General features: G+C 43.1%; 3 protein-coding genes across 4 annotated transcripts; 1 reads left to right on the top strand and 2 right to left on the bottom strand.

The window, feature by feature from the left end:
* Positions 1–25,725: 25,725 nt before the first annotated feature.
* Positions 25,726–34,167, bottom strand: LOC121532564 (B-cell receptor CD22-like). Its single transcript, XM_045205743.1, has 7 exons — positions 34,017–34,167; positions 33,564–33,839; positions 27,681–27,944; positions 27,154–27,426; positions 26,714–26,977; positions 26,186–26,467; positions 25,726–26,009 (listed from the first exon to the last, which is right to left on the bottom strand). The coding sequence occupies exons 1-7, from the start codon at positions 34,057–34,059 to the stop codon at positions 25,726–25,728; spliced, it is 1,686 nt and encodes a 561-aa protein (XP_045061678.1). The 5' UTR covers positions 34,060–34,167.
* A 12,360-nt stretch (positions 34,168–46,527) lies between these two features.
* LOC123481465 lies at positions 46,528–49,312 on the bottom strand. Its single transcript, XM_045205742.1, has 5 exons — positions 49,258–49,312; positions 48,648–48,992; positions 48,107–48,322; positions 47,625–47,945; positions 46,528–46,741 (listed from the first exon to the last, which is right to left on the bottom strand). The coding sequence occupies exons 1-5, from the start codon at positions 49,310–49,312 to the stop codon at positions 46,632–46,634; spliced, it is 1,047 nt and encodes a 348-aa protein (XP_045061677.1). The 3' UTR covers positions 46,528–46,631.
* An 11,659-nt stretch (positions 49,313–60,971) lies between these two features.
* Positions 60,972–71,291, top strand: arhgap19 (Rho GTPase activating protein 19). Of its 2 annotated transcripts, XM_041839012.2 has the most exons (12): positions 60,972–61,102; positions 62,249–62,535; positions 62,788–62,868; positions 64,994–65,203; positions 65,428–65,654; positions 67,884–67,970; positions 68,436–68,501; positions 69,079–69,312; positions 69,465–69,584; positions 69,928–70,041; positions 70,160–70,258; positions 70,533–71,291. In XM_041839012.2, exons 1-12 carry the CDS (start codon positions 60,987–60,989, stop codon positions 70,587–70,589), a joined length of 1,698 nt encoding a protein of 565 aa, XP_041694946.2. In that variant the 5' UTR covers positions 60,972–60,986; the 3' UTR covers positions 70,590–71,291. The 2 variants fall into 2 exon arrangements, with proteins under 2 accessions (XP_041694946.2, XP_041694947.2); XM_041839013.2 differs by lacking the exon at positions 70,160–70,258.
* The last annotated feature ends 798 nt before the right edge of the window (positions 71,292–72,089 follow it).

Here is a 72,089-nt window from a genome sequence, read left to right as displayed (position 1 = left end):
ATCATTGACAAGATCCTCCCGTATAGTTCTGGGCTGATTCCTCACCGTTGTCATGATCATTGCAACTCCACGAGGTGAGATCTTGCATGGAGCCCCAGGCCGAGGGAGATTGACAGTTATTTTGTGTTTCTTCCATTTGCGAATAATCGCCCCAACTGTTGTCACCTTCTCACCAAGCTGCTTGGCGATGGTCTTGTAGCCCATTCCAGCCTTGTGTAGGTCTACAATCTTGTCCCTGACATCCTTGGAGAGCTCTTTGGTCTTGGCCATGGTGGAGAGTTTGGAATCTGATTGATTGATTGCTTCTGTGGACAGGTGTCTTTTATACAGGTAACAAGCTGAGATTAGGAGCACTCCCTTTAAGAGTGTGCTCCTAATCTCGTTACGTGTATAAAAGACACCTGAGAGCCAGAAATCTTTCTGATTGAGAGGGGGTCAAATACTTATTTCCCTCATTAAAATGCAAATCAATTTATAACATTTTTGACATGCGTTTTTCTGTATTTTTTTGTTGTTATTCTGTCTCTCACTGTTCAAATAAACCTACCATTAAAATTATAGACTGATCATATCATCTTTTTAAGTGGGAGAACTTGCACAATTGGTGGCTGACTAAATACTTGTGTTCCCCACTGTAGATTGACACACCGGTGTGTCATTCAACTCTAGGGGGTTAATGTAATAACTTGCCGGATAACGTAATAAAATGTTGAATGGTTAAAGTAATAACTTTTTCTGCTTAATGTAATAAGTTATTATGTTATCAGGTGAGTAACAACTTTTTTGAAGAATAACATATAACTTCAACCGTTCATGTAATAACATACCCAAATCAATGTTATTATGTACCATTATGTACCCAGCATGAGACACATGGCTACAACATTTTGACTGAGTCTGAAGGAAGGTCCTGTTTTATCCAGAGTTTTTAACAAGAAAATGACAGTTAACATTTGATCATTGTTGATCATTAGTGGATCAAAATGGATCTATTTTCATACATTCTGAGTAAGTCTGCAGTGACAACAGTTTTGACAGAGTTTGGTGAAGGCACAGGAGGCAAAGATAAGATTGCAACACAAGAAACCTCTCTTCCTGTTTTTGTTCTTGCAGACTTCTTTAAAACCAACACCGTTGAGTAACACATTGAGACATCAAACTGTCAAACATGTTTCATTTTCCTTATTCAGTTAATCAGTCTGAAATGTGTACCATAGCCATATTTTATGTATTACTGGTGATTGACATAAATGACATGTCTAAATAGCATGCAACAATCAAACATTGAGAATAATGCTTCTCATCAACAGGCCCTTGGTCAGCCATGATGATAACAATGATAGAATAATGTTACATATTCCCTCAGGACCACATCATATGAAGGGGGTAGACATTACACCTTTATGAAACCAGTCATAACCCCTTCATTAGTGTTGCAGTATCATTCACCACAACTGTTATAGCACATGTATTCAACATCATCCCTAAGGAATTTTCCAAATAAAAGTCCCTTCGAATAGCTCTTTATTTATCAGTACAATGGAAATGAGTATTATTACTGTCATATCACCCAACCCCCTTGACACGCTATTTACACAACAGTCTGGGAACACTGGGTAAGCCTCAGAGCATTACCCAGGTAGCATTAGCAATTTAGGCATTTATTTGCCTTGTAAAAGGCTACAATGGCAGAGGTGTTGGAACCACACCTCGGTGTAAATAGTGTATTTTATATACTCAAGCTAGCTGTACTTGATGATTGAACTTGTTTGGCACAATTGAACTAACAGAACAGTCCCAAAAGTGCAAAAAACATACATCCGGCACTCCAGGCAGGCTCAAGCAAACGCTCAAAATATTTGAACAATTTAAAATACTATTTGAACCCAGGTCTGGATAACACCAGTGCAATTGGTGTCATTTTAACATCTTAATGGATGTGTTCTGACCATAGTCCCCTCCCTCCTTTCCTCTCGTCCTCAGGTCCCCCTGTCCCTCTCTCTGGGTGGGGAACGTCACCGTGGACCTCACTGAGAAACACACGTGGGACCTCTTCATACCTCTATATCTATATATATCTCCATGTCCACTGCTTAGGCTTCTCTTGCTGTGACTTTTTTTGTTTCTTACATGGTGTGGTGTGATAATCATCAAGTAACATAACATTAACACGTGAAATGGTTCACTCAAAATGGCCGTCGGTCCACCATTCTAATCCTTTGACATTTATGGAAAAGGGAATCATCATTCTTTTACATTCTAATTCTATGTTCTGTACTGTAGGTGTGGGGAGATAGAGAGTATCAGAGTTCTACATTCTAATTCTATGTTCTGTACTGCAGGTGTGGGGAGATAGAGAGTATCAGTGTTCTACATTAGAGATTTTGTGCCTTCATCAACTTCAAGAATGCCAACATGGCCGCTCTCGCCTTGGAGAAAAGAAAAAAATAATCGCCATCAAAATACGTCAGTTTAAGATAGAGATTTTCTGGCATTGGATGCATCTCAAGTCAACTCATCAGCCGATGTCGCACTTCCGCATCTGCAGTGAAAGGTGGCAGAGCTAGAGTGGTGTTTGTGAGACCTAGAGACATCCCAAAAATTGCTTGTACTTTTGTGACTACAATTTTGATTCCATTATATTTTTGTGACTATGATATTGGTTCCATTGTACTTTTGGGACTATGCTATTGGTTCCATTGTACTTTTGGGACTATAATTTTGGTTCCATTGTACTTTTCTGACTATGCTATTGGTTCCATTGTACTTTTGGGACTATGCTATTGGTTCGATGGTACTTTTGGGACTATGCTTTTGCGTCCATTGTATTTTTCGGATATGCTTTTGGTTCCATTGTACTTTTGGGACTATCATTTTGGTTACATTGTACTTTTAGGAACACATTTATTTACCCTGCTTGAGTCGATTGACGCAAAATCAAACAGCTAAATGATCTATAGTATGACCATCTTAAAACAATTCCATATGTCAGATTAGAATTAACCTTTATTTAACCAGGCAAGTCAATTAGGAACAAATTGTTATTTACAATGACAGCGAGGCTAAAGGCCTCCTGTGGGGACGGGGGCAAAAATAAGTATGACTAAAGGTAGACAGACAGAAGACACTGGCAACAGCACAAATACAACAGCAGACAAACAGTGTGTGTGTGTGTGTGTGTGTGTGTGTGTGTGTGTGTGTGTGTGTGTGTATGTGTGTGTGTGTGTGTGTGTGTGTGTGTGTGTAGGCATGTGTGTGTGGTGTAAAACAACAGGCTTCCTTACACAAGGCAATGCAAACTAGTGACATGGGGTGACAACTAGAAACAGATACATGTCTCAACAACCTGTTCATCTATTTGTCCTTTGAACTCCTCCAGGGACACCAGGTCGTGGAGTTTTAGGTTGGCTTGGAGGGAATTCCAAGATCAGGGGGCTGAGTAATGTAAGGACATTTTTCCATGCTTGGTTCTAATTTTCGGGACTGTTAGCATAAAACAAGATTGAGGTCTGATCTTGTATGTGTTCTCATTTCGTGCTAGAATAGAGGATAGATAAAATGGCAGTTTTCCATAAATGGCCTTCTGAATAAGAATGTATAGTGGGGAAAAAAAGTATTTAGTCAGCCACCAATTGTGCAAGTTCTCCCACTTAAAAAGATGAGAGAGGCCTGTAATTTTCATCATAGGTACACGTCAACTATGACAGACAAATTGAGGAAAAGAAATCCAGAAAATCACATTGTAGGATTTTTTATGAATTTATTTGCAAATTATGGTGGAAAATAAGTATTTGGTCACCTACAAACAAGCAAGATTTCTGGCTCTCACAGACCTGTAACTTCTTCTTTAAGAGGCTCCTCTGTCCTCCACTCGTTACCTGTATTAATGGCACCTGTTTGAACTTGTTATCAGTATAAAAGACACCTGTCCACAACCTCAAACAGTCACACTCCAAACTCCACTATGGCCAAAACCAAAGAGCTGTCAAAGGACACCAGAAACAAAATTGTAGACCTGCACCAGGCTGGGAAGACTGAATCTGCAATAGGTAAGCAGCTTGGTTTGAAGAAATCAACTGTGGGAGCAATTATTAGGAAATGGAAGACATACAAGACCACTGATAATCTCCCTCGATCTGGGGATCCACGTAAGATCTCACCCGTGGGGTCAAAATGATCACAAGAACGGTGAGCAAAAATCCCAGAACCACACGGGGGGACCTAGTGAATGACCTACAGAGAGCTGGGACCAAAGTAACAAAGCCTACCATCAGTAACACACTATGCCGCCAGGGACTCAAATCCTGCAGTGCCAGACGTGTCCCCCTGCTTAAGCCAGTACATGTCCAGGCCCGTCTGAAGTTTGCTAGAGTGCATTTGGATGATCCAGAAGAGGATTGGGAGAATGTCATATGGTCAGATGAAACCAAAATATAACTTTTTGGTAAAAACTCAACTCGTCGTGTTTGGAGGACAAAGAATGCTGAGTTGCATCCAAAGAACACCATACCTACTGTGAAGCATGGGGGTGGAAATATCATGCTTTGGGGCTGTTTTTCTGCAAAGGGACCAGGACGACTGATCCGTGTAACGGAAAGAATGAATGGGGCCATGTATCGTGAGATTTTGAGGGAAAAACCTCCTTCCATTAGCAAGGGCAATGAAGATGAAACGTGGCTGGGTCCTTCAGCATGACAATGATCCCAAACACACCGCCCGGGCAACGAAGGAGTGGCTTCGTAAGAAGCATTTCAAGGTCCTGGAGTGGCCTAGCCAGTCTCCAGATCTCAACCCCATAGAAAATCTTTGGAGGGAGTTGAAAGTCCGTGTTGCCCAGCGACAGCCCCAAAACATTACTGCTCTAGAGGAGATCTGCATGGAGGAATGGGCCAAAATACCAGCAACAGTGTGTGAAAACCTTGTGAAGACTTACAGAAAACGTTTGACCTGTGTCATTGCCAAAGGGTATATAACAAAGTATTGAGAAACTTTTGTTATTGACCAAATACTTATTTTCCACCATAATTAGCAAATAAATTCATTAAAAATCCTACAATGTGATTTTCTGGATTTTTTTTCCTCATTTTGTCTGTCATAGTTGACGTGTACCTATGATGAAAATTACAGGCCTCTCTCATCTTTTTAAGTGGGAGAACTTGCACAATTGGTGGCTGACTAAATACTTTTTTTCCCCCTCTGTATATGGATGCTTAAATATCCTGATCTAGTGAGATATACATGGCGGAGACTCAATCAAGCTAGTCATCTTGACTTCTTTCTTATCTCATTCTCGTTGGCACCAAAAGTTTAAAAAGTGATGATAGGGGACAGAATGCGGTCGGAACATCATATAATTGGCATATACATTACTCTTAATTAATTTCCACGTGGGCGAGGATATTGGAAATTTAATCAAAGCCTATTGGATGATAATTCATTCATAATTAGAACAAAGGAATTTATAACTGACTTTTTCCGAAATCACATAGGTACAGCAAATCCCCTTATTGTATGGGACACCTTTAAATGTGCCTTTAGAGGCCATGCAATTCAGTACTCATCTCGAAAACAAAAGCAATTTAGGTCAAACGAGTTTATACTAACAAAGGAAATAGAAAGTCTAACAGAACAGATAGATGGCAATAAAAACTGTAACATAGAGGCTCAGAATAAATTAGAGGAAAAACAAAAACAAATGGAGAAACTTATTCAAGAAAGATCAAGTGTAATATATTATAAAAATAAAGCAAACTGGATGGAATATGGGGAAAATGCACACATTTATTTTTTTATCTTCAACATAGGAATGCTACCAAAAATTATTTAATGAAACTGGTTACAATTGACGGAGTCACCCATGATTCACCAAACGATATTTTGAAGAAGGAAACAAAGTACTTTAAGCATATGTTTTCTTTTCAGTCACCTCCATCTCCTTTTTTTTTTTTTTTGTGGGTGGCATCTCCTCTAACTGAAGCTAATTGTAGAGATTTTTTTTCTATTGTAAAATTAACAGCCATACAGAAAGACTCATGTGAAGGTGAAATTACAGAGGAGGAACTTCTGGATGCAATTAAAGACTTTAAGTCCTGGAAAACTCCAGGGTTGGATGTCATACCAGTCGAGGTATACCAAACCTTTTATGATATAGTAAGAGGACCGTTATTAGCATGTTTTAATCACTCCTATGTAAATGGTAGATTATCTGACACTCAAGAAGAAGGTCTGATCTCATTATTACTGAAACAGGATGGAAAGTGGAAAATATAAAGATCCAGTCCATTTAAAAAATTGGAGACCCCTTACACTTCAGTGTTGTGATGCAAAGATTCTAGCAAAATGTATAGCGCATAGAATTAAAAAGGTATTGTCGGATATTATTCATTCTAATCAGACAGGTTTTTTACATGGAAGATACATTGGAGATAAAAGGCAAGTATTGGAAACAATAGAACACTATGGAAAATATGGGAAACCAGGCCTGCTATTCATAGCAGACTTCAAAAAGGCATTTGATAAAGTACGACTGGGGTTTATATATAAATGCCTGGAGCATTTCAATTTTGGAGAATCTCTTATAAAATGGGTCAAAATCATGTATAGTAACCCTAGGTGTAAAATAGTAAATAATGGCTATTTCTCAGAAAGTTTTAAACTGTCAAGAGGAGTGAAACAAGGTTGTCCACTATCGGCATATCTATTTATTGTGGCCATCGAGATGTTAGCTATTAAAATCAGATCCAATAATAATGTCAGAGGATTAGAAATCCTGGGCTTAAAAACAAAGGTGTCATTGTACGCTGATGATTCATGTTTTCTTTTAAATCCAAAACTAGAATCCCTCCACAGACTCATAGAGGATCTAGATACATTTTCTAATCTCTCTGGATTACATCCAAATCATGACAAATGTACTATATTACGTATTGGATCACTAAAAAATGAAATTTTTACATTACCATGTAGTTTACCAATAAAATGGTCTGATGGTGATGTGGATATACTCGGAATACATATCCCAAAGGAAATAAATGATCTCACTTCAATACATTTTAATAGAAAGTTAGCATAAATAGATAAGATCTTGCTACCATGGAAAGGTAAATACCTGTCAATTTGTGGAAAAATCACCCTGATTAACTCTTTAGTATTATCCCAGTTTAGCTATTTGCTTATGGTCTTGCCTACGCCTAGCGAACAGTTTTTTAAATTATAGGAGGAACGGCAAGCCAGACAAAATTAAAAGGGCCTATTTATATAATGAATATGAATTCGGAGGACAGAAATTATTAAATATTAAAGCATTAGACCTATCACTAAAAGCTTCAGTCATACAAAAGTTATACTTAAATCCGAACTGGTTCTCAAGCAAATTAGTAAGATTGTCTCACCCAATGTTCAAGAATGGCCTTTTTCCCTTTATTCAGATTACAACCACTCATTTTCAGTTATTTGAAAAGGAAATCATCTCCCAAATATCACTATTTCTAAAACAGGCCATAGAAAGTTGGTTGCAATTTCAATTTAATTCTCCAGAAACGACAGAACAAATAATGCAACAAATATTGTGGTTAAATTCAAATATACTCATTGACAAAAAAACTTTATTTTTTGACAAAATATTTAAAAAAGGTATAATCTTCACAAATGATATCATCGGTAGGACTGGTGGAGTTATGTCACACATGCAGCTAACAAAAACATATGGAAATGTCTGCTCTACCCAAAATTACAACGAAATAATTGCAGCCTTACCGCAAAAATAGAAGAGGAAAGTGGAAGGGGGAGAAAGTAAGGAACTTGTCTGTCGGCCTTGCATTAAAGAACATAATTGGTTAAGGAAAACTGTGATAAATAAAAAAGTATATCAGTTTCATATAAGGACCAAAGGATTGACAGCCGTCCCATATAGATTGCAAAATAGTTGGGAAGAGATTTTTGACGTACCGATCCCATGGCATAGTGTTTATGAACTGACACGCAAAACAACACCGGATTCAAAAATTAGAATCTTTCAATTTAAATTATTATATAAAATTATTGCTACCAATAGAATGTTATTTATATGGGGGATACAATCTTCCCAGCTCTGCAGATTTTGCTGTGAAGAGACAGAATCATTAGATCATTTGTTTTGGTTCTGTCCATTTGTAGCTTGTTTTAGGACACAGGTCCAGGAATGGCTAAAGGATTGCAATATTTACTTGGAGCTAACCATGCAGATAGCATTACTGGGTGATCTGAAAAGTCATAGTCAATCGATCAATAATATAATAATACTTTTAGCAAAAATGTTTATTTTTTAATTCACAATCTGTAGAAGCAATGAGAATAGAAAGGTTCAGAACATTTGTAAAACATCACAGTACAGTTGAAATATATATGGCAAATAGAAATCCTATATGGATGGTGTTAAGAGATAGATGGAAGGTGTTGAATGGAGTTGAAGGATGGGACTAATAACAAATAACAACAAATAATAACAAGATAACTAATAATGTAAGCATAGTGTCCAGAATAAGTGTATAGGTTGTATGTTGGGAGGTTTTGGGAAAGAGCACAGTTAGAAAGATATGGCATATAGAAGCTAACCGGATGGACATCATGAAAATGATCGGAGAGGTTGAGAGTAGAAGAAGTTCAGGAGCAAAAACAAATAAAATAGAATTATTGTAAAATTGACTGTGTCCATAAAATGTAGATAGTAAGTATGAGCTGGAAGTAGAGGCCTAAGCATTGTTGTTCACTAATTTACCCCAAGTAGGGAAAGGATGGTGGGGTTTAAAAGTAATAAAGGGGAGTATATATATAAAAAACATGGGGGATTGGAAGTGATGCAGACAATTACATTGATGGAAGTTACAATCTATCTGCAATATTAAGCTGATCTACCCCCAATAAAAAATTTAATAATAATAATAATAATAATAATAATAATAATAATAATAATAATAATCGCCCGCCTTTGGATTACAGACAGTTCACACACCTATGTTGCAATTATATCAGTTTTTTTTTTTTTGGCATGAATGATGTGTAGAAGATGTCTTTATTGATCACCTTTGATTGCACATTGGATAGATATTATGGAAATTATAGATCTTCTGTCCATTTTGTTGGGTAATGTAAGTGTATTGCCTAATGTGAAAACAGTGTAATTTCCAGTACAGTAGCATATTACTTTCAGCACTTCTAAGGGCGATTTTAAACACGTATCTTGCATTGTTTGCTATTGGATTAACTGGTAGTTAAAACGACTAAATTGAAAAGATAGCATGTTGTGTTTTGGTGATTAAACCAATGTTCTCATTACATTTCACAATTCACTTATAATTAATGGTTGTGTGGTGAGAGATGTTTACAATCCAAATTAATGTACAATGACAGGTTTTGAATGAAAGACTGGCTGCGTTACAAGTGTGACCATTTTGGAGTTTTGTACTAAGAGTCGTGAAAATGTACCACGTATGGGTGAAAATAAAACCAAAACGATTTTAAAAAACGACAACCTTTTGCATGTAGTGTTGATAAAACACGTTTGTGTGCGTGAACGTTCGTGTGTGTCTGACTGTGTGTGTGCATGTTCGTGTGTATGACTGTGTGCATGTGTGTGTGTGTGTGTGCGTGTGTGCATGTTCATGTGTGTGTGTGTGTGTGTCCTCCAGGAGATATCAGATTAACAACTTCTTCCAAGTAACATACCTGACCACAGATCTAGGGTCAGATTCCTTAATATTTTTTTTCATAGAGCTTTTTAGGAATTAAAAGCGCCAAAGCAGTGCACTATATAGGGAATAGGGTGCCAAATGAGTGCACTCTGTAGGGAATAGGGTGCCATTTGGGACACAGTGTAAGAGTTAGGCTATACCTTTAACCATTTCCTCTTTGTCTCACTCGGTCAGAAAATGGACAAGAACAACGACGGTGTGGTCACCATCAAAGACTTCCTGGAGTCCTGTCAAAAGGTGTGTGTGTGTGTGTGTGAGTGAAGGCATTTGGATTTGATGTTTAACAAACATATAGATGAGCTGGTTAAGAAGCTAAGATTTAAAGTTGTCTTTTTCTACAGTGTCACGCTCGTTGACACATGATGAAGCGGACCAAGGCGCAGCGTGATAGGCGTACATACTTTTATTAGTGTACACACAACGAACCAAAACAATAAACGATACGTGAAGTCCTAGGTTAAATACACAAACCTTCCGGAACAAGATCCCACAATAAACTAGTGCCAAAAGGCTGCCTAAGTATGGTCCCAATCAGAGACAGCGAGCTACAGCTGTCTCTGATTGGGAACCACCCTGGCCAACATAGATATAAATGATCTAGAACAAAACATAGAAAACTATAACATAGAACCTACACACCCTGGCTCAACATTAAAGAGTCCCCAGAGCCAGGGCGTGACATACAGAAACAGATCGTGCCTTTCTCTAAGCAGCAGGAAGCAGATTATTCAGTCAACCTTTTTATCTGTTCTTGATTATGGTGATATTATTTATCACCATACTTTTGATGATTGTTTCAGACAGATAACATAAAAAAATACATTAGTTATATAAAATATAACTGGACCTTGAGGTTGCCTACTTCAGAAATACTTAAAGATTTTGTAATCTGAAATATTTATGATTTTACTTAAAAAATATTAAACTTTTAAGGTCCTTTTCTTAATCATCATTGTTTAAAAGTGAAAACTGACCCTAGATCAGAACTCCTACTCTAAGTGTGAATAGAGTATCCTGTGTGTCTCAGTTTCTACAGCATGGTTCATGGGTTTGATTCCTGCAGGGACTACCCATATGAAAAAAGTATTCACACATGACTGTAATGACTGAGTGAATTTGGATAAAAGTGTCTGTAGATGGCATATATTATTATATACTATTATAAACTGGGTAGTTTGGTTCCTGGATGCTGATTGACTGAAACTGCATTTTAGAAGTGAATACTGTATATCAGACAATATACCACGGGTATGGCGTAAAAAATACTTGATTACTGTTCTATTTATGTTGGTAACCAGTTTCTAATAGCAATCAGGCCAATATACCACGGCATATCCGCTTTGTGGTAGAACAGCTCTTAGCCGTGGTATAAACCACCCAGTTTATAATGGCCAATATTCCACACCCCCTCAAGCTTTATGGCACTTATTTTGAATATATGGGTTTTTGTCAAACTTGTTGAGGTCATGTCTTCTTAGTTCTGGGTTTGTTGTGTTCAGGTCTTCTTGGTTCTGGGTTTGTTGTGTTCAGGTCTTCTTGGTTCTGGGTTTGTTGAATGCCTTGACTGTAGATCACAGAGCTGTCCTCCTGATTGTGCTGCTGCAGGTCTGAAGAGAGAGAAACAGAAATGAAACAAAGGCTGCGTCCCAAATGTTGGCACCCTATACCCTTTATAGTGCACAGTCTTAGTAGTGCACTAAATGGGGAATATGGTGCCATATGGAACGCAAAATGAGCAGTTCCTCAAAACCATCATCACATCAATACATGTCAGAGTAATTTTCTTGATGTCCATTGTTGGGTTCGTAGTTTAAGGAAATTACATCACTAGTGGTCACTATGGGTCAACTGTTTTGCTTATTGATGACATCTCCTACAATAAGCAGCATATGAATTACCTTAATGCAGAATATGCTCACCGGGTGGCAGCACTGGGGCAGTTGAATTTCACAGCAGCGTACTGGACATCCTCGTCCTGTTTCTGGGGTTGAGGCAGTTGGACAGTGGAGTACAGAGGGACTTCCTGGTTTTTGGAGCGAGAGAAGTGGACGCTGGCGTAGTGAACATCATCCTGGTCTACGGTGGCTGCTCTCTGTGTTGCAGTAGGGGTCATGGCCATGCCTGAGATGTTGTCATATACTGGACTAGAGTCCCTCTGATGGGGTGAGAGGACAGACAACATGAGGAGTGGAAATGTTCCACAAAGAATACACAGACATCACAATCATCTTCTGATTCCAACAGTCTCACCTGTCCATCGTCTGCTGTGTCTCTTGTGTCAGAGGTGGATTTGGAGGACTTCTTCCTGTTTGTTAATTAATGAATTAATCAATCAATCAATGTTACTAAAGTTAAATAATAAAAAATAAATAATACAATTCACTCACCTAAACCACGTGAAGCCAGAGAGACAGAGGATGAGAAATAGAACAACCACTACGATTCCTACAGCTGCAGTCATAACTGATGTTTGTTTCCCTATAATATAATATGGATGATGTGAGTACATGGCATGATATAATAAAATAAAAATAAAGTTAAATACAGGACATTAATGCAATACTTGTTAAGGGATCTTATAACACAATGTATAGTTATAAACTAAGGTGTAATAATCCAAAGTATAATGATTCAGATTAACTTGAAACATGTAGTTTTATATTGATGTACTGAAGATTAAACTTTACCTGCTACCATGATCATCAAAGCTATAGAGTTCTTAGATGTTATTTTATTCCGGGCCTCACAGTAGTATTCTCCACTGTCCTCAGAGCTGATGTTAGTGATATTGTAACTCTGTCCTGATGCTTTTGGTGAGGTTACGTTCTTCTTGTACCAGGTGTATTTGTCCACAGGTGGGTTGGCATCACTGCTGCAGGTCAGAGTCACTGAACTGCCCTCCACTATTTTCCCAGAGGGACTGACTGACACTGAGCTGTTCTTTGGGCCATCTGGTGGACAATATGTAACAACACATTGTTCATACATATTGCTTTACATGAGGAGCATCATGGAACTTATACATGTGATTGAAATAAATGAAATATTAATATAAATATGTGAAACTTAGACGATAATGTAACAATACAGTGTTTGTGTAGTACTACAGTAGTGAGATGAGTATAATCATGGGACCTGGACATAGATTGAAATAATAGATAGATAGAATAGAGAAGAGAAGATGTTACTAAAAGAATACAACTGGAGATGGATCACACATACTCACATCTGACAATGAGAGTCTTTTCAGGAGAGTGGAGAACCTCATGGCCTTTTACAGCACAGGAGTATCTCCCTGCATCCTCACTGCTGACTGGGTTTAGGAACAGACTGTTAGATTGGTTGGTTACATGTCCGTTCTTGTACCAGACGTAGGTGGGGTTGTCCCTTAGAATACAGGTGGTGCTACAGGTCAGTGTCACCTTCTGTCCCTCTGTCACAGTGGCAGGAATCACCTTCACCTGCAGGTCTGGAGTAGATAACAACATTAAACCCCTCAATTACCTGTTGTCTAGTTCAAATGAGGCAGGAGTGGACATTCTTAAATCATCAATTCAGACATTCCTATTTTACGCATACTTTCATATTATTTATATTATTTCAATACAAATTAAGACAATTTTCCAGAACCAATTAAACAGATCATAACTATATATAATATCACTGTACCTGTAACAGACAAAGTGACTCCAGGTTTACCAGAATATTTCCCTCCGGTCTGATCTGTTATGAATCTGAACTTGTACGTAGTGGAGTCACTCTCTCTCAGGTCTGTGAATTTCAGGGTGTGGCCATTCCTCTTATCGCTACGGTACGTCACACGACCTTTGTAGTCTGGGTCATCACTCAGACTCACATAATTCTCCATAGCATCAATTCTGCTGAACCAGAAGGTTGTTGTGACTGTACCACTGGGATATCTGTAAGAGCAGGACAGTTCCACTGATGACCCCTTCAAGGTACAAATACTGTGAGTGGTGTAAGTCACACTCCAGCCATTCTGCTCCAGTACCGCTGAAACACAGTTAGACATCACAAGGACATTACATTAACTTCAATGTCCTTTGACTCACACTAACACTTTGTTCCCGTAGTTGCTGAGTTGAGACATAGATACTCTTTGGTTGAGTGTGAATGGAAACCGTTTAAAGTGAAGTGGACATTCCAAATGTGTCACTTGTAGAACATGAAAATGTTTTGCTTTTAGAAATATCTGTAGATTGACAAACCAGGCAACTAAAAGATAAGAATGATACCATACCTGCTACAGACCAGAGAAAGACCACCAACACACTTCCTGCTGTTCTCAAGGCCATTGTTGCATCACCCACCCTGCAGTCTTAGAAACATAAACAACAACTCACTCTATAGCTGGTGAATAACTACACCTGATACATTGAAGTGTAAACTGTAAATGGGGTACAGGGCCTCATTACTGAAAATGAACCAGGCTCATATTGTGTTGTGTTGTATTGTACTATATGGTTGCCTATGTGAATACTGTCTGTCTGTTAGTCTATTGCACTATATATGTATGTATGTATGTGTGTATGTGTGTATGTGTGTATGTATGTATGTATGTATGTATGTGGGTACAGTGCCTATCATCAGTAGGCTATTTACCCGTTGGATTTATTAAATGTTTTGTGTGTTACAAAGTGGGATTGAAATGGATTTCATTGTGATTTCTTTTGGAACACACTTACTCCATAATGTCAAAGTGAAAAGAAAATTTCACAAATTGTTCACAAATTAAGAAAAAATACATAACTGAAATGTCTTGATTATGTAAGTATTCACCCTCTTTGTTATGACAATCCTAAATAAGTTCAGGAGTAAAAATGTGATTAACCTCTTAAGGATTGGACCCTTTTTTTCAATTTTCGCCTAAAATGACATACCCAAATCTAACTGCCTGTAGCTCAGGACCTGAAGCGAGGATATGCATATTCTTGAAACCATTTGAAAGGACACACTTTGAAGTTTGTGGAAATATGAAATTAATATAGGAGACTATAACACATTAGATCTGGTAAAAGATCATACAAACAAAAAAACATGCGTTTTCTATTTTTAAAAAAATCCATCATCTTTGAAATGGAAGATAAATATATTATTGCAGTTAAGGCGCAATTTAGATTTTGGACACTAGATGGGAGCAGTGTGTAGGCAAAGTTTCAGATTGATCCAGTGAAGCATTGCAATACTGGACTATTTTGTATCAAGTCTGCCCAAATGTGCCGAATTGGTCAATTGATACATTTTCAAGTACATAACTATGGAGAACATACAAAAATGATATGGTAATGCAAAATGTAAGTTTACACACTCCCAGGAATGTCATACATGATGGATCATTAGCTTATACACTAACTTTCACACATCTAGATGGCAGGGCTGGGTGGGTGTGGAGCCAGAGACAGCAGGGGTTCAAACTGTAGAACCCAGTTCCTACATTTGAATATAGAAATTGATTTTCTCAGAAAAAACTATGCTACATTTAATCTCTGGGACCCTTAGGATGACAAATCAGAGCAAGGTTACTCAATGTAAGTACATCATTTACCTTCAGAGGTGACTGTATCAAACCATTTGCCATGATACGTTTTTTGTTGTTGTGCACTCTCCTCAAACAAGCGCATGGTATCTTTTCACTGTAATAGCTACTGTAAATTGGACAGTGCAGTTAGATCAACAAGAATTTAAGCTTTCTGCCCATATAAGATATGTCTATGTCCTGGAAAGTTTGCTGTTACTTACAACAGTCATGCTAATCACATTAGCGCAAGTTAGCTCAACCGTCCCATATACGGGTCACCGATCCTGTAGAGGTCGGTGTTTTTTAAAATATTGTTCCAAGTTCACTTTTAATTTGGAATTACCTATCTTGTGGCTGAAATAGCTGAATCCATTAATTTGAAGGGGTGTCTACATACTTTTGTATATATAGTGTATACCAGATATAAGAGACTGTTGATATTGCATCCACACAACTCAAACGCTGGTTCACCAGTATGAAAAAAAATCGCTAACCGCTTTTTTTGTTCAAGCCATCAAGAAATGTTGTCTGCTAAATATGACTATCGTTTGCATCTGCCAATTTATTTATCTCCCCATAGCTTCCCATACAGTTGATATTTTTTCCCTGATGTTGCTACAGCAATCAAGCTGTTTTTTTACCATCCCTGAAACTATCGCTTCTGCAGAGAAATCGTTTTCTAAACTAAAACTCATAAAGAACTACAAGGATCTTGTTCTGACATGCGCTTTTGAACAGATTAGTAAACTCCACTCGTTGCACTGGCGCCGTTGTAGCCTTGACCATGGCATTTGTTTGCTAATATCCCCCTTGTGAGGGTGTACGGTACGCCAGTGTCACGAACTCGATGATGTTCTCCGTTTGCTCTATGACACCCACAAGCGTCACGGGAATCGTCTGAAGTCCATACCGATCTGCCAACTTCAGTCTGTAGCGTCCGAACAGTTTGGGCTACACACTAATATGTGAGCGTAATAAGGTGAGACTCTCACAGACACTTAATATGTCGGTTGTTTTGTTCTAGGACGCCCACAAGCCTAACAAGACTTGTCTGAAGGTAGCCCCGTACCAGTTAGAAATAATAATGGAAGTACTGTCTAGAAGTAGTTAAGTGCCAAAGAAAAAAGGGTGTTAAATATGGGTCAATAAAACAATACATCCTGTTATTTCTTACCTCTCTCAGATATAGTACAGACACTTTAATACAAACTTCCTTTAGATCCATTTTTGACTATCAGTTTTTCCATGTATGAATCTGTTATCCAATGGGTTTCTATGGGCTAATAGCATTAGGGCCAAATTCCCTAATGCCTCGCATAGAAGGGCACCGATTGGAAGATGGGTGAAAAAAATAAATCCATTAAAGCAAAGCGTAGACAACCCTGTTCCAGGAGTGCCGCAGGTACCGCAGGATTTTGATCCAACTAGGCACCACACCTGACCAACTGAGATAATTGATCAGTTCAGTGATTGCCTAAATGTAGTGATTGCCTGATTTTAAACACACACATTCCTCACACATTCAATTATAACACTTACCTGCTGCAGGTGAAATGGTGGAAAATCATGTTAAAACAACACATCACTGAGTACCACTCTCCATATTTTCAAACATGATGGTAGCTGCACCATGTTATGGGTATGCTTGCCAGCGGCAAACACTGGGGAGTTTTGCAGAATAAAACTAAACGGACTGCCTACGTCTGTCTATTTAAGCTGACATGCTGTGTGATGCAATAACAATTTCTTAATGGATACAATAAAGTCATCATCAACATCAACAACAACAACAACAACAATCACATTGAACAGATCTGTAGTACTATAAACACATATTTCTACATTGATTGTTCTGAAGTTGTTTTATTCTCAGAACCCCAAATATAGGAGGATAAATGTTCAATCCTCTACGGTCCATCAAGCTGTACAGCAGCCTAAAGACTGACCACCAGGTTCAATGATGGCTCCTATCCCCAAGCTGTGAGGATAAACAGCAAGTGACTGACACACACACAAACACAAACACACACACCCACACACACCCACACACACACACACACACACACACACACACACACACACCCACACACACCCACACACACACACACACACACAAACACACACACACCCACACACACCCACACACACACACACACACACACACACCCACACACACCCACACACACACACACACCCACACACACACACACACACACACACACACACACACACACACACACACTGTTAGACTTTGACTGTATCTTTAGCCTGCAATACTGTATGTATGGTGAGGTCACTTGTCAGTCAGCATTTCAATGTATTTTTATACATATGACAAATAAACTGAACCCTGCCTTGAACCGTGAACCTTGACCCTATTGAATTAAGATCCGGGACCTTTCTGCAGAAATGCATCTTGGTATTACTGTCATACTCTACTCTACTGATACATTTTTAAACATGCAAATGAATAAACTGAACTGAACTAAACACATGAAACCACAGTCCACTGTCCGCATTCAAAAAGTGAGAGTAGGAGTGCTGATCTGGGATCAGTTTTGACTTTTAGATCATAATTATATGGAGGGGGAGACCTGATCCTAGATCAGCACTCCTTTTGTTTTTCTTGGGGTAGATGAGCTTTAATATTGTAGACAGATTGTGGCTTCTATCAATGTAATTGTCTGCATTATTTCCAATCCCCCATATATATATTTTTTGTAAATATATATATCTATATGCTATATTAAAAAACCTTTAAATATATTATCCTTCTTTATTATTTTCCACTAACCCTGCCACCCCTCCCCTAATTGGAGTAAACTAATGGACAACAATACTTAGATCAGGACTCCTACACTGAGACACTTAATGAATAAAGGCCCAGATGTAACAACCAAAACACAGGTCAAAACATTACAAAAAGTAAAGGATACTGTAAGTCTTACCCTCAAATATATGATATATGACTAAAAACATATAACAAAATCAATATTTCAAGATATCGTCAAGCTTACTGACAGAGTGAAGTGAAGGAGAGAGGTCTTGTACAGTGAGTCAACTTACTGTCAGTTAGTGTGAATTCTGTGGTTGATACATGCATGATGACCAGACCAGCACGTCAGAAAAGGGATGTTACTGTATTTCCATAGAAATTACGCAACAGTCTGCATATCTATTTGCCTTTCGTCATTTGACGAGTAGGCCTACATTAAAAAAAATAAGCTATATGTGTCATTCAATTAGAACATAATCCATGTATACACCCATGACCATCACTCCTCATCAGCTGTATCAAAGTGCTACTGAAGGTTCCAGTGTTCTAGACTAGAGCTCCCCCTACTGCATCTCAACATTACTGCAGCCTCCTAATAATAATGTCCTCAATAATGTTGGGCTAATAACAACATAACAAACTGGAAATACATCAGATAAACTACTGAAAAACAAAACTGTCTACTTGACAAAGTCACATTTAAGCACACACACACTGATGTCTGTTGTAGTACAATATGCCACTGTCATATTCTGTTACACTGTTTTACCTTGTGTGCAGCAGAGGAGGCTGGTGGGCAAATATATAGGAGGACAGGCTCATTGTTATGGTGACGGGAATAGAATGAATGGATACCGTTCCATTTATTACATTCTAGCCTTTACAATGAGCACGTCCTCCGATATCTCTGTCCACCAGCCTCCTCTGTTGTACAGTACCGGTAGTAGCAGAGGCATCAGTATCATCACCATAGTGATGCTGTGTTGACTGTATAGTCTAATGTAGCCTGTTGTCCGTATAGGTTAATGTAGCCTGTTATCCATATATAGTCTAATGTAGCCTGTTATCCATATATAGTCTAATGTAGCCTGTTATCCATATATAGTCTAATGTAGCCTGTTATCCATATATAGTCTAATGTAGCCTGTTATCCATATATAGTCTAATGTAGCCTGTTATCCATGTATAGCCTGATGTAGCCTGTTTTCCATATGTAATCTAATGTAGCCTGTTATCCATATGTAGTCTAATGTAGCCTGTTATCCATGTATAGTCTAATGTAGCCTGTTATCCATATATAGTCTAATGTAGCCTGTTATCCATGTATAGCCTGATGTAGCCTGTTTTCCATATATAATCTAATGTGGCCTGTTATCCATATATAGTCTAATGTAGCCTGTTATCCATATATAGTCTAATGTAGCCTGTTATCCATATATAGTCTAATGTAGCCTGTTATCCATATGTAGTCTAATGTAGCCTGTTATCCATATGTAGTCTAATGTAGCCTGTTATCTATATACAGTGCATTCGGAAAGTATTCAGACCCCTTGACTTTTTCCACATTTTGTTACGTTACAGCCTTATTCTAAAATTGATTAAATTGTTTTCTTTCCTCATCAATCTACACACAATACCCCATAATGACAAAGCAAAAACAGGTTTTTCGAAATGATTGCAAATAACCTGTGTGTCTCATGTTAATATTACTCCTGAACACAACCCACCATCACTGTGTCTCATGTTAATATTACTCCTGAACACAACCCACCATCACTGTGTCTCATGTCTACACACCCGTCGCTATGGGCGGGCCATAGGGGGCCGGGCCCGCCCCTAAAAATGCTTGTGCCCCCCCCACTTGAGGGAATTTATTATTAAATATACGTACTGTAGGCTAATAATAATTGTGCCCTCCCATGCATTTCATATGCCCCCCTTAAGACTGAGGTCTGGCGACGTGTCTGCTCCTAAACACAACCCACAATCACTGTGTCTCATGTTAATACTACTCCTACACACAACCCACCATCACTGTGTCTCATGTTAATACTACTCCTAAACACAACCCACCATCACTGTGTCTCATGTTAATACTACTCCTAAACACAACCCACCATCACTGTGTCTCATGTTAATACTACTCCTAAACACAACCCACCATCACTGTGTCTCATGTTAATACTACTCCTAAACACAACCCACCATCACTGTGTCTCGTGTTAATACTACTCCTAAACACAACCCAAGGTCACTGTGTTTCAGGTGTAAACTACCTCTAAGCCTCTTACGAAGTATCCACCCAATCACTCTTACTCTTACTGTCACTCTTATTTTAGGCATAAAAATAAAAAAGTCCCCACTATAATCTATTCTTCTCAGACCCCTCAAAATAGCAGGTATATATATAACTGTATAAACAGTATATATTTCACAATCAAATGTTTAAAAAAGTCTCCACTATAATCTACTACTCTCAGAGCCCTCACAATAACATGCAAAATACTTATTCATGAAACCACTTGTACAGTTTATCTCCCAATCAGATTCATATGTAACAATACATCTACAGAGTGTTCTGTACATAACAGCAAAACAACACAACATAATTTCCAATAGCATCGTCATGCCCATAACAGAGGAATATGGTTCATGGATACAGACATATAATAATAAAATATACATATGTTAATATATTGTCAAGCATACTTACAGAGTGAAGGGCAGAGAGGTCTTGTGATGAACTTTCTGGCAGTCTAAGGAAACAGACACTGACTGTGAGGTTTAAGGTCTGTGGTTGATTCAACATTGAAGTAGTGAGAGACCACAGAGTTGGATAAAAGACACACTAGCTACGATGACTGGTTAAGCATGGACATGACATTGCATGCATCCTTTCAGTTTGTTCATTGACTGTCATTAAACTCATGGAAGTTGAAGAAGAAGAAATGTACTACTTTAAAATGGAGATATCCCTCAATTGTGAAGCAATCATAAAACGATGCAAAGCTGTGCCCTCTATCCAACTCTACGTCAGGGACCAAGACGCTGATTCAGAGATGGCTTGCTTCCTCATTCACACAGGCTGTGGTCAAGAGCATCGAAACTGTGACGTGTCATGGGTAATTTCTGACTGACTGATCTACAAATCACCTTGCATGACAAATAACTACCTCATATTATTTGTAGATCAGTCAGTCTATGATTCACCTTTAAAGTCGGCTGCAATGTCGAACGCGGCCACATTTACATGCTTGACAACCAATGATCTCATTCAATATTATAATAACTGTCTACAGTATTGTGGAATACATGTTTACATTTTGTTAATTTTTTATTCAGTTTTTCAAGTTAACAGACGATATAGAATGACAGGATAACCTCCAATATTTAAAAGAACAAACATTAGTATGTATTGTCTTAAACTTTGAGCTTATTTACAACATGATGCATACATTACACTGAATCACACTTCATCTAAGGTAGGTTAATAATTAATAATTTCACAATAAAACATGCGTGATTATGGTATTAATATTCATTTTCATCAATTGCATTGCTCAATAATGTCTGGTAGCAATACAAAGTAAATCATTTTAACACATCAAGTTAAACTTGGTCCAAGAGTTTACATATTAAAAAGTTGTTATCAATGTTATCAATATCAGTCACTGAGAAAAGTACATTAGGTAATTAAACATTCTGGAAACGTCAAAACCCCATAGAAAAAGAGCAGAAGCGTAATCTATCCTATTTATCATCAACATACATAATTATCATTACAAGGAAAGAGAATTCAACTGAACAACTGACTCAAAAGTCAAAGCTATGGAAAACATTCTGGATCTGATAGCAATATGATAGCAGGAGAATAGAGGTGTGAGGCCTAGTTTTGGACTCCAATCACGTTGTAGAAACATCTCAAGTACGATCAATGGAAACAGGACGCACCTGAGCTCCATTTCTAGTCTCATAGCAAAGGGTCTGAATACTTATGTAAATAAGGTATTTCTGTTTTTATTTTTAATACATTTGCAAAAATGACTGAAAACCTGTTTTCACTTTGTCATTATGGGGTATTGTGTGTAGATTGATGAGGAATTGTTTTTATTTAATACATTTTAGAATAAGGCTGTAACTTAACAAAAATGTGGAAAAAGTCAATGGGTCTGAATACTTTCCGAATGCACTGTACACTACAAGGTTTTTGTGAAACGTGTTGTGGTCAGGTCTTCTTGGTTCTGGGTTTGTTGTGTTCAGGTCTTCTTGGTTCTGGGTTTGTTGTGATCAGGTCTTCTTGGTTCTGGGTTTGTTGTGTTCAGGTCTTCTTGGTTCTGGGTTTGTTGTGATCAGGTCTTCTTGGTTCTGGGTTTCTTGTATTCAGGTCTTCTTGGTTCTGGGTTTGTTGTGTTCAGGTCTTCTTGGTTCTGGGTTTGTTGTGATCAGGTCTTCTTGGTACTGGGTTTGTTGTGTTCAGGTCTTCCTGGTTCTGGGTTTGTTGTGTTCAGGTCTTCTTGGTTCTGGGTTTGTTGTGATCAGGTCTTCTTGGTTCTGGGTTTATTGTGTTCAGGTCTTCTTGGTTCTGGGTTTGTTGTGTTCAGGTCTTCATGGCTCTGGGTTTGTTGACTGTACTGTAGAGAACAGAGGGGTCCTCCTCAGCTGCTTGTGCCGCGGGTCTGAAGAGAGAGAAACAGAAATGAAACAAATGTGCGTCCCAAATGATGGCACCATATACACTTTATAGTGCACTACCTTGGACCAGGGCCTTTAGGGCTCAGATCAAAAGTAGTGCACTAAATAGGGAATAGGGTGCCATTTGGAACTCAGAGAGAACAGTTCCTCAAAACCATCATCACATCACTCCCTCATTGTAGACATGCCATAGTAACTTTCTTGAGATGTCCATTGTTGGGTTGGTAGTTTGAGGACATTACATCACTAGTGGTCACTAGGAGTCAACTGTTTTGATTATTGATGACATCTCTAACAATAAGCAGCAGCATATGAATGACATAATGCAGAATATGCTCACCGGGTGGCAGCACTGAGGGGGTTGAATTTCACAGCAGCGTACTGGACATCCCGTCCTGTTTCTGGGGTTGAGGCAGTTGGACGGTGGAGTACAGAGGGACTTCCTGGTTTTTGGAGTGAGAGATGTGGACGCTGGCGTAGTGAACATCATCCTGGCTTGACAGTGGCTGCTGTCTCTGCTGCATGGCCATACCTAAGACGTTGTCATACAGGGGACTAGAGTCTCCCTGATGTTGAGAGAGTACAGACAACTTGAGGAGTGGAAATGTTCCACAAAGAATACACAGTCATCTTCTGATTCTAACAGACTCACCTGTACATTATCTGCTGTGTCTCTTGTTTCCCTTGTGTCAGAGGTGGATTTTGAGGCCTTCGTCCTGTTTTGCACATTAATTAATTAATTATTAATGAATGAAGTTAGTAACAAATTAGTGTTATAGTGAAATAATCTGAAAAAGCTAATTTTTCACTCACCTGAACCACATGAAGCCAGAGAGACAGAGGATGAGAACCAGAACAACCACTATGATTCCTACAGCTGCAGTCCTAACTGATGTTTGTTTCCCTAAAATAAAATATGGATGATATGAGTACATGGTATGTTATAAACTGAAAATGAATATAATATTAAAGACTTGGGAATCTTATAAACCCACACACAATTACAAACTAAAGTGTAATAAGCCAAAGTGTTATGATTTAGATTAGCTTAAAACATGTAATTGTGTATTTTGAGTATTGAAGATTAACTTTTACCTGCTACAATGATCATCAGAGCTGTAGAGTTCTCAGATGCTATTTTATTCCGGGCCACACAAAGGTAATGTCCTCTGTCCTCAGAGCTGATGCTGGTGATGTTGTAATTCTGTCCTGATAATATTGGTGAGGTTACATTGTTCTTGTACCAGGTGTATTTGTCCACAGGTGGGTTGGCATCACTGCTGCAGGTCAGAGTCACTGAACTGCCCTCCACTATTTCACCAGAGGGACTGACTGATACTGAGGTGTTCTTTGGGCCGTCTGGTGGACAATATGTAACAATACAGTGTTTTAAAACAGTGTTTTACATAAGAAGCATAATGGAACTTGGATTTATGATTGTATGAGTGAAATATAAATATGTGTGATTCTCTCATCAAAAGAGGAGATGGTTAGGTGCACTTACAATGAATGTCCACAGACAAAGAAGAAGAGTTGAGCCCTCCATATTCATTCTCAGCCTCACAGTAGTATTCGCCTCTGTCCTCAGAGCTGATGGAGGTGATGAGGAAGGTGTTTTCAGATCCTTTCAGTGACGGTCCGTTCTTCTTGTACCAGGTGTATTTGTCCACAGGTGGGTTGGCATCACTGCTGCAGGTAAGAGTCACTGAACTGCCCTCCACTATTTCACCAGAAGGACTGACTGACACTGAGGTGTTCTTTGGTTTACCTGATAGAAAGATGAATGTCCCAAAGTGGTAATGTCACAAAACTTTCATTTTGAGTTTATAAAATATATATGTCACACAACCTAAGAGTACAAAATGGAGAGGATATTCAATACTTACACAAAACCGTAACAGGAACAAGCTTTGATCTTTCGCATCCAACTTCATTCACTGCCACACAGTAGTATTCTCCTCTGTCCTCAGAGCTGATGTTAGTGATGCTGTAACTCCATCCAGAATGTCTCATTGAGGTTTCAGCTCCAATCCTCTTGTACCAGATGTAAATCTGCACTTGTGGGTTGACATCACTGCTGCAGGTCAGAGTCACTGAACTGCCCTCCACTATTTCACCAGGGGGACTGACTGACACTGAGGTGTTCTTTGGGCCATCTAGTAAAGGAATATTTTTAAGACATTAAGGGCTAGATTCTATGAGATCTGCAATAGCCGACTCCCACATAGCGGTTGTGTTGGTGGTGTCGTAGGGCGTCGCAGGTGGAACTGCATTTATTTATTTTATTTTACCTTTTTTTAACTAGGCAAGTCAGTTAAGAACAAATTCTTATTTACAATGACGGCCTACACCGGCCAAACCCGGACGACGCTGGGCCAATTGTGCACCGCCCTATGGGACTCCCAATCACGGCCGGTTGTGATACAGCCTGGAATCGAACCAGGGGGTCTGTAGTGACGCCTCAAGCACTGAGATGCAGTGCCTTAGACCACTGCGCTACTCGGGAGCTATTAGAGCTGTCAAATCCACTAGTAAATCCCGGCACTATACCTGAAGAGGAAATTGCCATTGGCTGCACAGAGTCGCATTAAGATAAATCCCATGCAGTCTTGTTTACAAGTTAGAACACTGGAATGTGAGATGTAATCTACACCTCCATTAGGCTGATAGAAATCCTCATTATTTTATTTAATGATTTTCAATTTGAGCGTCATTATTTCTATATTGCCTTCACTTTCTCGTTCTGAACTTTTAATGTGAGTGGGATGGGTATGCTTGGCGTTAATGATCAAGAGCAGCTGCTCACCAATTTGACAGCTACAACACAGTTACACCTCCAACACTGCCAAAACATCAGCTATGTGAGTGTCGGCTGTCGATTGGATCTAGGCCTAACATTTGCCTTAGGCTATGCTTTAGGACCAATGCGGTTCAAATGGTTGATACATTTTAGATGTTAGTTTCTCCAATATTCCAACACTGATCTGTACTTACTCACATTTCACATTAATGTTGATTGATTCAGATCTCCCCATCTTAATCCCATTCCAGGCCTCACAGTAGTACTCTCCAGTGTCAGATGATTTGATTTGATTGAAGACCTGCTGTGGTCCTGTGTTCACATAGGAGAACTGATAGTGACCTCCATTCTTCTTGTACCAGGTATAACGTTTCACAGGTGGGTTGGCATCACTGCTGCAGGTCAGAGTCACTGAACTGCCCTCCACTGTTTCACCAGAGGGACTGACTGACACTGAGGTGTTATTTGGGCCATCTGGTGTAAAATAAACATTAGTTAAGTCAGAGAACTATCCAAAAGATTATTCACTTACACAAAACAGTAAAATAAAGAGATATGGGCTATGATATGGTTTAGGATTAATGCAGTTCAAATTATGGATTTCATTAAACTGATTCCAACATTCCAACACTGAGCTGTACTTTACTCACACTTCACATCCATGTTGATGGTCGTAGACCTGTCTGTCCCCATCTCATTCTGGACCTCACAGTAGTACTCTCCAGTGTCAGATGACTTGATTTGATTGAAGACATTATGTAGTCCTGTGTTCTGATTGGAGATACTCTGATAGGGGTCTCCATTCTTCCTGTACCACCAGGTAAAACTCTGGACAGGTGGGTTGGCATCACTGCTGCAGGTCAGAGTCACTGAACTGCCCTCCACTATTTCACCAGAGGGACTGACTGACACTGAGGTGTTCTTTGGGCCATCTGATAAAGGACCATTATAAAGACATAAACATCTTGGTTATAGTATATATTATCTTCACTTTCTGAAGACATTAGATTTAGCGAATAAAGTAAACCAGTAGATTTTACAGGTCAGTTTGAAATAATTACATTCACATTGTGAAAATACATGTTCAGAGATGTGGATGTTGTATAGTAAAATGTTTCTTGATTGATCTTAATTTTAGCAGTTGACAAGTATGAGGAAAAAGTGAAAGATGTGCTTACACTGAACGTCCACAAACACAGGGGAAGAGTTAAGATGTCCATATTTATTATCAGCCTCACAGTAGTATTCTCCACTGTCCTCAGAGCTGATGTTAGTGATATTGTAACTCTGTCCTGAAGCTTTTGGTGAGGTTATGTTCTTCTTGTACCAGGTGTATTTGTTCACAGGTGGGTTGGCATCACTGCTGCAGGTCAGAGTCACTGAACTGCCCTCCACTATTTCACCAGAGGGACTGACTGACACTGAGGTGTTCTTTGGGCCATCTGGTGCAAAATAAACATTAGTTAAGTCAGAGAACTATCCAAAAGATTATTCACGTACCCAAAACATTCAAATATAGAGATTTGGGCTATGATATCGTTTAGGATTAATGCAGTTCAAATAATTGATTTCATTAAACTGATTCCAACATTTCAACACTGAACTGTATTTTACTCACATTTCACATCGATGTTCATAGACTCAGACCTCCCCATCTTAATCCCATTCCAGGCCTCACAGTAGTACTCTCCAGTGTCAGATGATTTGATTTGATTGAAGACGTGCTGTGGTCCTGTGTTCCCATAGAAGATAGACTGATAGCCAATCTTCTTGTAACATCTATAACGCTTCACAGGTGGGTTGGCATCACTGCTGCAGGTCAGAGTCACTGAACTGCCCTCCACTATTTCACCAGAGGGACTGACTGACACTGAGGTGTTCTTTGGGCCATCTGATTAAGGACATTTATAAAGACATTTACATATTGGTTATAGTATTATAGTATATATTATCTTGGCTTTCTGAAGACATTAGATTTAGTGAATAAAGTAAACCAGTGGGTTTTACAGGTCAGTTTGAAATAATTACATTCACATTGTGAAAATACATATTCAGAGATGTGAATGTTGTATAGTAAAATGTTTCTTGATTGATCTTAATTTTAGCAGTTGACAAGTATGAGGAAAAAGTTAAAGATGTGCTTACACTGAACATCCACAAACACAGGGGAAGAGTTAAGATGTCCATATTTATTCTCAGCCTCACAGTAGTATTCTCCTCTGTCCTCAGAGCTGATGTTGGTGATGCTGTAACTCTGTCCTGAAGCTTTTGGTGAGGTTACGTTCGTCATGTACCAGGTGTATTTATCCACAGGTGGGTTGGCATCACTGCTGCAGGTCAGAATCACTGAGCTGCCCTCCACTATTTCACCAGAGAGACTGGCTGACACTGAGGTGCTTTTGGGGGCATCTGGTAAGGGATCATGTGTTGAGGGGGTTATCATGTGACAATAGTGCAATCAATACCTTGCATCAGTTATCAGAAGATTCAAAATCAACATGACATTGACAGGTCAGAGCTTTGTCATAAAAAATATATAATTCAAAACATTAACTACTCAAAACATTAAAAGAAACACATTTGGAAAGATGCTTTATGTGACCAACCAGATGCTGAACACTCGTTGTCTGTACGTCTCAAGACTGTTGTTAGCCCGTTGAGCTAAAAGCTAGGTATTAGCTAGGGGTTGTAAGCTTCAGGTAAGGTTCAGGCTTCTCATTATGCAAGCGGAGTTTACTGAACCATCTCCACTTCATATTCTTTAGGCCTCCACACTTCTGGGAAGACTAGATGTTGGAACATTGCTGCAGGGATTTGCTTCCATTCAGCCACAAGAGCATTAGTGAAGTTGGGCACTGATGTTGGGCGATTAGGCCTGGCTCGCAGTCGCCGTTCCAATTCATCCCAAAGGTGTTTGATGGGGTTGAAGTCAGGGCTCTGTGCAAGCCAGTCAAGTTCTTCCACACCGATCTCCACAAACCATTTCTGTATGGACCTCGCTTGCACGGGGGCCATTGTCATGCTGTCATGCTGAAACAGGAAAGGGCATTCCCTAAACTGTTGCTTTTCAGTTGTCGTGCCATCTTCAAGACTGTGTTGGTGTTTTTTGACCATGTTAATTACTTAGAATGATGTGGACAGCTAGAAATCTGAAGCTCTTGACCCGCTCAACTACAGCCCTGTCAATGTGGAGGGGGTTGTGCTCGGCCCTCCATTTCCTGTCTCATGGCTTGGGGGTAGAAACTATTCAGGGTCCTGTTGGTTTCAGACTTGGTGCATCGGTACCGCTTGCGATGGGGTAGCAATGAGAACCTTCTATTACATGGGTGACTGGAGTCTTTGATCATTTTTAGGGCCTTTCTCTGTCACTGCCTGGTATAGAGGTCCTGGATGGCAGGGACCTTGCGGTTGGATGCCAAGCAGTTACCAAACCAAGCAGAGATGCTGCCAGTCAAGATGCTCTCAATGCTGGAGGATCTGAGGGTCCATGCCAAATCTTTTCAGTTGTTGTGCCTTCTTTATGACTGTGTTAGTGTGTGTGGAACATGTTAGAAACTTGAAGCTCTTGACCCGCTCAACTACAGCCCTGTTGATGTGGAAGGGGGTGTGCTCTGCCCTCCGTTTCCTGTAGTCCACGTTCAGCTCATTTGCCGCGGTCACGTTGAGGGAGAGGATGTTGTCCTGGCACCACACTCCCAATAGGCTGTCTCATCGTCATCGGTGATCAGGCCTACCACTGTTTTGTCGTCAGTAAACCTAATGATAGTGTTGGAGTCATGCGCAGCCACGCAGTCGTGGGTGAACAGGGAGTACAGTAGGGGCTAAGCACTCACCCCTGAGGGGCCCCCGTGTTGAGGCGGATGGCGGATGTGTTGTTGCCTACCCTCGCCCGTCAGGAAGTCCACAATCCAGTTGCAGAGTGAGGTGTTCAGTCCCAGGGTCCTGAGTTTAGTGATGAGCTTTGAGGGCACTATGGTGTTTACATTTACATTTTTAGTCATTTAGCAGACGCTCTTATCCAGAGCGACTTACAGGAGCAATTAGGGTTAAGTGCCTTGCTCAAGGGCACATCGAAAGATTTTTCACCTAGTCGGCTCGGGGATTAGAACCAGCGACCTTTCGGTTACTGGCACAGCGCTCTTACCCACTAAGCTACCTGCCTAAGCTACCTGCCGCGTGTTGAACGCTGAGCTGTAGTAAATAAACAGCATTCTAACATAGCTGTTCCTCTTGTCCATGTGGGAGAGGGCAATGTGGAGTGCAATAGAGATTGTGTCAGCTTTGGATCTGTTGGAGTGGTATGAGAATCGGAGTGGTTCCAGTGTGTCTGGGATGATGGTTTTGATGTGAGCCATGACCAGCCTTTCAAAGCATTTCATGGCTACAGATGTGAGTGCTACAGGGCAATAATAATTTAGACAGGTTATCTTGAGGTTATTGGGCACAGGGACTATGGTGGTCTGCTTGAAACAAGTAGGCATTGCAGACTAGTTCAGGGAGAGGTGGAAAATGTCAGTGAAGACACTTGCCAGCTGGTCAGCTCATGCTCTGAGCCCCACGGTCATCCAGCCCGGCGGCTTTGTGAATGTTAAGCTGTTTAAAAGTCTTACTCACATCAGCTACGGTGTCACGCCCTGACTCAGGGGACTCGTATATGTTGAGTCAGGGTGTGTATATTCTTTGTTGTGTTTATTCTATGTTGTCGATCTAGTATGTGTGGATCTATGTTGGCCGGTGTGGTTCCCAATCAGAGGCAGCTGTCGCTCGTTGTCTCTGATTGGGGACCATACTTAGGCAGCCTATTGGCACTGTCTAGTTGTGGGATCTTGTTCCTGGTAAGGTTAGTTGTGTGTCTACCTTAGGACTTCACGTTTCGTTTCCTTTGTTGTTTTGTCGTTGTGTTGAATAGTTAATAAACATGTACGCATATCACGCTGTGCCTTGGTCTGACCCGTCCTTAAACGAACGTGACATATGGAGAGCGAGATCACACAGTCATCCGGAACAGCTGATGCTCTCATGTATGTGTCACGATCGTCGAACACAGTGGACCAATGCGCAGCGTGATTTGCGAACATACTTATTTTATTAGAGTACCACACGAACAAAACAACGAAACGATCCGTGACGTCCTTGGTAACAGACACTAACCATACACGGAACAAGATCCCACAAAACACTGTGGCAAACAGGCTGCCTAAGTATGGTTCCCAATCAGAGACAACAAGCAACAGCTGATACTCGTTGCCTCTGATTGAGAACCACCCCGGCCAACACAGAAACACAAGAGCTAGATAATAAACCTAGAACACAAAACACATAGAAACAACACACCCTGGCTCAACACAACAGAGTCCCAGAGCCAGGGCGTGACAGTACCCCCCAAAGGCGCGGACTGCGACCGCGCCAAACATAAACCGAACAGGGAAGGGCCGGGTGGGCATTCCTCCTCGGAGGCGGTTCCGGCTCCGGGCTTGACCACCACCCTCCGTAGCGCCCATGGTCCGGTCTGGCCCCGCTGGCTGGAGCTGGACTGGACATCGGTGGAGCGGATTGCTTAGGCTCCGATGTGGAGCAGCTGACCGGTACCTGACCAGGCACCGGTGACCCAGGCACGGGCTGTGCCGGACTGACGACGCGCACCACAGGCTTGGTGCGGGGAGCAGGAACGAGCCGGACCGGACTGACGACGCGAACCACAGGCTTGGTGCGGGGAGCAGGAACGAGCCGGACCGGGCTGACGACGCGCACCACAGGCTTGGTGCGGGGAGCAGGGACGGGCCGAAACGGGCTGACGAAGCGCACCACAGGCTTGGTGCGGGGAGCAGGAACGGGCCGGACCAGGCTGACGACGCGCACCCCTGGCTTGGTGCGGGGAGCAGGAACGGGCCAGACCGGGCTGACGATGCGCACAACAGGCTTGGTGCGGGGAGCAGGAACAAGCCGGGTCGGGCTGGCGACGCGCACCATTGGCTTGGTGCGGGGAGCAGGAACAGGCCGGGCTGGCGACGCGCACCAATGGCTTGGTGCGGGGAGCAGGAACAGGCCGGGCCGGGCTGGCGACGCGCACCATTGGCTTGGTGCGGGGAGCAGGAACAGGCCGGGCTGGCGACGCGCACCATTGGCTTGGTGCGGGGAGCAGGAACAGGCCGGGCCGGGCTGGCGACGCGCACAATTGGCTTGGTGCGGGGAGCAGGAACAGGCCGGGCCGGGCTGGCGACGCGCACCATAGGCTTGGTGCGGGGAGCAGGAACAGGCTGGGCCGGGCTGGCGACGCGCACCATAGGCTTGGTGCGAGGGACAGGAACAGGCCGGACCGCACTGGGAACACACACCACTGGCCTTACCCGGGGATCAGGAACGGGCCGGACCGGACTGGCAACACACCTCAGTACCTCTCGCCGTGCCTCTACATTTTCCTTCCCTCTACTTGCCAATGGCTCCCGTAACCCGGTGGCCTTCTCTCCTCGTCCACTAACTCACCCCTTATCTGCCTCCAGCAGCCCCGTCGTCCACGGTGTGAGCCCCCCCCTAAAATGTTTTGGGGTTTGTCTCTCCCCCGTGGATATGGCCTCCATGGCTCTCGCCAGACTCTCCATCCTCTGCTCCCAAGTCCAACCTCTCTCCTCCTCACGCGGCTTGACCCAGTCGAGGTTGATATCCATTAGAGTCCTCTCTGGCATTGGCTCCTGGACACGCTGCTTGACCCAGTCGAGGTGGACATCCATTAGATTCACCTCTGGCGTTGACTCCTGGACACGCTGCTTGGTCCAGTTATGGTGGGATCTTCTGTCACGATCGTCGAACACAGTGGACCAATGCGCAGCGTGATTTGCGAACATACTTATTTTATTAGAGTACCACACGAACAAAACAACGAAATGATCCGTGACGTCCTTGGTAACAGACACTAACCATACACGGAACAAGATCCCACAAAACACTGTGGCAAACAGGCTACCTAAGTATGGTTCCCAATCAGAGACAACAAGCAACAGCTGATACTCGTTGCCTCTGATTGAGAACCACCCCGGCCAACACAGAAACACAAGAGCTAGATAATAAACCTAGAACACAAAACACATAGAAACAACACACCCTGGCTCAACATAACAGAGTCCCAGAGCCAGGGCGTGACAGTATGGTTCATTATTGCTTGCCTCGAAGCGAGCATAGAAGGCATTTAGCTCGACTGGTAGGTTCACGTCACTAGGCAGCTCGCGCCTGGGTTTCCCTTTGTAATGCGTGATAGTTTTCAAACCCTGCCACATCCGATGAGCGTTTGATGGTTCATCGGAGGTCGTAGCGGGATTTCTTAGAAGCATCCGGATTAGTGTCCCGCTCCTTGAAAGTGGTAGCTCTAGCCTTTAGCTCAGTACGGATGTTGCTTGTAATCAATGGCTTATGGTAGGGATATGTACGTACGGTCACTGTGGGGGAGACGTCGCCAATACACTTATTAATGAAGCCGGTGTCTAATGTGGTAAACTCATAAATGTTATCGGATGAATGTCGGAACATATTCCTGTCTGCGGTAGCGAAACAGTCCTGTAGCTTAGCATCCGCTTCTTCAGACCACTTCCGTATTGAGCGCCTCATTGGAACTTCCTGTTTGAGTTTTTGCTTGTAAGCAGGAATAAGGAGTATTGAGTATAGAGTTATGGTCAGATTTTCCAAAAGAAAGGCGAGGGAGAGCCTTGTATGCATTTCTGTGTGAAGTAAACGTAATCTAGAGTTTTGTTGCCTCTCGTTGGACATCACCAGCCACGAGAACGCCACCTTTTCTTGTTTGCTTATGGCCCTTTACAGCTTGTTGAGTGAGGTCTTAGTGCCAGCATCGGTTTGTGCTGGTAAATAGACAGCTACGAAAAATGTAGATGAAAACTCTCTTGGTAAATGGCATGGTCTGCAACTTGGGGTATTCTAACTCAGGCGAGACAGACCAACCCCTCCCCCCTTCGTCTTACCCGAGGCTAATCTCTCTGTTACTCCAACATTCAAACACTGAGCTACTCATGTTTTACTCACATTTCACATCGATGTGTAAAGATGGAGACCTGCCTGTACTAATTCCATTCGAGACCCAACAGTAGTACTCTCCAGTGTCAGATGACTTGATTTGGCTGAAAACCTGCTGTGATTCTGTGTTCCCATAGAAAATACTCTGATAGACACTTCCAATCTTGTACCAGGCATAACTCTGCACTGGTGGGTTGGCATCACTGCTGCAGGTCAGAGTCACTGAACTGCCCTCCACTATTTCACCAGAGGGACTGACTGACACTGAGGTGTTCTTTGGGCCATCTGGTATAAAAGAAACATGAGTTCAGTCAAAGAACTATCCAAAATATTATTAACTTACACAAAACATTAAAAGGAACCGATTTGGGCTATGCTTTAAGACTAATGCAGTTCAAATTATGGATTTAATTACATTTAAACTGACTCCAACATTCCAACACTGAGCTGTACTTTACTCACATTTCACATCGATGTCGATAGACTCAGACCTGTCTGTCCCCATCTCATTCCGAGCCTCGCAGTAGTACTCTCCAGTGTCAGATGACTGGATGTGACTGAAGACTTGCTGTAGTTCTGTGTTCCCATAGGAGAAAGACTGATAGCGGCCTTCAATCTTCTTGTACCAGGTGTATTTGTCCACAGGTGGGTTGGCATCACTGCTGCAGGTCAGAGTCACTGAACTGCCCTCCACTATTTCATCAGAGAGATGGATTGATGCCAGTGTGTTCCTTGGGCCATCTGAATGACAGAAAGAGTGTAAGTGTGACAGGTTAAAGGACATATTCATAGCCTGTTATACACTAAAGTATTAGTAAGTTCATGGTATGTAAGGATCTTAAAATATCTAAGGTTAAAAAGATCATGCATCCAGTACTAGTTCATAGAGATTGATAAAATTCATAAATGTGTTAAAATCCGTCAAGTGTAAAAGGGTAAATATTGTGAGAGGAATGTGTAAACGTTATATTGACTACTTTATTTTGTGGTGCCTAATTTAAGGGTAAAAGTGTTAATCTGTGATCTACTAATGTCACGCTCTGGCTCCGGGACTTTGTATGTTGAGCCAGGGTGTGTTCGTTTCGTGGTGTTCTGTTTGGTTGGGTTGTTCTATGTGTTGTATTTCTTTGTTTGGTTGAGTGACTCCCAATCAGAGGTAACGAGTGTCAGCTGTTGGCTCGTTGTCTCTGATTGGGAGCCATATTTATACTGTCTGTTTTCACCTTGTGTTTGTGGGTTTTTGTTCCTTGTCAGTCATTGTCTGAGGACGTTACGTATCGTTTATTGTTTTGTATTCGTGTGTGCACTTTACTATTAAAGTATGTTCGCTCAACACGCTGCGCCTTGGTCCTCTCTAACCAACGATCGTGACAGAAAAACCCACCTTAACCAGATCAAGCAGCGTGCAGAAGAGAGAGGATGGACTTGGGAGCAGTTGAGTAGGAGTCTCGACTGGGCCAAGCCAAGAGAAGAGGAGAGAGGTTGGACTTTGGAGCAGTGGGGTGAGAGTCTGGCGAGAACGATGGAGGCCTGGTCCACGAAGAGGAGAGAACCCCAGAAAATTTTTAGGGGGGGGCTCACGACGTCGGACCAGCAGGAGGCCGCGATAGAGCGGTCCAGTGGGTTGCCGGAGGAGGCCGCCGGGTTACGGGGGCCACTGGTCGAAGAGGGGATGGAGGAAGTAGAGGCACGGCGAGAGGTACTGGCGTGTGTTGCCAGTCCGGTCCGGCCCGTTCCAGATCCCGGTGTAGGGCCAGTGGTGTGTGTCCCCAGTACAGTCCGGCCCATCCAAGCTCCCCGCACCAAGCCAGTGGTGTGCGTCGTCAGCCCTGTCCGGCCCGTTCCTGCTCTCCGCGCCAAGTCTGTGGTGCGCGTCGCCAGCCCTGTCAGGCCCGTGCCTGCTCTCCGCACCAAGTCTATGGTGCGTTTCGTTCAGCCCTGTCCGGCCCGTTCCTGCTCTCCGCACCAGGTCTGTGGTGCGCGTCGCCAGCCCAGTCCGGCCCATCCAAGCTCCCCGCACCAGGTCAGTGGTGCGCGTCGCCAGCCCTGTCCGGCCCGTGCCTGCTCTCCGCACCAAGTCTATGGTGCGTTTCGTCAGCCCTGTCCGGCCCGTTCCTGCTCTCCGCACCAAGTCTGTGGTGCGCGTCGCCAGCCCAGTCCGGCCCATCCAAGCTCCCCGCACCAGGTCAGTGGTGCGCGTCGTCAGCCCGGTCCGGCTCAGTCCTGCTCCCCGCACCAGGTCAGTGGTGCGCGTCGTCAGCCTGGTCCAGCCCGTTCCTGCTACTCGCACCAAACCAGGGATGCGAGTCGTCAGCCTGGTCCAGCTCGTTCCTCCTACACGCACCAAGCCAGGGGCGTGTGTCGTCAGTCCGGCTCCGACCAGCGGGGCTAGACAGGACCAGGGGTACTTTGGGGGGTTGGAGAGGAGGTGGGGATCAGGGCCGGCGCCAGAACCACCGCCGAGGAGGTATGCCCACCCAGCCCTCCCTTGTTTAGCCTTATTGAGGCGCGGTCGCAGTCCGCGCCTTTAGGGGGGGGTACTGTCACGCTCTGGCTCCGGGACTTTGTATGTTGAGCCAGGGTGTGTTCGTTTTCGTGGTGTTCTGTTTGGTTGGGTTGTTCTATGTATTGTATTTCTTTGTTTGGTTGAGTGACTCCCAATCAGAGGTAACGAGTGTCAGCTGTTGGCTCGTTGTCTCTGATTGGGAGCCATATTTATACTGTCTGTTTTCACCTTGTGTTTGTGGGTTTTTGTTCCTTGTCAGTCATTGTCTGAGGACGTTACGTATCGTTTATTGTTTTGTATTCGTGTGTGCACTTTACTATTAAAGTATGTTCGCTCAACACGCTGCGCCTTGGTCCTCTCTAACCAACGATCGTGACAACTAAATGCTCTTAATCTATGAGTCTGAGATCGATTGCTCTGGTCTCCACCCAACTTTCTGGGGAAATCGCGGTCTTTTTTCCTCATTATACTAAAGTTTTCAGTGAGGAAACAACTGCGTCACTCTCGTGATTATTTCTCCCCTTTTTCAGGTACGTTATTGATATAAAACGAGTTAATTTGAATGTAATAACTTGCTAACATGTCAAGAGAGTTTAAGGTATGTGTTAGTAACATCTTGAGTAAGTTAGAGTTAAGTTGAAGAGAGTTATTAGGTGCGTGTGTGAGTGAAATCTGCTTGGTTGCAGCGAAAATAGCTTCGTATTGAGAGTAGCTGCCATTTTATGTGCGCTGTTAATAATATATTTGGGGTTAATTGTATAATGTGTTTCGAATACTTTGTTGACATGGTTGATAAATGTAGTTATGGGTTACTGAGCTAAAGCTACTTTGTGTTTGACAGTTATATTGAAACATTTGTATATGTTTTAGTGAATTACAGTTTATGCTGTTGTGACTTGAATAAGCTTTGTACCCTACAAAACTCTGGTTCCTGTAGATCTGTTGTTCTGTAAAATGTGGTATTTTTGTAAAAGCTCATTATACTAAAGTTTTCAGTGAGGAAACAACTGCGTCACTTTCGTGATTATTTCTCCCCTTTTTCAGGGGCGTAACATAAGCACATGCAGTAAGGACCTAAGTGATGATGTAATTTAGTAAAGAATACAATAAAAATCCTCACATGTGACAGTGAGAGTCTCTTCAGGAGAGGGGAGATCCTCATGGCCTTCTACAGCACAGGAGTATCTGCCTGCATCCTCACTGCTGACTGGGTTTAGGAACAGACTGTTAGATTGGTTGGTTACATGTCCGTTCTTGTACCAGATGTAGGTGGGGTTGGGGTTATCAGTCAGAGTACAGGCGGTCCTACAGGTCAGTGTCACCCTCTGTCCCTCTGTCACTGTGGCAGGAGTCACCTCCACCTGCAGACCTGAAAGATTGTGAATAAAGAATAAATGTCTTATTTTCTCCTGTTATCAGGCCAGGTAAATACAACCTAAATCAGTTAATGTATACATACAATGATTATTTGACTGTCCCCATAGGATAACCCTATTTTGGTTCCAGGTAGAACCCTTTTCGGTTTCAGGTAGAACCCTTTTGAGTTCCATGTAGAACCCTATGTGGAAAGGGTTCTACATGGATCCCAAAACAGTTCTACCTGGAACCAAAAGGGTTCTACCTGGAAACAGAAACGGTTCTTCAAAGGGTTCTCCTATGGGGACAGTCAAATAATGTTTTTAGGTTCTAGATAGGACCTTTTTTCCTAAGAGTATAGAAAATACAGTACACACAAAGTGCAGTATTACCTGTGACAGAAAGAGTTGTTCCAGAGAAGGTATATCCCCATTCTGCATTAACTGTTTTAAATCTGAACTTGTACTCAGTTGAGTCGCTCTCTCTCAGGTCTGTGATTTTTAGAGTGGAGTCCTTGTCTGTTTGCCGATGGTACGTCACACGATCTGCATACTCTGGGTCCTGGCTCAGATCCTTAGTTACTCCAGTCTCCCATTTGCTGAACCAGGATACTTCTGTGACGTTATGCCAACTGGGATATGTGTAAAAGCCTGATATGTCCACTGTTGACCCTTTCAAAGCACAGATACTCTGATGGGTGTAAGTCACATTCATACAGCTCTCACCCCGAACACCTGAATCAAAATGTAGCTGATTAATTCCTGAAACGATAATGGGACTAAGTGTTTTAGATGTATTGGAAAGGTTCATATAAAATAAATACAAAATATAGACATATATCTACACACTCAGAAATAAAGGTTTAGATTTGTTCCTAAAAGGGTACAACCGCTTGTCACTGGGGTGGTTCCCTGTAAGGTCCTCCTTTGTACTTTTAGTTATAGGTAGTGATGTTATGTTTGATACCATAGTTCAGAGGCATGCGTAATAATAGCATGTATCACTTTATCAGAAGCACGTGATCAATGACGTCCGAAGCTTCGTTTCATTGAACAACCAGCTGGTTAGTTTGGTATTGGTTTGTTAGAAGACATAAAGGCTACACTGCACACACTCTACAGCAGGGTTCTTCAATTCCGGTCCTGGAGGGCCGAAACACCTCTGTTTTTCATCCTCTCCTTCTAATCAGGGGCTAATTCAGACCTGGGACACCAGGTGAGTGCAATTAACCAGGTAGAAATAAAAAACAGAAGTGTTTCGGCCCTCCAGGACCGGAATTGAAGAATCCTGCTCTACAGGATGTGGGACATCAACAATAATAATTTAGCTGCTCTTATTTCTTTGGACCAGCAGGTGCCACTAGTGTGCCCTGTGTTCATCAAAGCCTCAAGTACTGAACCTATTTTTGACACAATGGGCTGGATTACCTCAATGCTTCAGGAAGCTTTGTTTCACAATCACTAGTTATAGGTTCAGAACTGTACTTTTCTCTACAGGTACAAAAGCATTACAAAGCCATTTGTTCCTTGTATGTGGCAAAAATGTACCTCTAGCACTTAAACTAGTACAACACTTCCACTCACGGGTGGCAAAAAATAACTATTTGAACACCACGCCCCCGCTAAGCCACGCCTCCAATATAATTATCCAGTTTTTGAATGAATTGTAGAGTTACCACCCATGACTGTATTTGTTAATGACAGAGACATGGTTGTTGAATTCATACATTTTCAGTCCTGAGTTCTTAGGCGTGTTTATTCATTAAAATCAAACTCTTTATGACAATAGATTACATATCTCATAAGGCCTTATTTTGAGGCCTAATTTTACCCTAATACAGTGGCCTGAAGTGTGTGGTTTACAGGCCACATCAGGCCTGCAAGTAGGCTTGAAAATATTTAGTAACTTTCCCCAAATTTCCAGATTTTCAATAAATACTGTTTGTAGGATTCCCTGCTTATTCTCTGCCGTTTCAGGAATCTTCCAACCGGGATTTCTGGAGTACCACCCCAGTAACAAACCTTTAGCTCCTTTTAGGTGGCAAAGATTCATAATTGTACTTTATGGTGGTTTTTAACGGTATTGATTGAGGGTACACAAAATATGTTTTTACCCTGGGAAACAGAAATGTACCTTCACAATGTAGACCTTTATTTGAGAGTGAGAGTGTGATGATTGGGTAACACTTTACTTGACACCCAGTGTCATCACACGTTATGACACAGTCATAACCATGTCATAATATGTCATAACAGCTGACATAACTTGTCATAACCCATATATTGACACCTTTTGTGACATATATTGTGTTACTTTATGGCTGGTTATGACACCTACAGTGACATTTATTCAAGTATTTTTTTTCCCTGCCAATATATTTCCTTTCATTTGTTTCTTAAATCCTTTGTTGTTGTAATTAATTATTTACAGTCATGTTTTGTTCATCATATTTTAAATAAATACACTTTATGACACTGTCAGGAAGCATTATGATCATCCTGTGTCACTTTACTTGGACTAAGAAAATACACTTTGCAACACTGTCAAGAAGCATTATGACCATCATAATCATATAAGCCAGATAGGCCTATCACATACAGGCCCTTATATCAGTCATCTGTCAAACGAGGGTGTCTTGTCCTGCTCCTGAAATCTGCTCTTGCATTCATCCCAGTCATCAGCAAAAGAGCATTGAGGTAGGTGCATGTCTGACATCAATGTGTGTGCAATTACAATGATAATTTAACATGGTCAATATTTTTTTTATATAAAGGAAAGTGTTACCGATAATTGTACCTTTATATTTTAAATATTGGGTACAAATATGTATCATTAAACTCTTTATCCGCACATGTACCCTGAAAGGTACCGAACAGTACCATGTGAGATCATTATGTGTACCTCTGAAAGTACATTATATGCATTTTGATATTTTTGTACCCCAGGGAAAAATACTGTATCCTTAATTTCTATTTATTTTATTTTTTTATTTCACCTTTATTTAACCAGGTAAGCCAGTTGAGAACAGGTTCTCATTTACAACTGCGACCTGGCCAAGATAAAGCAAAGTAGTGCAATAAAAACAACAGAGTTACATATGGGGTAAAAAAAAACATAAAGTCAGAAATACAACAGAAAATATATATACAGTGTGTGCAAATGTAGCAAGTTATGGAGGTAAGGCAATAAATAGGCTATAGTGCAGAATAATTACAATAGTATTAACACTGGAATGCTAGATGTGCAAGAGATTATGTGCAAATAGAGATACTGGGGTGCAAAAGAGCAAAATAAATAACAATATAGGGATGAGGTAGTTGGGTGGGCTAATTTCGGATGGGCTGTGTACAGGTGCAGTGATCGGTAAGGTGCTCTGACAACTGATGCTTAAAGTTATTGAGGGAGATAAGTGTCACGGTTTCGGCCGAGGCTGCCTCTCTCCCTTGTTCGGGCAGGCTTCGGCGTTCGTCGTCTCCGGAATTCTAGCTGCCACCGATTGATGTTTCATGTTCGTTTGCTTTTGTCTGTTTGTTTCTACACCTGTTTCTGTTTTGTAGTAATTAGTGTCCTATAAGTTTCTCGTTGTGTTTGTCTTGTGTTGTGTGTGATTGTTACCGTCAGTCTGTGTATTGCTCGGTTGAGCGTTATTTTCTCCACTGTTTGCTGGAGCGTTCGTTGCACTTGTGTGTGCACTTATTTTCATCCTGACGCACCTGTTTGTGCGCATTGTCTTTTCGCCTTCGTGCGTATTTTGCTGTCAGGCTTATTTCGTCCTGTTGCCTGTGTTTAGGCAGGAATACAGCTTTTTGGAATTCAGTCTGCTTCCTGCGTTTGATTCCTACACCACACCTACAACACGACCAGACAGAATCACACACCGCACAGTATGGACTCAGCAGGAGCCGAAGCAGCACATTCAAGACTGGAAACCCAGGTTCGGGAACAGCAAGAGCAGCTCCTGCAGATGGGGGCCGCCCTGCAGGAGGTGATGACCACCCTCCGAGGCTGGGGTCCGCCTCCACCGCCAGCCGCCCTGCCAGCACCATCGGCCAGCCCACCCAGTCCAGCGCCGGAACCTCGCGGAGTCCGACTATCTCTCCCGAGGTCCTACGACGGGACCGCAGCTGGGTGTCAGGGATTCCTGCTCCAGGTAGAGCTGTACCTGGCCACAGTACATCCGGCACCTTCAGGGCATGAGAGCGTGTCCGCCCTGATCTCCTGCCTGGCCGGTAAAGCGTTGGAGTGGGCCAACGCGGAGTGGAGGAAGATCGACGCCACGACTATTACATACACCGAGTTCTCCCGCCGCTTTAGGGCGGTGTTCGACTCATCCCCGGAGGGGAAAGCGGCGGGGAGCGTCTGGTCTTCCTCAGGCAGGGGAGGAGGAGTGCCCAGGAATTCACACTCGAATTCCGTACTCTAGCGGCAGATGCAGGGTGGAATGAGCGGGCCCTCATCGATCTATACCGATGTAGCCTCAGAGAGGACGTCCGTCGGGAGCTGGCCTGTAGGGACACCAGTCTCACTTTCGACCAGCTGGTCGACATGTCAATCAGGTTAGATAACCTATTGGCTACCCGCGGACGTCCTGAGGGGGGTCCGTCCATTCCATCCTCCAGCGCATCCGAGCCGTGTCCTATGGAGCTCGGGGCGCTGGCGCTAGAGATAGGAGGAGTCGGCAGACTAGGGGGTCCATCCACTGCACCAACTGTGGTCGGGGAGGACACACCGCGGCTAGGTGCTGGGGATGGCCTCCTAGGGGAGATGACGACAGGTCCCGCACTGGGGATTCCTTCCAGGTGAGTAGGCGCCCCACTCACCCAGAGCTCTCTGTTGCCCATTTCTGTATGCCTGTATGTTTTCCACAGGTAGCACCTCATGCCCAGCATAAGGCGCTGGTAGATTCAGGCGCAGCTGGGAATTTTATTGATAAAAAGTTTTGTTTAGCGTTAGGGATTCCCCTCATTCCTGTTGATGTTCCTTTTCCCGTTCACGCCCTAGATAGTCGTCCGTTGGGTACGGGCTTGATCAGGGAGGTCACGGCGCCACTTAGGATGTGTGCGCAGGGGGCTCATCAGGAGATGATTCAGCTGTTCCTGATTGACTCTCCTGCGTATCCGGTGGTGCTGGGCATGCCCTGGTTGAGTACCCATAACCCAGTGATTTCGTGGCAGGAGAGGGCTCTGATGGAGTGGTCTGCTCAGTGTGTGGGTAGATGTTTGGGCGTTTCCGTAGGGGCTACCTCGGTGGAGAGTCCAAACCAGGTGCCCGCATTGCACATTCCACCTGAATATGGGGATTTGGCTATCGCGTTTAGTAAGGCGAGGGCGACGCGGTTGCCACCCCATAGGCAGGGGGATTGTGCGATAAACCTTCAGGCAGGGAGCTGCGCTCCCACGGAGTCATGTGTATCCTCTGTCTCAGGAGGAGAAGAAAGCTATGGAGATTTACATAGACGAATCGCTGAGACAAGGATACATACGGCCGTCCACTTCCCCCGCGTCCTCGAGTTTCTTTTTCGTGAAGAAGAAGGATGGTGGTTTGCGTCCGTGCATCGATTACCGTGGTCTCAATCAGATTACGGTGAAGTATAGTTATCCACTCCCGCTGATTGCGACCATGACTGAGTCGTTGCATGGGGCGCGTTTCTTCACGAAATTAGATCTCAGGAGCGCGTACAACTTGGTGCGCATCAAGAAGGATGATGAATGGAAAACAGCCTTTAGTACCACCTCGGGCCATTACGAGTATCTAGTCATGCCATACGGGTTGATGAATGCTCCGTCGGTTTTCCAATCATTTGTGGATGAGATCTTCAGGGACATGCAGGGACAGGGAGTCGTTGTGTACATAGATGACATTCTCGTGTACTCACCTACCCGTGTCGAGCATGTGGCCCTGGTGCGCAGAGTGTTGCGGAGGCTGGTGGAGCACGACCTGTATGTGAAGGCAGAGAAGTGTCTGTTTTTCCAGGAGTCTATCTCCTTTTTGGGGGTATCAGTTGTCCGCGTCAGGGGTGAAGATGGAGGTAGACCGAAGCGTCGGCCGTGCGTAATTGGCAAACACCAACCACTGTGAAAGAGGTGCAGCAGTTTTTGGGGTTTGCGAATTACTACCGGAGGTTTATCCGGGGTTTTGGGCAAGTGGCAGCTCCCATCACGTCTCTCTTGAAGGGGGGTCCGGTGCGTCTGCAGTGGTCAGTCGAGGCGGACAGGGCGTTTGGGAGGCTGAAGGACCTGTTTACCTCGGCTCCGGTGCTGGCGCATCCGGATCCCTCTTTACCATTTCAGGTAGAGGTGGACGCGTCTGAGGCCGGTATTGGCGCCCGTGCTTTCACAACGGTCAGGCGCGCCACCTAAACTCCGCCCCTGTGCCTTCTATTCCAAGAAGCTCAGCCCGGCGGAGCGAAATTATGACATAGGGGACAGGGAGCTGTTAGCTGTGGTACAGGCCCTTAAGGTGTGGAGGCACTGGCTTGAGGGGGCTCAACACCCTTTCCTCATTTTGACGGACCACCGTAACCTGGAGTACATCCGGGCAGCGAGGAGGCTGAACCCTCGGCAGGCTAGATGGAGTATGTTTTTGACCCGTTTCTCTTTTAAGATCACCTACATCCCTGGGTCAAAAAACGGGAAGGCAGATGCGCTGTCTCGGCTGTATGACGGGGAGGAGAGGTTCGTGGAGCCCACTCCCATACTGCCGGAGTCGTGTCTAGTGGCACCGGTGGTGTGGGAGCTCGATTCTGAGCTCGAGCGGGAATTACGCACCGACCCTAGTCCACCACAATGCCCGGAGGGTCGGAAGTATGTTCCGCTCGAGTGTCGGGATCGATTGATCTATTGGGCTCACACGTCACCCTCCTCTGGACACCCGGGTATCGGCCGGACAGTGCACTGTCTTAGTGCCAAATATTGGTGGCCCACGTTGGCCAGGGATGTGAGGGTTTATGTTTCCTCCTGCTCGGTGTGCGCCCAGTGTAAGGCGCCTAGACATCTGCCTAGGGGTAAGTTACTGCCCCTGCCCGTTCCACAACGACCATGGTCCCACCTCTCGGTGGATTTTATAACTGACCTTCCCCTCTCTCAAGGGAATACTACCATCCTGGTCGTTGTGGACCGGTTCTCTAAGGCCTGTCGTTTGCTCCCCATGCCGGGTCTTCCTACTGCCCTGCAGACCGCCGAAGCTATATTCACCCATGTGTTCCGGCACTACGGGGTGCCCGAGGACATTGTGGCTGACCGAGGTCCCCAATTCACCTCCAGAGTCTGGAGAGCTTTTATGGAGCGGTTGGGGGTCTCGGTGAGCCTCACCTCGGGTTACCACCCGGAGAGTAATGGGCAGGTGGAACGCGTTAACCAGGATGTGGGTAGGTTTCTCAGAACGTACTGCCGGGATCGGCCGGAGGAGTGGGCGAGATATGTGCCCTGGGCCGAGATGGCACAGAACTCTCTCCGCCACTCCTCCACCCAACTAACCCCTTTTCAGTGTGTTTTGGGGTACCAGCCGGTTCTGGCACCATGGCATGAGAGCCAGATCGAGGCCCCCGCTGTGGATGAGTGGGTGCGGCGCTCGGAGGAGACGTGGGACGCTGCACACGTCCATCTGCAGCGTGCCATACGTCGACAGAAGACGAGCGCCCGACCTACACCGCAGTGAGGGGCCAGTGTACGCACCTGGAGATCGAGTCTGGCTCTCTGCCAGAAACCTGCCCCTCCGCCTGCCCTGTCGGAAGCTGGGTCGGCGGTTTGTAGGGCCATTTAAAGTCCTGAGAAGGTTGAACGAGGTATGTTATAGATTACAGTTACCAGTTGAGTATAAGTGTATTAACCCCTCGTTCCATGTGTCCCTTCTCAGGCCGGTGGTAGCAGGCCCACTCCAAGAACATGAGATCTTGGAGACCCCCCCGGCCCCGTTGGACATCGAGGGGTACCGGCGTACACCGTGAGATCCATCTTGGATTCTAGACGTCGGAGAGGGGGTCTTCAGTATCTAGTGGAGTGGGAGGGGTACGGTCCGGAGGAGCGGTGCTGGGTGCCGAGGAGAGACATCTTGGACCCGTCGCTCCTGACGGAATTCCATCGGGGTATCCGACGCGCCCTGCGCCGCGGCCTCCGGGTCGTCCCCAAGGCCGGAGTCGGCGCGCGTCTGGAGCCGCGCGTCAAGGGGGGTACTGTCACGGTTTCGGCCGAGGCTGCCTCTCTCCCTTGTTCGGGCAGGCTTCGGCGTTCGTCGTCTCCGAATTCTAGCTGCCACCGATTGATGTTTCATGTTCGTTTGCTTTTGTCTGTTTGTTTCTACACCTGTTTCTGTTTTGTAGTAATTAGTGTCCTATAAGTTTCTCGTTGTGTTTGTCTTGTGTTGTGTGTGATTGTTACCGTCAGTCTGTGTATTGCTCGGTTGAGCGTTATTTTCTCCACTGTTTGCTGGAGCGTTCGTTGCACTTGTGTGTGCACTTATTTTCATCCTGACGCACCTGTTTGTGCGCATTGTCTTTTCGCCTTCGTGCGTATTTTGCTGTCAGGCTTATTTCGTCCTGTTGCCTGTGTTTAGGCAGGAATACAGCTTTTTGGAATTCAGTCTGCTTCCTGCGTTTGATTCCTACACCACACCTACAACACGACCTGACAATAAGAGTCTCCAGCTTCAGAGATTTTTGCAATTCGTTCCAGTCATTGGCAGCAGAGAACTGGAAGGAATGGCGGCCAAAGGAGGTGTTGGCTTTGGGAATGACCAGTGAGATATACCTGCTGGAGCGCAGACTACGGGTGGGTGCTGCTATGGTGACCAATGAGCTAAGATAAGGCGGGGATTTACCTAGCAGTGATTTATAGATGGCCTGGAGCCAGTGGGTTTGACGACGAACATGTAGTGAGGACCAGCCAACAAGAGCGTACAGGTCACAGTGGTGGGTAGTGTATGGGGCTTTGGAGACAAAACGGATGGCACTGTGATAGACTACATCCAATTTGCTGAGTAGAGTGTTGGAGGCTTCTAAGAGTGTATGACATTGTCATTTCTATGTCATTTGTCCCTTCTCATTGACCTTAAATGACTGATACTTGTTAAGTAGAGAACTAATTGCATTCATACTCACACACTGCAGGAGAGTAGAGATCCTCATGGCCTTTTACAGCACAGGAGTAACTGTCTGAATAAGAATTATTGACAGAGTATTGCCGAGATGTGGGCTCATGTAGAAGTTGTCCGTTGTTGTATCAGATGTAGGTGGGGTTGGGGTTGTCAGTCAGAGTACAGGTGGTGCTACAGGTCAGTGTCACACTATGTCCTTCTGATATTGTGTCAGGAGTCACCTTCACCTGCAGGTCTGAATGAAGAGAGAATAAAAACATAAAAGTACAACCCTCAACATTTCCACCAACTACTACTAGAGATAAAGGATTACCAGTATATCATAATGTTCTGTAAGTGTAGTGTTACCAGTATATCATAATGTTCTGTAAGTGTAGTATTACCTGTATATAATAATGTTCTATAAGTGTAGTATTACCAGTATATCATAATGTTCTGTAAGTGTAGTATTACCAGTATATCATAATGTTATGTAAGTGTAGTATTACCAGTTTATCATAGTGTTCTGTAAGTGTAGTATTACCAGTATATCATAAAGTTCTGTAAGTGTAGTATTACCAGTATATCATAATGTTCTGTAAGTGTAGTATTACCAGTATATCATAATGTTCTGTAAGTGTAGTATTACCAGTTTATCATAGTGTTCTGTAAGTGTAGTATTACCAGTATATCATAATGTTCTGTAAGTGTAGTATTACGAGTATATCATAATTTTATGTAAGTGTAGTATTACCAGTTTATCATAGTGTTCTGTAAGTGTAGTATTACCAGTATATCATAATGTTATGTAAGTGTAGTATTACCAGTATATCATAATGTTATGTAAGTGTAGTATTACCAGTTTATCATAGTGTTCTGTAAGTGTAGTATTACCAGTATATCATAATGTTCTGTAAGTGTAGTATTACCAATATATCATAATGTTCTGTAAGTGTAGTACTACCAGTATATCATAATGTTCTGTAAGTGTAGTATTACCAGTATATCATAATGTTCTGTAAGTGTAGTACTACCAGTATATCATAATGTTATGTAAGTGTAGTACTACCAGTATATCATAATGTTCTGTAAGTGTAGTATTACCAGTATATCATAATGTTCTGTAAGTGTAGTTTTACCTGTGACAGACAGACTTGTTCCAGAGAAGCTGTACCCCCATCCTGAGATCTGTGTGTTGAATCTGAATTTATACTCAGCTGAGTCGCTCTCTCTCAGATCTGTGATTCTCAGGGTGGAGGGAAGGCTCTCCAGGGTCCGGCCTGCATACTCTGGGTCTCTGGCTAGGTCCTCAGGTGCCGACTTATCACTTCTAAACCAGAATGTTGTTTTGATCGGATGATAACTGAAATAACTACAGGATATGTCCACTGATGACCCCTTCAAAGCACATATTCTCTTGTCGGTGTAAGTCACTCTGTTACAGCTCTGATCCTGAACACCTGAAACATAATGACAATGAGGGCATGATGTACACAATACAATTATGAGCTGCAGTAATCCTGTGTTACAGTTATGTTAGATAACTGTGAGGGCTGTTTAGCAGACAGAATAGATCTACTTGAAAAGTTATACTAGAATACTGAGTTCAATCCACACTCACACACTGCAGGAGAGTGGAGATCCTCACGGCCTTTTACAGCACAGGAGTAGCTGTCTGCAGCATCAGGGTAGACTGAATAGGGGGAAGTGTTGTCAGTTACTATCTGTCCGTTCTTGTACCAGATGTAGGTGGGGTTACCAGTCAGAATACAGGTGGTGCAAGTCAGTGTCTTCCATGCTGATACAAATGAATAAGGAGTCACCTTCACCTGCAGATCTGGAGTAGATCACAGCACATTACAACCATTAGTCATCTGACATATTTTCTAGTCACATTACATTAATTTTTTTAAGACAAAGTGGTCCTCTGTAGCTCAGCTGGTAGAGCACGGTGCTTGTAACGCCAGGGTAGTGGGTTCGAACCCCGGGACCACCCATACACAAAAATGTAAGCACGCATGACTGTAAGTCGCTTTGGATAAAAGCGTCTGCTAAATGGCATATTATTTATTATTATTATATTATATTATTATATTATATTATATTATATTACAAAATACTACAATTTCCAGAACTAAATTGACAGAATAATATCACTGTACCTGTGACAGACAGAGTGACTCCAGGGTTGCCAGTATATCTCCCTCCGGTCTGATCTGTTATAAATCTGAACTTGTACGTAGCTGCGTCACTCTCTCTCAGGTCTGTGATTCTTAGAGTGCAGTCATTCTTGTTATCTCTATGGTACGTCACACGATCTATGTATTCTGGGTCATCACTCAGACTAAAAGGATTCCCCTCAGCATCATTTTTTGTGAACCAGAAGGTTGTTGTGACTGTACCACTGGGATATGTGTAAGAGCAGGACAGCTCCACTGTTGACCCCTTCAAGGTACAGATACTCTGAGGGGTGTAAGTCACACTCCAGCCATTCTGACCCAGTACCACTGAAACACACAGTCACACAACACAATGATATTACATGAAGCAAAGGTCTATCGGCTTACACTGACAGGAGGGTTTGTCCACACTTTGTTGCCGTACTGTAGTTGCTGAGTTGAGTGTGAATGGAAACGATATATAAGCATCACTCAGTGAGGTGTGAAAGATAATTGTTTCAGGAAAGCTGATGCGCCAAACAGATGATGCCATTGAACACACCAGAATAACATTAAGATAACATTACTAAAACAGTTATGAATGAGACCATACCTGTCACAGACCAGAGAAAGACCACCAACACACTTCCTGCTGTTCTCAAAGCCATTGTTGCATCTCCCACCCTGCAGTCTTAGAAACATACACAACAACTCACTCTATAGCTGGTGAATAACTACACCTGATACATTGAAAAAAGCACAAAGTGTCTCTGAGTATACCAGGAGTGCTGATCTAGGATCAATTTAGCTTTTAGATCATTACTATGGACCAGGGTGACCTGATCCTACATCAGCACTCCTACACTGAGACACTTAATGAATACAGGGCCTGATGTAATTGATAGATTAATTATTAATGACTAATTATTACACCCTGAAACTGTGTATAATGTGTTAGAAATGTGTGAGTGTAGGACCAGTAAAGGCTATGGCATTGAGCCACTATTTAGCAATGTGAGTAAGAGTTAGGCCAGACAACAAAGACAACTGAGAAACTAAGATAAAGTGGCCTCCCAATTTAGGGAGGGGAGAAACTGCTATGAAAACATGGTGCAGAATATTGTGAGAACGGCAATAACTGAGTAATGCAGGGAGTAGGGTATGTGTGTGTGTGTGTGTGTGTATGTGTGTATGCATGTGTGTATATGTGTGTGTGTGTGTGAACTGATGGTCAGTAGAGCAGTTTTAGAGTGGAAAACGACAGCCCGCCTACAGAGGGGAGGGATTTTTTTGTATGACGTATGAGTATAAAAGATGGACTCTGAAATTGTGATGGCAGAATTCTCAATGAATAAATATCTCTGACTATGCAGACCGGGACTCTGGCCGTTACTTAAATCCCAAAAGACTTACAACCTTTTGGGAGACGCACAGAGAAACTGAAATAGTTTGTTAAATAATTCACATAACAGTAATAATACCAATAATAATAATAATAATAATAATAATAACAATAAAAACTATATAATATAGCGTACTTACAGAGTGAAGGGGAGAGGTCTTGTACAGTGAGTCAACTTACTGGTGTAGCAGTGCATAGAAACAAGAAGTGTGAGTTCTGTGGTTGATTGGCACATTTTGAAAGTAACCTAGTCAGGGATTTAAGACAACAACATGAATCAACAGCATGCCAGAAAAAGGATGTAGTGTATCTAAATATAAAATATGACCACATAGCTAGTTGCATTTCTTCATTTGTGCCCCCCAAAAAATGTAAGAGGCAAAATGCAGCCCATTTTCAATGTAGTCTTTTCTTTAAATACAGATCCAAAACAACGTGTTGACTGGGATGTACATGATTTCTAAACCCTCATACTACCGACTGGGGTCCTTATGACCCCAGAGGCATATTTTTGATCATAGCCCAAATGTGGTTTATTCAATTTGTCATGTCTTTGTCAATAAACTTGTTCTTAATAAATCTAAATCATTGTTTAGTGTTTGTGTATCAATATGGACTTTAAAATTTCAAGTCCTTTGGGGTCAGTTTGACACCAGGCAAAAACACCTAATTCCACCTATAGTAATTTCATAGACCTTTATTATAATTTTAGTTTCTCTGGAGACATAATAAGTTATCCATACCACCAGAGGTGTGGACCTGTATCAGGGATTTTGACCAGATAGACAGATCATCTGCAGAGATATATCTCCCCATGTACTCGATTTTAGTTGCCTATATACCCTGTATCATATGTGTAAAAAAGGCCGGCCCTTTCAATCTGATTGGCATTCAGGCCTGTCAATCACCCGCCCATGCCAACCAATCAGGGCTCTTGGACTCACTCCAGGGCTCTGCCCCCGACACCTCAAGTTAGTGCATGTTTACATTTTTATTTGACCTTTATTTAACTAGGCAAGTCAGTTAAGAACAAATTCGTATTTACAATGACGGCCTACAGCGGCCAAACCCAGACGACGCTGGGCCAATTGTGCGCCGCCCTATGGGACTCCCAATCACGGCCGGTTGTGATACAGCCTGGAATCGAACCAAGGGGTCTGTAGTGACGCCTCAAGCACTGAGATGCAGTGCCTTAGACCACTGCGCCACTCTGGAGCATACTGTCCATGGAGAAGGATAGAGGCCTCTAGCGGCCAAAATTCTGTATTAGCATGGGCAGCACCATTTTGATGTATTCAACAGGGTGGGACTTCCAACCTTATTGGCTGATCCCTCCTGGTGAGCCAGTTGGAGTCATGACCAACCGGGTAATCAGAAGGGAGGGAGAGGGGGTTTGTCGCCCCCTTGGGCTCGTACAGTGGAGGAGATCTTCGTGCACTATACTCAGCCTTGTCTCAGGGTAGTAGGTTGGTGGTCTGTTGATATCCCTCTGGTGGTGTGGGGGCTGTGCTTTGGCAAAGTGGGTGGGGTTATAGCCTGCCTGGTTGGCCCTGTCCGGGGGTATCGTCGGATGGGGTCACAGTGTCTCCCGACCCCCCTGTCTCAGCCTCCAGTACAGTGGCTTGCGAAAGTATTCACCCCCCTTGGCATTTTCCCTATTTTGTTGCCTTACAACCTGAATTAAAATTGATTTTTGGGGGGTTTGTATAATTTCATTTACACAACATGCCTACCACTTTGAAGATGCAAAATATTTGTTATTGTGAAACAAACAAGAAAGAAGACAAAAAAACAGAAAACTTGAGCGTGCATAACTATTTACTCCCCCAAAGTCAATACTTTGTAGAGCCACCTTTTGCAGCAATTACAGCTGCAAGTCTCTTGGGGTATGTCTCTATTAGCTTAGCACATCTACCCACTGGGATTTTTTCCCATTCTTCAAGGCAAAACTGCTCCAGCTCCTTCAAGTTGGACGGGTTCCGCTGGTGTACAGCAATCGTTAAGTCATACCACAGATTCTGGGCTTTGACTAAGCCATTCCAAGACATTTAAATGTTTCCCCTTATACCACTCGAGTGTAGCTTTAGCAGTATGCTTAGGGTTATTGTCCTGCTGGAAGGTGAACCTCCGTCCCAGTCTCAAATCTCTGGAAGACTGAAAAAGGTTTCCCTCAAGAATTTCCCTGTATTTAGCGCCATCCATCATTTCTTTAATTCTGACCAGTTTCCCAGTCCCTGCCAATGAAAAACATTAACATTTTAGTCATTTAGCAGACGCTCTTATCCAGAGCGACTTACAGTTAGTGAGTGCATACATTTTCATACTTGCCCCCCGTGGGAAACGAACCCACAACCCTGGCATTGCAATCGTCATGCTCTACCAACTGAGCTACATGGGGCCAGCATGATGCTGCCACCACCATGCTTCACTGTGGGGATGGTGTTCTCGGGGTGATGAGAGGTGTTGGGTTTGCGCCAGACATAGCGTTTTCCTTGATGGTCAAAAAGCTCAATTTTAGTCTCATCTGACAAGAGTACCTTCTTCCATATGTTTGGGGAGTCTCCCACATGCCGTTTGGCAAACACCAAACGTGTTTGCTTATTTTTTTCTTTAAGCGATGGCTTTTTTCTGGCCACTCTTCCGTAAAGCCCAGCTCTGTGGAGTGTACGGCTTAAAGTGGTCCTATGGACAGATACTCCAATCTCCACTGTGGAGCTTTGCAGCTCCTTCAGGGTTATCTTTGGTCTCTTTGTTGCCTCTCTGATTAATGCCCTCCTTGCCTGGTCCGTGAGTTTTGGTGGGCGGCCCTCTCTTGGCAGGTTTGTTGTGGTGCCATATTCTTTCCATTTTTTAATAATGGATTTAATGGTGCTCCGTGGGATGTACAAACGTTCAGATATTTTTTTAGAACCCAACCCTGATCTGTACTTCTCCACAACTTTGTCCCTGACCTGTTTGGAGAGCTCATTGGTCTTCATGGTGCCACTTGCTTGGTGGTGCCCCTTGCTTAGTGGTGTCGCAGACTCTGGGGCCTTTCAGAACAGGTGTATATATGCTGAGATCATGTGACAGATCATGTGACACTTAGATTGCACACAGGTGGACTTTATTTAACTACTTATGTGACTTCTGAAGGTAATTGGTTGCACCAGATCTTATTTAGGGGCTTCATAGCAAAGGGGGTGAATACATATGTACGCACCACTTTTCCGTTGTATATTTTCTAGAATGTTTTTGAAACAAGTTATTTTTTTCATTTCACTTCAACAATTTGGACTATTTTGTGTATGTCCATTACATGAAATCCAAATAAAAATCCATTTAAATTATAGGTTGTAATGCAACAAAATAGGAAAAACGCCAAGGGGGATGAATACTTTTGCAAGGCACTGTATCTATGCTGCAATAGTCTATGTGCCGGGGATGAAGAGTCAGTCTGTCTTATCCGGTGTCCTGTGTGAATTTAAGTATGCTCCCTCTAATTCTCTCTCTCTCCCTCCCATCCCGGAGGACCTGAGCCCTAGGACCATGCCTCAGGACTACCTGGCCTGATGACTCCTTGCTGTCTCCAGTCCACCTGGTCATGCTGCTGCTCCAGTTTCCACTCTTCTGCCCACGGCTATGGAACCCTGACCTGTTCACCTTACGTGCTACCTTGTCCCAGACCTGCTGTTATCAACTTCTCTCTCTACCGCACCTGCTATTTCAACCTCTAAATGCCCGGCTATGAAAAGCAAAGTGACATTTACTCCTAATGTACTGACCGGTTGCAACCTCTACAACCTCTGTGATTATTATTTGATGCTGCTGGTCATCTATGAACGTTTGAACATCTTGGAGAAAAATCTGGCCTTAATGGCCATGTAGTGTTATAATCTCCACCCAGCACAGCCAGAAGGGGACTGGTCACCCCTCAGAGCCTGGTTCCTCTCTGGGTTTCTTCCTTTCTAGGGAGTTTTTCCTAGCCACCGTGCTTCTACATCTGCATTGCTTGCTGTTTGGGGTTTTAGGCTGGGTTTCTGTATAGCACTTTGTGACATCTGCTGATTTAAAAAGAGCTTTATAAATAACATTTGATTGATTGATTTGCCAATCGTGAAAAATAAAATGGACTACTTCAAAATGGAGATTGCCTCAATGGCTCTGCCCATGCTGTCACAGAATCTATAATGGCACAGATACAAAGATGAGTCCTCTATCTATCTCTATGATGCCATTGCAAGGAGAAGAAAGTGTTGTGCTGGTGGACTGTTCACATGCTGTTTCCCAACCTAAGTGTTGTGTGGGTCAATTGGCATGTAAGTTTGTGCATTTTCTCTGGGGGATATTTGGTGTGATAACTAATGTTGTTTATACAGTACCTGGCCTGCAGGTGTTTGTAGATAAGTAAGATCAGTTGTAAGACCACTCATTTTCAGTTATTTGAAAGGAAATCATCTCCCAAATATCACCATTTCTAAAACAAGCCATAGAAAGTTGGTTGCAATTTCAATTTAATCCTCCAGAAATGACAGAACAAATAATGTGGTTAAATTCAAATATACTAATTGACAAAAAAACTTTATTTTTTGACAGAATGTTTAAAAAAGGTATAATCTTCGTAAATTATATCATCGGTAGGACTGGTGGAGTTATGTCGCATATGCAGCTAACAAAAACATATGGAAATGTCTGCTCTACCCAAAATTACAACCAAATAATTGCAGCCTTACCGCAAAAGTGGAAGAGGAAAGTGGAAGGGGGAGAAAGTAAGGAACTTGTCAGTCTGCCTTTCATTAAAGAACATAATTGGTTAAGGAAAACTGTGATAAATAAAAAAGTATATCAGTTTCATTTAAGGACCAAAGGATTGACAGCCGTCCCATATAGATTGCAAAATAGTTGGGAAGAGATTTTTGACGTACCGATCCCATGGCATAGTGTTTATGAACTGACAGGCAAAACAACACCGGATTCAAAAATTAGAATCTTTCAATTTAAATTATAATATAAAATTCTTGCTACCAATAGAATGTTATTTATATGGGGGATACAATCTTCCCAGCTCTGCAGATTTTGCTGTGAAGAGACAGAATCATTAGATCATTTGTTTTGGTTATGGCCATTTGTAGCTTGTTTTTGGACACAGGTCCAGGAATGGCTAAAGGATTGCAATATTTACCTGGAGCTAACCTTGCAGATAGAATTACTGGGTGATCTGAAAAGTCATAGTCAATCGATCAATAATATAATAATACTTTTAGCAAAAATGTTTATTTTTAATTCACAATCTGTAGAAGCAAATGAGAATAGAAAGGTTCAGAACTTTTGTAAAACATCACAGTACGGTTGAAATATATATGGCAAATAGAAATCCTATATGGATGGTGTTAGGAGATAGATGGGAGGTATTGAATGGAGTTGAAGGATGGGACTAATAACAAATAATAACAAGATAACTAATAATGTAAGCATACTGTGTCCACAATAAGTATATAGGTTGTATGTTGGGAGCTTTTGGGAAAGAGCACAGTTATAAAGATATGGCATATAGAAGCAAACCGGATGGACATCATGAAAATGATCGGAAAGGTTGAGAGTAGAAGTAGTTCAGGAGCAAAAACAAATAAAATAGAATTATTGTAAAATTGACTGTGTTCATAAGGTGTAGATAGTAAGTATAGGCTGGAAGTAGAGGCCTGGGCATTGTTGTTCACTAATTTACTCCAAGTAGGGAAAGGATGGCGGGGTTGAAAAGTAATAAAGGGGAGTATATATATAAACATGGGGGATTGGAAGTGATGCAGACAATTACATTGATGGAAGTTACAATCTATCTGCAATATTAAGATGATCTAGGAGGGCGCGGAGCAGGGAGAGTCGGATGGCGACGGTGGAAATCCCTCAAGAGGGAGGGATCGAGGATGTCCCGCCTTGGGACTCAGCACCGTTCCTCCGGACCGTACCCCTCCCACTCCACGAGATACTGAAGGCCCCCCACCCGACGCCTCAAATCCAGGATGGAACGGACAGAGTACGACGGGGCCCCCTCAATGTCCAGAGGAGGTGGAGGAACCTCCCGTACCTCAGACTCCTGGAGCGGACCAGCTACCACCAGCCTGAGGAGAGACACATGAAACGAGGGGTTAATACGGTATTCAGGGGGGAGTAACAACCTATATGTCACCTCGTTTATTCTCCTCAGGACTTTAAACAGCCCCACAAACCACGTGCTCAGCTTCAGGCAGGGCAGGCGGCGGGGCAGATTCCGGGTCGAGAGCCAGACCCGATCCCCCAGGACGAACACCGGGGCCTCCCTGCGGTGGCGGTCAGCGTTGGCCTTCTGACGACGCCCGCGCGCTGGATGCGAACGTGGGCAGCTTCCCAAGTCTCCTCCGCGTGCCGAAACCAGTCATCCACTGCGGGAGCCTCGGTCTGGCTCTGGTGCCACGGTGCCAGGACTGGTTGGTACCCCAAACCACATTGGAAGGGTGTTAGGTTAGTGGAGGAGTGGCGGAGAGAGTTCTGAGCATATTCTGCCTATGGCAGGAAAACCGACCACTCCCCCGGCCGGTCCTGACAGTAGGTCCGCAGGAACCTACCCACATCTTGATTCACCCTTTCCACCTGCCCATTGCTCTCGGGGTGAAAACCAGAGGTCAGGCTGACCCCCAGACGTTCCATGAACGCCTTCCAGACTCTAGACATGAACTGGGGACCTCGGTCGGACACTATATTCTCTGGTACCCCGTAGGGCCATGTCCACCAGTTGGGAGAACGATAGCATGGCATCCCGGCAGGCTAGCTCCCGTCGGATGTCCTCCCTTAGGTGGCACCGGAAATGGTCTATCAGGGCCCGCTCGTTCCACCCGGGCCCCGCTGCCAGCGTCCGGAACTCCAGCGCGTAGTCCTGAGCGGTTCTCGTCCCCTGCCTTAGATGAACCAGTCATTCACCTGCCTGTGATCAAAAACGGCCCGAAAGAGGCGAGCAAACTCCCCGTAGTTCTCCAACGTGGTACCTCCCTCGTTCCATACCGCGTTGGCCCACTCCAGGGCTCTCCCACAAAGGCAGGAAACGAGGACGGATACCTTCTCCCGCTCCCGGGGCTCCGGCCTGATGCTGGAGAAATACAACTCCAGTTGGAGTAGGAATCCCTTACATCGCGCTGCAGTCCTGTCAAACGCCGGTGGCCGGGATATCTGGATCCCTCCAGGGGCTGGGGTGTAGGTGGCTGGATCCGGTTGACCAGCTGGTCTCGATAGATCGGATCCTCTCCTCTCCAGGCGTTCCACCACCTGAAGAACCCGAATCATCTCTTCACCCAAGCTGGCCAACATCGAGGAATGCTCCTGGACCCTTGCCACAACTCCAGGCATGCGGTCTTCTCCTGCTGACTCCATATCAGATCAGGTGAGTGATTCTGTGGAGAGGTGTGAAAGAAGGAGTCAGGCGCAGGAGGTAAAATACCGAAGTCCAGAGTTTAATCCGTTTGCATAAATCCAACGCCCCAAGCGTCAAACGAAACTGTACAAGGGAAAACCTCCACCTTGGCAATAACACAGTGAAATGTAGCTCAACCGAGCTACACACTCTCACAACAAAACAATCACTCACAAAGACAAGGTGAACAGAGGGAACACTTATACACATACTAATTAGGGGAATGAGCACCAGGTGTGTGTGATTGACAAGACATGACAAGTGGAGTGATGAGAATGGGATCGGTAGTAGCTAGTACTCCGGTGACGACGAACGCCGAAGCCTGCTCGAACCAGGAGGGGTGGCAGCCTCGGCGGAAGTCGTGACAATAAGAAACTTTGAATCAATTACTTACATCAGGACATTGAGGCAAAATTGTACCGTAAAACCAATATATGTATATAAAGAAATCTAGCAAACATATACATATATAATCTTACTGTACCGTTATAAGTTATAGAATAAAATAACTTCATTGTTGTTACCTTTTATATATTGTCTCAAGTCTGATGATTGTTTCAGAAAGATAACATATAACAAAATATAGTTATATAAAATATAACTGGACCTCGAGGCTGCCTACTTCAAATGTGCAAAGCAAATTTTTTTAATTCGATTCTGAGTTGCTGTAACTTAAAGAATATTTTAGAAATTAACTTTAAAAATTTAACTTTAAAAAAATATTTACAAGGTCCCCCCTCTTATTCATCATAGTTTAAAAGGCTAAACTGACCCTAGATCAGCACTTCTACTCTAAGTTTGAATAGTGTGTGACTCAGTTGGTAGAGCATGGCGCATGGGTTCATTTCCTGCTGGGGCCACCCATATGTAAAATATATGCACGCATGACTGTAAGTCACTTAATGGCATATATTATTATATTATAGTGAAGTGAAGGGGAGAGGAGAGGTCTTGTACAGTGCGTGGAAACAAGAAGTAGTCTACTGTAAGTGTTAGTAGAAGTAGGCGTAGCCTAAGTGTGAGTTCTGTAGGTGACACATTTTAAAAGTAGCCTAGCCTAGTCAGGGTGTTAGCATGTGTGAACAGCATGTCACAAAAAGGATGTTACTGTCTCTAAATTGAAAATGGGCAAAAGTCAGCGCAGTTGCGTTTCTTTATTTGAAGAGTGGGCCTACATGTTTTACAAGAAGCTAAATGTGACCCATTCCCATCACTCCTCATCAGCTGCGTCAAAGTGCTACTGAAGGTTCCAGTGTTCTAGACTAGAGCTCCCCCTATTGGCATCTCAACATTACTGCAGCCTCCAGTCCCTCTCATTATGTCCCAATCATGTCTTCATCCATTTGGATCATCTGAAGTTTTTTGTAAAAACCAGTCTTCAGCTGTCCTTCCTACTAATTAGTATAACATCTCTCAATTAGTAGGAAGGACAGCTAAAGACCGATGAACGTTTATGGGTTTATACTAAGAGCTTCAGATCAACATTACATTTACATGTCGGTACGATCACTTCAGAACAGTCTCCACTATTACCCACAAAACCAATGCCCCCCATTAACCGCTTGTAGCTGGGCAAAAAGTTACTCAATACATAACAGATCAATAACAACATAACAAACTGTCAGTAAGGTGCCTGGGATATTCCCATTCTCCTCCCTTTCCCAAGTGCACACTTCTTGTCATGGATTTAAAAGTATGGAATCGGTGTGAACATTGGCTGCAGATTCCATCTTTGTACCGATTCTCCACCCTTTTCCAAGTGCGCACACTTCCCGTCGTAGATTTAAACGAATGGAATCGGTGTGAACATTGGCTGCAGATTCCATCTTTGTTAAATCCATATGAGAAAGTGTGCAGGTAGATACTTCGGGAAGGGTGGAGAATTGAGACAGTCAAAAAGGCATAGGGCCAATGATGTCTATAAACCAATGATGTATATAAACCCTGGATTGCTAATTCTATGTATTGGGTAATGAGAGGATTTGAAGTCATCAGTCGGCCATATTGGTACTACCAAGAAGAAACAGTTTTCCATAGGAATGAATGGAATTCTACCTCTGAGTTTTGATGCAGAGTGTTTGCCGGATAAAGTCATGCTAGGGTATATAAGTTATCCCGTGAGATCTTTTGTTCCAAACCCACTTCGGTGTTTCAGGTGCCAAGTTTATGATCATGTTGCAGCAGTATGTAGGACAGAGATTTTAACTTGTGATAAGTGTGCAGGAGGGCATGGTACAAAGGACTGTAGTTTTGGTGGAAAAGAGTTTCAATTGTAGGGGTGGCCATGGTGGGGATCATAAATGTCCATTGTGAGTGAGACAGGTGGAAGTTTCCAGGGTGAGAGCAGTGCAGAAAGTGTCATATACTGAGGCTGTGAGGAAAGTAGAGGATGGTGGGCAAAGGGTGAGGGAGCCTGAGAGGATCCCTGTGATTAGTAGGCCAGTACAGAGCGACCCGAACAGTTTGCGCTTTAGTAAGGTTGGCTTCTTGGCGTTTATTGCTGTGGTCATTAATTGTACCACAAAGATGGATAGGAAAATCCCAGAATGTGTATGATCTGTTAGGTCCAAAGTAGTGGTGGGATGTGTTGGGGATAGTGGTATATATAGGGTTAGATGGTGGTGCAATTTCCTTTTGTCCCCATTTCCCATTTTTTGTGAATAAATGTGCAATGCACTTTCCGAACTGTGAAAGACAGCAATACGCAACAATGTGTCTAGTCTGCTGGAAAACCACACGAAGAAGAAAAAGCCAGGCGCAGAGAGGAAGCGGCGAAGCCAACATTTTGACCAGGGAACCAGGCGGGGGATTCACATTTCCTCCAAAAGTGTTTAATCAATGATTACGTTTACATGCACAGTAATAATTCAATATTAAACTAATTATGGCAGTTGCAATAGTCATGTAAACACCTTACTCTGCTTATCTTAATCGGTGTAAGGTCAAAATCGAAGTAAGCATACCTGGTTAAATTAAAAACACCTGGTTTTCTGAGCAACCTTTCGAATTATTAGGACATGTAAACACCTTAATCGGCGTTCCAGCTGTGTATTTGATCTGGGCATGTGCTAGCACCAGCCGAGCGAGCCTCCTCCCTATTTAGCTCGAGTGAAGAGAGTTCGGTACAACTGAATGTATGCATCTTAGAAATAGTTTTAACATACACATTTTACATGTCCGAACTCAGAATCAAATCTGTTTACCAAAAATAACATGGTCGCTGTGGTAGAACGTTTATTTTGAGTATCGATTTTCTGCATTTATCAGAGTGCTATAGTAGCCTGATTTCAGATGTGTCCATGTAAACAGGATTATTAGGGAGATCGTTCTTCGTGCAAAGCATGTAAACGTTTTTAATCAAACTATTATATAAATCAGATTATCCACAATAATCGCATTATTGTGTGTGCGTGTAAACTTTCTCAATGTTATTGTTTTTCCTTGATTGACACTACTAAAGTGAATTCAAACAATCCAATCAGAGAACGAAACATGCAAATATCTACTGCTCACCCCGCCCATGTTTTATAACCGACCAATCAGAGATGGAGTGGGCGGAGTCAGGGATACCAGCGGAGGATTCAAACGGAAGATGGCAGCGGATAAAGAGACAAATGAAAATACACAAAACAGAAGGTAAAATAACATTTAAACATGTACAATATGTATACAGAATAAACCATACACGCACGTAAAGATACTGTGGAGTTGTCATGGTACTGGCATTTGAATTTGGCTTGCTAGCTTGTCTGACATGCATGTTGTTTTTCAGCGACAGTGAAAGCTAATTTAGCTAGCTAGCTAGTTAGCTAGCTCTGACAATCAAGTGTTGTGACAAAATACCATTTCTGACTGCATCACACAGCTACTCTGAACGGAGTGGGTGCAGAGCATTTATTCCTGCGCTGTCGCTGAATTACAGCAAGACTCCATAGCTAGCTAGCTAACAAGTAGTAGCAACAATAGACTGTTAGCTGTCATTGGTTTTCGTTTTGAATTGCCCGGTGCCCCGGATGAGTGGGGTTTGCTGATTTTAGACTATTCCATTGGTCCTGAAGTGAAATCACCACTCACCTGGGGCACCAGGCCATGCAAAACGAACTCTCCACCATTATGCCAAGTCAAGCAGCTCTGAATTGCCAGTGAGTGTGTACTTGTGTGAAAGAGGTGTCTTCAACTCACTGATCTTCAGAGCAATGGTACAAGTTGGTTTTCTCCTGTCTGTCCAACCACTAACCCTTTCATCAACACTTAACGTTTTGGAAACATAAAGAACTTAGCTTTCATATTAAAATAATAAAAAATTAATTTAAAAAAGGTTAAATTACTACACACCTTTATAGGGTTACGGTTACCACACGGCCATATGTGCTATCTGTGTCTCCGAACACTTGCGTAAACAGAAGACTGCTTGGCTGCAACTGTTAAAACAGTGTACAGTAAGTGTATTTTTATAGGTGATATGATATGAAAGTGGAGGGCTTTATGTTTCTAGAACCGTACCGCAATTGAGAACCGATTGACGTTTAGATGGAGTATTTGGCTGTTTTGGCCAGAGCCAATTCGCCTCTAAACAAAACATGTAAGGTCCTTGGACTATAGTAATGTTAGCTTCTTTAGTCCATTATTGGGCTATCCACCCACTACACCATCATCATACGTGTGTAAGAGGGAGAGAGAGATTTGGTGTGTGTGTGTGTACGTGCAAGAAAGTCAGTGTAAAGATATAGCGGTTGTTTAAAGATTTTCCTAGATCTTCAGCATCTGTGTGTGTTCCACCAGGGGTACGGTGTGTAACGTGGTGATCAGCCAGAATGCGGGGGGCTCATGGGGCGGCGGTGGGGTTGGGGGCCGCCCGCCAATCATCTTCAACCCAGACTTCTTTGTGGAGAAGCTACGTCACGAGAGACCTGAGGTGTTTCAAGAACTAGTGCTTAGCAACATCACCCGCCTCATCGACCTTCCCGGTGCTGAGTTCTCTCTGCTGTTGGGGGACGAGGGAGGGCCCAAGACCCCCACGGGGGCCGGAGGGGGATTCTTCCGCTCCTTCAACTTCCTCAAACGTAAAGGTGAGAGAACGGTCATGAGGATCAACCAAGGGTGTGTTCAGCAGGATGCAATGTAGATACACTATGTAGAACAAACATGCCTGTCTGACATGTAGAAGAAGGAATCACGGTGGCTTTACTCATGGAATTTTTATCTGCAACATTTGACAATGTTTGGCTACTGAACGTGGCCCTGGGTTGCTATAATGTTGAATAATAATATAAATGTACAGCACTCAGATTCTCGTCCTTTGGCCGTTGTCATCGTCACAGATAAGGAAGTGGTGTTCGGGACTCCTCTGACAGAGGGAGGCATCGCCCAGATTTACCAGCTCATCGAATACCTCAGCAAGAGTGAGTTGATCATGTTGTTACAGTTCCCATCTGAATCATGATCCCTGGATGTAATTCTCAAATTTTCTCTTCTTTGTCCTGGCACCCCAATGGTAGAACCAGCTTCCCCTTGAAGCATCTGAAAACATCTGAAACCCTATCTCTTCGAAGAGTATCTTAAATAATCCCACAACTCCATATGGACCTGAGGTGTAGTGTTTCCCCTAGGATTTCTTTCAGCAGCGGTGGCAAAGTTAGTGTGTGTGGGGGGGTGGGGTGGGTAGTGGGCGTGGCCAATCTCCGAACCAAAATTTTAAAGGCCATCTCGGCCACAGAGACAAAATGTTGCTGGTTTGAAGCTAATTTCCTGCAATTCTACACATTTTCCCATGGGGCGGAAAGAAAATGTTAGTTTAAAGCTAGACTCTGCGATATGATGTAGATGCAGAAAGTAAACAACATAGTGGGTCAATATCCGCAACAACTAAGAGCGTTGAAGCAAGAGGCTCAACTTGTCCACTGTTTTTGTGCCCAGGCTAAACATGCGCAGGGTGTACATGCGCTTATACTGTGTGACCATGCGAGAGTGAAGTCTTGCATCTCGCTCGTCTCAATATCTGCGGTGCTGCTCGTGGCAATGTCATTTCGCTAAGGCTACCTTTAAAGCCAGTTTCCTGCAATTCTACACATTTTGCCATGGCTTATGCCCTGTTATTATGCTATCTGAGTGACCCAAACATTAGAACAAAATCGATGGTGCCATGACATTTTTTTTATTTTTAGATTCTCACTGACTGTCTAGTTTTTATTTTGATTGTTAGTTCTCAAAGATGATTTTATTTAAAAATATATATAGCTCCATTATCTTTTCTACACTGAACAAAAATATAAACGCAACATGTAAACTGTTGGTCCCATGTTTCATGAGCTAAAATAAAAGATCCCAGAAATGTTCCATACGCACAAAAAGCTTATTTCTCTCAAATGTTGTGCATAAATTTGTTCACATCCCTGTTAGTGAGCATTTATCCTTTGCCAAGATAATCCATCCACCTGACAGGGGTGGCATATCAAGAAGCTGATTAAACAGCAAGATCATTACACAGGTGCACCTTGTGTTGGGGACAGTAAAAGTCCACTCTAAAATGTGCAGTTTTGTCACAAAACACAATGCCTCAAGTTTTGAGGGAGCATGCAATTGGCATGCTGACTTCAGTAATGTCCACCAGAGCTGTTGCCAGCTCTACCATAAGCTGCATCCAACGTCAAGTTTCAGCATGATAATGCTGTGCCCGATGTCGCAAGGATTTGTACACAATTCCTGGAAACTGAAAATGTCCCAGTTCTTCCATGGCCTGCATACTCACCAGACATGTCACCCATTGAGCATGTTTGGCATGCTCTGGATTGACGGCGTGTTCCAGTTCCCACCAATATCCAGCAACTTCGCACAGCCATTGAAGAGGAGTGGGACAACGTTCCACAGGCCACAATCAACAGCCTGATCAACTCTATGCGAAGGAGATGTGTCACGCTGCATGAGGGAAATGGTGGTCACACCAGATACTGACTGGATTTCTGATTCACACCCCTACCTTTTTTTAAGGTATCTACATTTACATTTTAGTCATTTAGCAGACGCTCTTATCCAGAGCAATTAGGGTTAAGTGCCTTGCTCATGGGCACATAGACAGATTTTTCACCTAGTCGGCTCGGGATTAGAACCAGTGACCTTTCGGTTACTGGCACAACGCTCTTAACCACTAAGCTACCTGCCTGTGACCAACAGATGCATATCTGTATTCTCAGTTAAGTGAAATCCATAGATTAGGGCCTAATTTATTTATTTCAAGTGTCTGATTTCCTATATTTATATTTATTTTTTTTATATTATGAATTATACTTTGTATGCATCATTTATATCTGGTTTTAGTGGTTTAAGTTTACACTGAAAATGTTTTAGTGCCGGGAATGATTTATCAGTGGTGACCCGCCGCTGCTAAATGAGTGTAGGGGAAACACTGCTGATTGATTCACTACATATTTGTTTTATTGACTGATTGATTATTAGACCTGCACTGTAAGGGCCTGTTCAGGGTGCTAGGTGGTTGATTGATTATTAATTAATTGATTGATTGATGATCAGACCTGCAGGTGGAGGGTCTGTTCAGGGTGCCGGGTAACAGTGTACGGCAGCAGGCCCTGAAGGAACAGCTGAACAGTGGGGCAGACATCGACCTGGAGGCAGGGGGCTTCCACCCCAACGACGTGGCCACCGTCCTCAAGACCTTCCTGGGAGAGCTACCTGAACCCCTCCTCACGCACCAACACTTCAACGTTCACCTCAAAATAGCAGGTCCCCCTGTCTGAGCACCTCCCCACTCTCTCTCCTGTAGCACTTTTTTGTTCACAAACCTCACCTCAAAAACATCTCACCCTGGCGCTCAATAATCAGTGGCATTGATGTTCACAGTTTTTAATATACCTGTACCCCATGAGACCCATATTGAAGTGTGTTGTGTGTGTTCTCCCTCTCTTCTTCTCTCCCCCTTCTCTCCTCTCCCCCCTCCATTCCCCCAGACATGACTCTGTTTGATGAGAAGGGCAACAAGACGTCAGTACCTGATAAGGAGCGTCAGATTGAAGCCTTCCAGCTCCTCTTCCTGCTGCTGCCCCAGGCCAACCGCAGCCTCCTCAAACTGATCCTGGACCTGCTCTACCACACCGCCAAGCAGCAGGACAAGAACAAAATGTCCGCCTTCAACCTCGCTCTCATGTTCGCCCCCCACGTCGTATGGCCCAGAAATGTATGTACTGTAACTCAAATTCAAATCAGATGTATTTTATGAAGCCCATTTTAAATCAGAAGTTGACGCAAAGTGCTTTACAGATACCCAGCGTAAAACCTCAAAGAGAAAGCAGTGCAGAGGCAGAAGCATAGTGACTAGGAAAAACACCTGAAACTGGACTGTGCTGTGATTATTTATCATGTAGATCAGGGTTTCCCAAACTCGTTCCTGCAACTTATTATCTCTGCATTCAATTTAGATGTGAATATAAACCATAATAATTAGGTGGGTGCTTATATTTGACACATGTAGTGTTATTATACGCATGTATGAATTAGATATTTTTGGGGGCATATCCCAACTCCCCCTGAGAGAGTGGGGTCACGGTCTGCCGTTATCAACAGCGACCCTGTAGCAATTAGGGTTAAGTGCCTTTATCAAGACACATCAACAGATTTTTCACCTTGTCGGTTCAGGGATTTGAACTAGCGACCTTTCTGTGACTGGCCCAACGCTCTAACCGCTAGGCCACCTGCTGCCTCTGATTGATTGAGGTCATTCAGCTAAGGTAATTGATGTGAATATATACAGTACCAGTCAAAATCCTACTCATACAAGGGTTTTTCTTTATTTTTACTGTTTTCAACATTATAGAATAATAGTGAAGACATCAAATCTATGAAATAGCACATATGGAATCATGTAGTAACGAGTAGGTGTGTCCAAACTTTTGACTATTTATAGCTATGTGTCTGGGTAAAAATAACATTTTAGTTTTATTCTATAAACTACTGACAACATTTCTCCCAAATTCCAAATAAAAATATTGTCATTTAGAGCATTTATTTGCAGGAAATGACAACTGGTCAAAATAACAAAAAAAGATGTAGTGTTGTCATACCTCGAATAATGCAAAGAAAATAAGTTCTTTAAACAACACAATAATAATGTTTTAACTTAGGAAGAGTTCAGAAATCAATATTTGGTGGAATAACCCTGATTTTCAATCACAGCTTTCATGCGTCTTGGCATGCTCTCCACCAGTCTTTCACATTGATGTTGGGTGACTTTATGCCACTCCTGGCGCAAAAATTCAAGCAGCTCGGCTTTGTTTGATGGCTTGTGACCATCCATCTTCCTCTTGATCACATTCCAGAAGTTTTCAATGGGGTTCAGGTCTGGAGATTGGTCTGGCCATGACAGGTTCTTGATCTGGTGGTCCTCCATCCACACCTTGATTGACCTGGCTGTGTGGCATGGCGCATTGTCCTGCTGGAAAAACCAATCCTCAGAGTTGGGGAACAATGTCAGAGCAAAAGGAAGCACGTTTTCTTCCAGGACAACCTTGTACGTGGCTTGATTCATGCGTCCTTCACAAAGACAAATCTGCCCGATTCCAGCCTTGCTGAAGCACCCCCAGATCATCACCGATCCTCCACCAAATAATATCACAATGCGTGCGAGACACTGTGGCTTGTAGGCCTCTCCAGGTCTCCGTCTAACCATTAGACGACCAGGTGTTGGGCAAAGCTGAAAATTGGACTCATCAGAGAAGATGACCTTACTCCAGTCCTCTACGGTCCAATCCTTTTGGTCTTTTGCAAACCTCAGCCTGACTCTTCTTTGCTTCTCATTGATGAAGGGCTTTTTTCTAGCTTTGCACGACTTCAGCCCTGCCCCTAGGAGCCTGTTTCGAACCGTCCTCGCCGTGCACTTCACCCCAGCTGCCGTTTGCCATTCTTTTTGTAGGTCACTTGATGTCATCCTACGGTTGTTGAGTGACATTCAAATGAGTTGGCGGTCATCCTGGTCAGTAGAGAGTAGTTTTCGCCCTCTGCCGGTCTGTAGCTTTGTTGTCTCCAATGTCTGCTGCTTGACCTTGTTCTTATGAACCGGCGTCTTTGAAATTTTAAGGATGGAAGCAACCTGACGCTCACTGTATCCCTCTGCCAGTAAAGACAGAATTGAACCCTTCTTTTCCTCACTCAAAACTTTCCTTTTCAAATCTTTTGGCATGGTCAATAGTTATTTTTTGATTTAATATTACTTTTGAGGTACTATTAGCACTGTTTTTCCATCCAGCTGGTCCTATTGCAAGAGGATAGTGATGACCACAGCAGTGGTTTTTATACTTTTCCTCGTTAAATAAGATTTGGTTAATGTGATCACCTAATCAGTACCTAAAATATATATATATATATATATATATATATATATATATATATATTCATTTTCTATTTGATACAGATGGTGGCCAGTGACCTCCAGGAAAATCTGAAGAAGCTAAACTACGGCATGGCCTTCCTCATCAAACACTCCCAGAAACTATTCCGGGTCAGAGAGACTAACTTCACACATAATACTCTTTTGGCCAGTTTCCCCAACCCAGAATAAGCCTAGTCCAGAGGGGTATTCTACAAAGCATTCTACAAAGTTAGCCAACTAACTTGCCTAAATATTCTGATAACTTTTTGTTTTTTAGAAAGATAATCTTGAAATGTGCATGGTCTAATTGATTCAACAAACAAAGACCGATCTAAGTGTAGCATTTTCTTTTTTATGAAGCAGGAAATCTATAGTTATTTCTGGTTGCTTATCAAAGTTAGCTGGCTAACTCATTGGTCCTGCTTTGTAGTATACCACACTGGACTAAAACACTCCATTGAGAATACCTCATACTACTGGCTTCAACTGTGTCTGGGAAACCGGCCCAGTTGTCAGTGTTATTGAATAAGATCTGGGGAACATGGGCTAAAATAATGTAATAATATGATATCCTGTGTGTGTGTGTCTGCTCAGGCTCCTGTGTACATGAGAGAGCATGCCAGAATGCTCTTCACAGGATCTAAGAGCCTGCAGACCAAGGTTAGTAGTAGGACTTGTTTACATCAACTATACCATTAAAAGATGTTGCACTTCTCTCAAACAAAGGACCATATTAGATCAAACCGGGGCCTGTATTCATAGTGTCTCAGAGCAGGAGTGCTGATCTAGGATCAGGTCCCCCCTTTTCCATTCGTTATAATCTACAAGGCCAAACTGATCCTAGATCAGCACTCCTCTGAGACGCTTTGTGAATACAGGCCCCGTATAGGTGTAAGCAACCCAGTTTACCAGGATGTTAGGTGGAGCTATGGCCCAAACTGCTTACAGCTCCCCAGTCCTTTCAGATCTACCAGGGCCTATTAGAAGTGTCTTGCTGTAGTTTTGGGTCTAGGTGTAGATCAACCTAATCTCCCTCTAAACTGAAATAGGATCTGTCCTAAATGGCACCCTATTCCCTTTATAGTGCACTACTTTAGTCCAGGGCCCATAGGGCTCTCATCAAAAGTAGTGCTCTATGGGGAATAGGGTGCCATTTGGGATGTATCCATATACTCATGTTGTGATGGAAACCAATAACCCCTTTCCCACCCCTCTCCCTCCCACCCACCTCCGTTAGGATGATATAGACCTGTTACCTGTGACTGGTTCCCCTGCCCCTGTTCCCCTGCCCCTGAAGAGGTGTTGGGCTGACCCGTCTCAGTACCTGTCCCCCTCCCAATACCCCTCCTCCTCCTCCTCCTCCTCGTCCCAGGGCCAGCAGCACCACACAGAGGAGTCCCTGAAGGAGCTGTTCAGACACGTCTATGACAACATGCCCAACTCTGCCAAGAAGAAGAAACTCCTACTACAGGTACTGACAGCCAGACTGCTTCTTAATATTCTCTTTCTGTTCCTCGTCTCCTTTTCTATACAAGGCAGATTTCTAATTTGATGTAGATTCGAAGGACTGGCTAAAGCCCAATATCCTGTCTCCTCCTCCTTTTCATCCTCCTCCTCCTGCAGCTTGCCAAACAGACCACCCCCGGCCCGGCCCCCCCAGGGACACCCATATACAACTATCAGACCCCCCCGGCCCAGAGCAAGAAACACCCCCGCTCCCGCTCCTTCGGTGGATTCATCAAGGTGTGTGTGTGTGTGCGTGCGTCATTGTGTTTATGTGTATTTGAATTACAATTGTAAATGTAGTACTTTGTATCCAATGTGAACTTAGTATGTGGTAGTCACTATCTGCTACATCATAACTGTTCTGTGTATTGTATATGACGATCTTGTAAGGGCAATTCCTCCACTTTTCAACCTCTATTCATTATGCCCAGCACCATACCAGTGAAAACGGGGCATTTCTACGTTTTCTAGTTAAAAGGTTCTACTCTATAACGTTATCAAAAAAACATTTCCTGGTAAAGTTAACTAACTTTTCTGTCAACTGTCCTACCCTCCTGATCAAATGAACCAATGAAAACAGAGGAGACATAAGGGGGACCAACTGGCGTTGGAGAGGAGGGGCAGACACATCTCCCCGGAGATGGTTGCTGCGGCGACGGGACGTCAGGGAAAGGAGAACGTCGTCCTGCAGTCGGTGAGCGACATTGACACACAAGGAGACCTCAAACACAAATAAACACACTTCCTGCTTGTCCACAGCTTCCTTGTTTCTTCTGGATGTTCATGAAGTGTGTGTGTGTGTGTGTCTCCAGGTGAACAGTCCGGTGACAGTGAATAATAATACTCCAGTGGGGGTCAAGGCCTCTGATAGCATGGCCCTCAATAGAGAGAGGGTACTCAAAGTATCAAAGGTATGTTGCTTTTGGATTAATAACATGGCAATTCCGACTTCTATATATACATTTACATACACATGTTTTTGTATATGTTTTATATCTTTTCTGAGACACTTCAATGTAATCATTCAACATTACAGTACAGCCACATTTCCACATCTTGTGAGCTTTGTTAACTTTACACTATGATATATTGTGTGTGTTTTGTCCTGTGTCTCATTCATCTTCTTTCTCTCTCTCTTTTTTTCTTTCTCTCTCGCTTTCTCTCCCACTCCCTCCCTCCCTCCAGGACTCTCCATCCATCTCCAGAATGTGTTTCTCTCCCTCCCTAGAAACCTCGATGTAAAGGATTGGTACTAGCAACACTGGACTTGTTTTTTTGTATTTTAACTAAACTATATTTTAACTTTCTAAAGCTGTGACAAATACAACAACAACATTGGTCTTCTGCAAGACATGGGTTGCATCCCAATAATCTCTCCTTTCTCCTGAAGTGTGCACTTGTTCACTTCCCTCAATGGGTTTGAAAGGAAATGACTGGTATATCTATATGGAAACTCCTTCTAGCCCATGCCTACACAATCCAATACTTTTACATTTGTGGGGAGTAGTGAACGAGTGCACACTTCAGGAGGAGAGATAAAGGAGGGATTATTGGGACGCAACCCAGGAAAGTACAAGACCAGTGTGGAGGCAGGGACAGAAGGGAGCTTTCTTTGGTCTGGTTGGGGTCTGGGTGCCACTCATAACTTGAAACAGTTTTGTTAGATACTTTTACCATTGACCGCTAGCTAGCTGAGCCTACATAGATACTTTTACCATTGACCACTAGCTAGCTGAGCCTACATAGATACTTTTACCATTGACCACTAGCTAGCTGAGCCTACATAGATACTTTTACCATTGACCACTAGCTAGCTGAGCCTACATAGATACTTTTACAGTTTACCGCTAGCTAGCTAGCTGAGCCTACATGGATACTTTTACTGTTGACCGCTAGCTAGCGGAGCCTACATAGATACTTTTACCGTTGACCACTACCTGAGCCTATATAGATACTTTTACAGTTCACCACTAGCTAGCTAGCTGAGCCTACATGGATACTTTTACCGTTGACCGCTAGCTAGCCTACATTGTACTATATGTTTGTGTTTTTTTATTTTCTTCTGAATCTGATGTTTGTACAGCCTATCTGAAAATGTGGCATCTAATTTTACTAATATTAAAAGTCCCAATGGTTGCCCTACACACACAGCACACTGATGGGATGATTATATCCCCCTACAAAATGCAGATTAGCACCAGTCACATTCATCTGGGGCCTGTTCCAAAAAATCTGGATCAATGAGTTAGCCAGCGAACTGGCACAAATTGCGTGAAATAGTTTGAAATGACTCAACAACAACAACAACCATTATACAAATGTAGCTTATTTAATCATCCAGAAAATCAAGAGATATGAGGCAAAGGCTGTTAATGAAAGTTAGCTGGCTGATGTATATTAACCCTGCCTTCTGGAATACCCCACAGCTCTAAAGGCCAGTGGGTTTAGCGATACTGGCTGTGAGCTCAAATGACACCCCCGTTCCCTATATAATGCACTGTTGGCCAAAAGTAGTGCACTACACTTTATAGTAGTGCATTAGAGAGCGAAACACTGGCTCTGGGTTTTCTTGAATCTATATCATACAAATTCAGGTCAATACATATTGGATGATGTTGATGAGCTGAGGAACAAAACAACCTTCTATAATGGTATCAGTGTTTGGGAGAGAGGTAAGTAGGACTTCATTTTGGGACGACTATTTATTTTTATTGTCTGAGATTTGTGAATTAACTGATTGAA

The sequence above is a fragment of the Coregonus clupeaformis genome, chromosome 20 (assembly GCF_020615455.1).
Source record: "Coregonus clupeaformis isolate EN_2021a chromosome 20, ASM2061545v1, whole genome shotgun sequence".
In the NCBI taxonomy this organism is placed as follows: Eukaryota; Metazoa; Chordata; class Actinopteri; order Salmoniformes; family Salmonidae; genus Coregonus; species Coregonus clupeaformis.
This window is presented reverse-complemented; position numbering and strand designations above follow the sequence as displayed.

Bases quoted from the DNA above. Each gene is read 5' to 3' on its own strand.
- LOC123481465 (XM_045205742.1), bottom strand. From the start codon at position 49,312: ATGGCTTTGAGAACAGCAGGAAGTGTGTTGGTGGTCTTTCTCTGGTCT. The intron at 48,993-49,257 runs GTATGGTCTCAT...TGTGTGTTTCAG, and splicing joins CTTTCTCTGGTCTGTGACAG to TGGTACTGGGTCAGAATGGC. The intron at 48,323-48,647 runs GTACAGTGATAT...GATCTACTCCAG, and splicing joins AGTCACTCTGTCTGTCACAG to ATCTGCAGGTGAAGGTGACT.
- LOC121532564 (XM_045205743.1), bottom strand. From the start codon at position 34,059: ATGGGGACAGACAGGTCTGAGTCTATCGACATCGATGTGAAAT. The intron at 26,468-26,713 runs GTAAGCACATCT...GTCCTTTATCAG, and splicing joins TGTGTTTGTGGACGTTCAGT to ATGGCCCAAAGAACACCTCA. The intron at 26,010-26,185 runs GTGAGTAAAGTA...ATTTTACACCAG, and splicing joins CATCAACATGGATGTGAAGT to ATGGCCCAAATAACACCTCA.
- arhgap19 (XM_041839012.2), top strand. From the start codon at position 60,987: ATGTTTTATAACCGACCAATCAGAGATGGAGTGGGCGGAGTCAGGGAT. The intron at 61,103-62,248 runs GTAAAATAACAT...GTGTTCCACCAG, and splicing joins GAAAATACACAAAACAGAAG to GGGTACGGTGTGTAACGTGG. The intron at 62,869-64,993 runs GTGAGTTGATCA...ATTGATGATCAG, and splicing joins CATCGAATACCTCAGCAAGA to ACCTGCAGGTGGAGGGTCTG.